The sequence below is a fragment of the Lactuca saligna genome, chromosome 9, assembly GCF_052625555.1.
Source record: "Lactuca saligna cultivar CGN05327 chromosome 9, ASM5262555v1, whole genome shotgun sequence".
Taxonomy (NCBI): Eukaryota; Viridiplantae; Streptophyta; class Magnoliopsida; order Asterales; family Asteraceae; genus Lactuca; species Lactuca saligna.
The window spans coordinates 14,952,674-15,024,762 of NC_136425.1; the positions used below are offsets into that span (position 1 = coordinate 14,952,674).

Here is a 72,089-nt window from a genome sequence, read left to right on the forward strand (position 1 = left end):
ATAGTATAGGCGTAACTCACTTACATCGGGTTTTTATTAAAAACCGGGCTTCGCTGTAGCAGCGTTTCCAAGCCGAAAACTTTTCTTCTCGGAGACGTCGAGCGTTCTGGGGCTTTCTTATCGTGCTAGGGAGGTTCCCTAGACTTGGGAGGGGTTTAGGGAGGTTAGAAAGAAGTTAGAGAGAGAAAGAAAGGTTTGAAGGTGTGAGGAAATTATGAAGAGTTCATCTCTTATTTATAGGAATTGTATAGTAAACTAGTTTCCAAGCTTCGTCCGTAACTTTTGCATACGAGCTCCGTTTTTGTCTGTCTTTTTACCGTTGAGTTCCTATTAATGAGATATTCAACTTTCATTTAGACCTCGTTGGATAATTCTCATTCTATCTCGGATTTACAAAACTGTATCGAGTTCCCCACGCTCGAAAAGTAGAGACTAAGCTTCGTCCATAACTTTCGCATACGAGCTTCGTTTTTGTCTGTATTTTTACCTTTGTGTTCCTATTAATGAGATCTTCAACTCTCATTTAGACCTCGTTGGCTAATTCTCATTCTATCTCGGATTTACAAAACTGTATCGAATTCGTCGCGCTCGAAAAGTAGAGACTAAGCTTCATCCATAACTTTCGCATACGAGCTCCGTTTTTGTCTGTCTTTTTATCGTTTAACTCCTATTAATGATATCTTCATTTATCGTTTAGATTATTTTGGCTAAAAATCGACCGATCTAAAATTCAGATTTCGGGTTGTGCACTGTTATGCTAAATCTTAGAAAAATCATAACTTCCTCATACGAAGTCAGATTTGGATGTTCTTTTTATGCACACTACCAGTTTAACATATACTACAACTTTCATTTAGATCGCTAAGGCTAAATCTCTCTTTATTGTAAATTCACTATTTACGCCTCCCGGTATCGTGTCGGTTCCGTCATGAAACTTCAATGGGTCATAACTTCTTCGTTATAACTCGGATTTCGACGTTCTTTATATGTACAGAAACCTTGTAACATATATTAAAACTTGATTGAGATTATTTATTCTTCATAATATTTTGTCGAAAATTCGTTTTCGACCCCTATTGCCTCTAAACTGACTAGTCCGGATCTACGGGCGTTACACAATTGTGCAAGATTTTCCGGATGTATTTCCAGAGGAGTTGCCTGGGGTGCCTCCCGAAAGGCAAGTGGAGTTCTGTATCGATTTATTGTATGGTGCGACTCCAATAGCCAAGGCATCCTATCATCTGGCTCTGCCTGAGATGCAGGAGTTGTCTACGTAGCTTCAGGAGCTGCTAGACCGGGGATTCATTCGTCCAAGTACTTCCCCGTGGAGAGCACTGATCCATTTCGTGAAAAATAAGGATGGGTCACACAAGATGTGTATTGATTATCAGGAGCTGAACAAGCTAACAGTGAAGAACCGTTATCCGCTTCCAAGGATTGATAATTTGTTCGATCAGCTTCAGGGTGCATCTTGGTTTTCCAAGATTGATCTTCAGTCAGGGTATCATCTGATGAGGATCAGGGATGAAGACATACCGAAGACAGCGTTCATAACTCGTTATGGTTATTACGAGTTTGTGGTGATGCCATTTGGGCTCACCAATGCTCCAACAACGTTCATGGATCTCATGAACCGGGTTTGTAGACCGATGTTGGATCGGTCTATGATTGTTTTTGTTGATGATATTTTGGTCTATTCTAAGACCAAGGAACAACAGGAGTAGCATTTGGGGGATGTGTTGGAGACCTTGGGGAGGGAGATGCTTTATGCTAATTTCTCCAAATGCGATTTTTGGTTGCGTGAGGTGCAGTTTATAGGGTACATCATCAACCAAAAGAGTATTTTGGTGGACCCAACCAAGATAGAGATGGTAATACGTTGGGAGGTTCCGAAGAATGCATCTGAGATCTAAAGTTTCTTGGGTTAGCCAGGTACTATCGGAGATTCATCCAGGATTTCTCCAAGATTGTCGTACCCTTGACCCGTTTGACCAAGAAGGGTGTGATTTTTTGGTGGGGTTCAGATCAGCAATCAGATTTCGAGACCTTGAGACAAAGATTATGAGAGGCCCCGATATTAGCACTACCCGAAGTATTGGATGATTTTGTAGTGTATTACGACACTTCTATTTCGAGATTAGGAGCAGTTCTGATGCAGATGGGGCATGTAATTGCTTATGCCTAGAGGCAGCTGAAGCCTCATGAGGCGAACTACCCCACTCATGATTTGGAATTATGGGTGGTGTTTTTTGCCCTCAAGATTTGGAGATATTATTTATATAGATTCCGATGCACCATTTCACTGATCACAAGAGTTCGAAGTATTTGACGGATCAATAGGATTTGAATATGCATAAGAGGAAGTGGTTGGATGTGGTGAAAGATTATGACTGTGAGATTCTGTACCACCCCGGGAAGGCCAATGTGGTGGCCGATGCCTTGAGTTGTAAGACGACAAGTGTACCGATTCAAGATGTCTACTTGAGGATGACAGTAATTTCACCTTTATTGGATATGATTAAGGAGGCACATGTGGAGGGTTTAAAAAAGGAGAACTGGAAAGTTGAGCGGATTCGGGAGCAAATTCCTCAGTTTGTTCGAGATAGTCGAGGGTTATTGATGCAGTGTGGTAGGGTTTGGGTTCCGGCATCCGGGAGTGTAAGGCAAAGGATACTAGAAAAGGCGCACAAATCCAAGTTTTCTATTTATTCGGGGCCACAAAGATGTACTGAGACCTGATATTGAGCTATTGGTGGCTCTGCATGAAGCGGGAGGTTGTGTGGTTTGTCGAGCGGTGTTTGACCTGCAGGAGGGTGCGGGGCGTGGAATCCATTTGGGTTATTGTGGATAGGTTGACCAAGAGTGTGCATTTTATTCTATTTCCGAGAGTATTTTTGCTGAGAAATTAGCAAATGTTTATATGCGGGAGGTGGTGGTCAGGAACGGGGTGCCAATATCGGTAATTTCAGACCGTGATGATCGTTTCACCTCCAAGTTTTGGAGGAAGTTCCATGATAAATTAGGTACTCAATTGCATTTCGGCACTGCTTACCACCCCCATACTGATGTCCAGAGTGATCAGACGATTCAGATGCTTGAGGATATGCTTCGGGCATATATATTAGACTTTGGAGGGAGTTTGGATACTTACCTTCCACTAGCAGAGTTTTCATACAACAATAGGTATCATGGTAGTATTGACCGACCCCCGTTTGAGATGTTGTATGGTCGAAGGTGTAGGACTCCAGTTTACTAGGTGAAGTTGGGCATCGAGTCTTGGGAAGCACTGAGGTGGTGCTCAAGACCACTGAGTTGATTCAACAGGTGCGTGATAAACTAAAGGTTGCGCAGAGCAGTTAGAAGAGCTATGCTGATAGGCGCCGATCGTATCTTGAGTTCCAAGAGGGTGACTTTGTGCTGCTAAAGGTGTCACCTTGGAAGGGTGTTATTCAATTTCGGAAGAGGGCCAAGCTGGGGCCCCGATACATTGGACAATTCAAGATTTCTGCTCGAGGTGGTAGGGTTGCTTATTTGTTAGATCTACCGGGTGAGCTCAGTCAGATCCATAACACCTTCCACGCGTCTCAGCTCCGAAAGTGTGTAACATATGAGGCCGTTGTTATTTTTCTGAATAATATTCAGGTGGATGGGAGCCTGAGTTATGTGGAGAAACCCATAGAAGTTTTGGATAGAAAAACTAAAGCTCTTCGGAATAAAGAAATGAAACTAGTAAAGGTGAAATGACAACACCAGAAGGGCTCCGAATGGACTTGGGAGCCAGAGGACGATATGAGAAAGCATTACCTAGATCTTTTTGAATCAGCAGACTTCGAGGAAGAAGTATAGTTCAAGTGGGGGAGATTTGTAACAGTCAAAATCCAGATATTTACTCTTCTTACCCATAGTATGATAATTTATGACAAATTGTTCCTCTCGTACGCTGGGCGTACTTGAGGAGTACGCTTAGCGTACTAAGGGATGAGTGATCGCGGCGGATGGCCATGTACGCTAGTGATGAACACTTTTTCCCAAATTCGGATCCCGTACTGGAACCGGTACCGAATTTAAAATAATGGGACGATAGTCGGTACTCCAAATACATGAAGTTCGGGATTCGGTACCACCGGTACCAGTACTAGTACCGAAAACCGGTACTATTCCCGATACCGGTACCGATGATGGTAATTCAGTTCGGTACTCGGGATTGACTTTCAATAAAATTCGGTTTTAGGGAATTCGTGAACGGTACAGGTCGGTACTGGTTTCGTCCCACGCTCATCCTTAATGTATGTTGGGCATACCAAGGGTATGCGGGGCGTACATGACTGTAGACCAAACCCTAGTTTTCAAGCTTGAGACATATTTAAACATCCGTAAGTCTTTTGGACCAAACCCTAATTAGCCTCCACAGCCTTATTTCGTCCCTTGACCTCATATTTCCTTGTGAGTGTGATTCTTGAGCTTATAAAGTGTGTTGGTGGCCATTTTAGAGAGCAATTAAGAAGGAGAAGGTGGTGAACAAGCTTTGTGTGTCATTGAGCTTTTAGATCCTATATCTAGTTCATCTTGAAGAACTTCTGGAGGTATAAAGTCATGACCTTGCCATCTCTTTTGATTGTTTGAGCCAGGGTTTTGTTATGGAGTCCCTTTTTGGCTTTTGGACCTTCTTTTATGTGTTGAGCAACTCCAGAGATTAGAATTGCTAGATCTAAGTTCCTTGAGCATGTTTGATGCATTAAGATGTCATCTTGAAGGTCGTTTTGATTCTATGCATACGTTAGAGGTCTTAATTAGAATAATGAAGTATGGTGGTCACTCATGGCATACAAGGACATAAAGTTGCCAACTTTATACCCTAGGACATCTTAATGGACTCAGATCTAAAGTTTGACGTTGAAATCCCAAGTATTAAGCAATTAAGGATTGTATGTTGCATGTCCTGTTTGTACGCCATGCGTAAATTTGTGTACGCAATTCGTTCTGCTTAAGGGGGTAGAACGTTGAGCGTATTGGAGTGGTACGCAGGGCCTATGCGCTCCAGTTGGGTTTGGGTTTTGTATGGGCTTGGAAGCTTTTGTGCCTTATTCAGTATTGGGCCTAGTCTCATTTAGATTTTTGGGTTGATTTTCTGTTTCGGGCCATAGTTGTTTTGGGTTGGGTCTTATTGGGCCATGTGGCCCATTAATGGTCTTTATCATGAACCTTAGGCCCATTAGCAAAGGTGAGACTTTTGGGTCAATGGAAGGACTTAGGCTTAAGTGTTTAGACTATTTACTTAGGTTGTGTATAATCCTAATTTAGGGTTAATTGTATCATTGTTTAGTATGTGGTTTCGGACTGGTAGTCGAGCAACTTTCGTGTTTAGCAGATTGAGATGAGTCTTCTCACTAGACTAATTGGTCGAAGGCACCAAATCCGGCCAATTAATTGATATGATATGATTAGTAATGGATTATTTAATTGCTTTCTATTTGATCCATATGTGGAACTATGTGAAGATCATGGGAGGAGCTCATGACGCGTGACAAGACCATGGGAGGAGCTCATGGCACAGGGATATAAGACCATGGGGGTAGTCCATGACATTCCAAATGAAGACCATGGAGGGAGTCTCTGGCAAACTTATTTGTATGTGTACATAACATTATGTAATTATATGATTCGTGTGTTTTGGGAAACTCCCTAAGCTTGTGCTTACAGTTTTATTGAATGTTTTAGGTACTTCTAGTGATAAGGGCAATGGCTCGGCTTGATGGCGCTGCGTACATTTTCCAGGGTTTTCACATTTAGTTTTCATACTCTAAACTTTAAGACAGTATGACTATGTAATGAGATTTTTGGAGACATTGTGGTTGATATTTATGAAATTAAAAGTTAAAATTTTCTGTAAAAATTTGGGCTGTTACACTTCTAATTGTAAGGCCTAGTATGTTCTTTGTTCATTAATATGTCATTTTTAGTTATTTTTCTCTTCCTTTTTGCCTCTATCTAGAGAACGCAGTAAGTTTTTCCACTTCTCTATTCCACACAGAAGCCGAATTTGATTACATATATGAAATATATATGCAAGAAATAACATTGTCAGCTATAAGTTTTAGGATTTGTTGTTCCATAATTGTAGTTTCGTTCTTTAGTGGATTATGGTGTTAACTTTTTTGTTGAAATTATATGATTTAAAAAATGTTTTTTTTTTTTTTGTGTTAATGGTGTATAATGCTTGTATCATTTTTAAGTTTGACTTATTTTGCACCATTTAGTCTTCGCCGTTTAGGTTCTTGTTGGATGCATTTGATATGAGTAACACTTGCCTTTCTATTGAAAACATAAGTTACTCAAACGACTTTTGTAAATTAAAATGATTATCAATCTATAATATGATTATCCCTTCTAACGGGATGGAAAGTTCACGGTTGGTTGCATGCTTGGCTTTTCAATTGTTTATTTTTAAGTTTGACTCATGCAAATTTGATTTCATGATTATGTTCTAAAACCAACTTGTTTTGTATAGCGGATATCGTATGTTTCTTCTGGTATATCAAACATATCACATAGATTCATATAGTGTTTTGGGAAATTTGTATGAACAGCAACGCGCTTTAATCCTACCGACATATGCTATGTGCTTTATAACAAGAATGTTTTATGATTTTACTTTTGGTTCTATTTTTATTTAAGAATTGACATGGAAATGTTGAGGAGTTTTTTTGTTGCAACTTTAATTAGCTATTGATACCTTAGCTAAATAGCGGTCTATAAAGTATGACTTTAAGTTTTTTATATTACATGGAATTATAGAATTATTCAATTTAATTTGCCAATGTGGAAGCATATATAAAGCATGGACGAAGGTAATTTTTTCCGTAATATTGTAATAAAGTTGTAAATGTTTTTATTTGATTAAATATTTATTTGAGATGGTTTTTTTTATTCTAATACTAGATCATTGGGTTGCTAATGAAATATGGGCATCCATGTTGAAACCTTGGTAGTATGTTTCTTCTATGATTTCCAAATCTAAAAAATAAATTCACCAATTTACCTGCTATCACCGTTGAAACTATTAATATGTTGGTTTTGGTCGTATAATATTCTTTTACTTTGTTATGTTTTAAAAGCATTTTTGATATTTATCTTATTCATATTTTGTGTTATTGTCTATAATGTTTTTTGGATTTTCAATTTTGTAGTGTAAAAATTACAACAGAAATTGTTAATAACACTTCATAAAAATCAAAACAGTTCCTTTTGTTTATGGAAATTTTAAGTTCAAATTAGTTCTTTGATCTTTGTTTTGAATTTAGATTTCAGATGTCAAGAGAGGAACAATCGAATAGAAATTATAGTGATTTCCTTCATGTTGTCTATTTGTCACCTTAGTAGTTGAACAATGTGTTTTAATCTGGCAAATTGATGTTTTTTTTTTTTTTTTTTTTTTTTTTCCATTCAACACCTATGTTGTATAGATAGATTTTAATCGGATTCCAGCCTCTTAATGCTTTTGAAATGGAAATTTCATTAGGGAAAATATGGTATTTTCCATTCAACCACTATAACTACATTGATATGTGTCTCACACTTAAATGCTATACAACCCGTTGTCCGCTTGATGCCACATGTCTTATTGAGGGATACAAATTTGTTGTCTTTGAAGCCTAGTTATAAATTTTTTTGTAAGACCTACAAGATAGTAACCCTATTTCTTATCAACCAATAAAAATTTACTGTATTTTTGTGCAGGGCCGGCCCAAGGGCAGGGCAAGCTGGGCCACTGCCCAGGGCATCATTACGAAGAGGGGCATAATGATATGTGTAGCTCTTATGGGCATATAACTTTCGACACAAATTTTGCTCCATATGCACGAGGCATCCGACACATAGAAGCATAGTAGTGGCAAAACGCAGCTTGACAATCACGCCCAAAAATCAGAAAACGAGGAGTCGATCGTGCGAAATAATCACGCCAAAAATTAGAAATCGATTTCCCCAAGTCTTGCAAACTAACGGTAAAAGAATACTACGTTTTTATTCTTTGGTTATAAATCAAATTCCTTAAATTCCATACTATCAAATCTGAAATTATAACCCGAAATCAGAAACATAAATCTTATTCTTTATGTTTTGATTCTTTTCTTTCAAGAATTCTGAATGCATAGTTGGTAGACTGTTAAGTGTAGTCGTGTGTGGCTGGTCTATGCCGGTTTATGGAATCTCAAATCTAGAAAGAGGAATCTTGGCAACTTTTCTAGTTTTATGATTTTGATTTTATATGTTGATCAAATGTTATGATTTTTTTTATTTTATTATTATAGCTTAAACTGGACGATTTTGCCCTTGATATGAGTTTGGTTGAGAACTTTATATAGAGCTACCGATGTGGAATGTACTTTTGATCCAAGTTGGACGATTTTCCCCTTGAAGATGGTATTTGCAATTTCAAGTGGATTTAGGTGTTGTTTGTAATCTTGCTGAACTCTTATGCTAGCAGGTGTTATCTCAACTCGATAAAGTTATTTTGCAAGGTTCTTAGCATTGTGTTCATCTATTTGTACAAGTCATTGCCGTTAAAAATGTTATTTTATAATGGTTCTTCAATGTTTTTCCACTTTGCTTGGTTTTTAGTTGGTTCTTTGTTAATAGGATTGGAATACTTTTAAAAGTACATTGTTATTGTTCGGTAATACATGAAAGTGCAATGATATGGCTGGATCAATCTCGAAAGTACATTGATGTGGCTAGCTTATTTTCAAAAGCTAATGTTGTTATATTCATTATTAATTTAATGGTTTTTGGTGATGTATCTTGTAGTAGTTATCACTTTATTTTTACCCATATTATTGTCCAGCCACAATTGGCTTTTTTGTATTTAATTTAGCTTTGTACTTTAAAAAATGTTCTCCTAAAAGCTGGTTTATTTTTATTATTTATTTTTTGATAATTATTTTTTTAAGAGAAATAGTTAGGGGTTGTTTGATATGCTGGTAGATTCTTATTGTGTAAAATGGCTTTGATATCTCTCAAATATGATATGGGGTTTATTTTTTTGCCCAAGTTGGTCTGTTTTTTTTATTGCTTCAATGAAAGTTTGAAGTTAAGTATGATTTGGATGTTTTTATAGCCTTTGTTTATGGTCTTAAAGTGTTGAAGTAGCTTCAAAATATCATATATGTCCTTTTTAAACATCAAAATATCATATATGTCCTTCTTAAACTTCAAAATATCATATTTGCCCAGTTTAATTTCTCAATATCATATTTATCCTTCATAAACCTTCAAAATATCATATTTGCCCAAATCATTTTTTATAATGTTTTTAATATTTTATAATCAATTTTATACCTTAGAATTATTATAATAATTAAGAAATTTAACAATATTATCCTTACGTCTATGATAATGGAATGTGAAACAGACAAAAAGATTCATCTTTAACCCTTTCTATGGAATGTATATTTTGATTGTTTAGTTTTTGTTGTTTTTGATTATTATCATTTTGTAGATAGAAGATATTTTAGATATTATCATTGATATTTTGATGTTTAAAAAGTACATATACGATATTTTGATATTTAAGAAGGGTATATATGATATTTTGATGTTTAAAAAGGACATATATGATATTTTGAAATTTTATGAAGGGTAAATATGATATTTAGAAATTATGTTGGGTAAATATGATATTTTCATCTCACCCGGAGCATAGAAAACCAATGGAGCGGCCCTGTTTTTGTGACATGTTATAGGTTTCCATAATGTAAATAGATTCTGAAAAGATGATCTTCAACATTGATTTTCTAAAATTGTTTGATGATGCTCCTGATATTTTACACAACTGTCTTGACATGCAAGATTCTAAAGTTATATGGAAATATTTCAAAATTAGGAGTGTGGGACAAGTATGTGATGAGACGACAATGATGTAATAAATTTAAGTAGGATGTTACAATATGTAAATTTGTGACAATACATTTCTATTTCTTGATTTAACAAAAAACATTTTGCTTTAATATACTAACCATTCAAATCTGTCGTAATGGCATGGATGACCTTTTATCTAGTTGTATATCATTTTATATCTTTTAAAAATTTACTAACCGTATTTGCTTATTTTTTTTACACAATAAAAGTTGACAGCTATCAACTGATTTTGCAAGATATATGCAGCTATACATACCGTGAGCGTATTTATTTTTTATTTATAAAATGATTACTAATTACTAATGGACAATGGTGATAGTGTTTGATAAAGTTATGGGTCACTTTGTTTAGAAGAGCCAAAGTGTCCTTTAGTTTTATATTAATTATTGAACACGGATGGACCAAAGAGGATTTATTCTTTGGGCCAAGGTAATCCTTGTGTCCCCCATATTCTTTAAACTTGTTTGCCCTACCAAAGTCCCTCAAAACACCTTAGAATCATATTTTAAAGAGTATATACCGAACATTTATAGCCAACATGCGTTATTAAAACTCTACATGGTTATTAATTGTAAAAAAACATGAAGTTGTACACTATGTTGCAAAGGAAATTAAAGAACTACTCTCGTTATCCTACAAAAAGATAATTAAAGGACTACTATCATAATCTTCTTTGGCTTGAAATCGTCGATTATTTCTTGCTTTCTGCATTCTTTTTATAACGAAGGATGTTCTATAAATATTATCACGCAAATGACTTGAAAGAGTACCTATAAAAAAATAAGTTTCGGGCAACCCACTGCAACTCCTCGTTTTTTCGATAAAGAGAAGGTTCGTCCTTTGGACGATATCTTAAGAAGTTGAAATACATCACATATCCTCCCATGACAAACTCCAGATTAAAACTCTTATAACATAAACAAAAAACTTTTATATGAAGAGACCAATTTCTTACCCGGTAGACCATTATATAGTTGATTAAGAAAGAAAACCAAATAACATTTTGTAATTTTGTAAAACAACTTCGTAACATTATGTTGTAAAAAGTATTTTTATAGAAAAAAATAAGTTTTATAAAACGTATAAAAATAACGTTAAAAGTTGAAAAAAATTGGACTAAGTTCAAAAAAATATATTAAAAGTTGGGAAACATTATAAATAAAAAAGAGTAGTTTGGGGTCCTTGAAAAAATAATTTTGTAAAAACAACAAATTGTAAAAAAAAGATATAAAAAAATACTTTATAGAAAATGCTAAATTTCTAAAATCATACAATAAAAAAGTTCCAAAATTTTGTAAAATGTATTCAGAGCAAATTACAGAAAATATAAAGTTGAGTCATTTATATATATATATATATATATATATATATATATATATATATATATATATATATATATATATATATATATATATATATATAATCATTCACGGCCACACATTTGTTGTGTTGCAAAACAAATAGGCGTACCAACGGAAATGAATAATGAATATATATTTATTTTCCAATCAAACATGTTTTTTTAAAATATGTTAATCATTATCTTAATATATAGAAAAACATATATATATTTTTTTATTTTAGAAAGTTATTTTTATCAAAAAATTATTTTAAATATATCAAAATTTATATTTTTTATTCTCTATAAATAGACATCTATATTGATATAGTTTTAAGATTAAATATTTTTTTAGAGTTTTAGCTATCGTTATTTATAAGTGAATAAAAATTGATCAGATTTTTATTACAGTACATTCGTTATTTATTTATGAATAAAACATATGGTTAACCGTTTTACAGTTTAAGTATCATTAATATATAAATATAATACGTAATAAAACTTTTTTTTTACCTAAAATATATAACTTTTTTACATCATCTTTCATCATACGTTATATTTATATATGAATAAAATGTGTATGAATGCTCTTCATATGTTATATTTCTATATAAATAAAAAATTTATTAGATTTTTGTTATAGTTTACTTGTTATTCGAATATGAATAAGTAATATGTTAATAAAAGACGACGTGTTTTATAATTTTGAATTACCTATTCATATATGAATAACAAATGAACCGTAACAAAATTATGATAAATGTGTTTTTCATACATGAATATAAATTGTAAGGAAGACTAATACACGTTTTATTCATATGTGATTATAACATGTGATGAAAGCTGGTGTAAACTGTAAAGATTTTATATATGTAATATTTATATATGAATGATATTTAAACTCTATAAAAATTAATCATATTTTTTATTCATAAGTGAATAACGAATGTACTGTAGTAAAATTCTGATGCATTTTTATTCACTTATGAATAAAAAGAGCTGAAACTATAAAAAAATAAAAAATTTATTTTATCTTAAAACTATATCAATATGGATGTCTATCTATAGAGAAATAAAAAGTTATAAATTTTCATGTATTTAAAATAATTTTTCGATAATAATAGCTCCTTAAATTTAAAAAAACAAAAAAAAAATGTTTTTGTATATATTAGCATACTTTAAGGAAACATGTTTTCTTGGAAAACACATGTGTATTTATTTCTCATTTCCGCCAGTATGTTAGAGACTTTTACGGCAAAAATAAATGAGTAAATGAAAATGTTTCATTCATTCTCAACCGTTTTTATTTTTCTCAATTGAACTTACCTATATATAGGGTTAGGTTCATGTGAGACGGTCTAACTTTGTGAGACCATGAGACACATTTTTTTATTTATTTTTTATTTTTTTATTTTTTTAGTTAACTCAAGTTCCGAAAATAATATTTAAAAAAAGAATTTTGGATTTTTCCATTTATTTTGCATTTTAAAATTATTTTTTTAGATATGTACAGTGTAATATTCTATTAGAATATTTCATGTATTTAAAAAAATGGGATTTATTTTTTATTCTTTTTAGTTATTTCAAGTTCCGAAAATAATATTTAAAAAAAAAGAATTTTTAGATTATTCCATTTATTTTGCATTTTAAAATTATTTTTTAGAATATGTCAGTGTAATATTCTATTAGAATATTTCACGTATTTAAAAAAAAAGGATTTTTTTAATTTTTTTTAGTTAATTCAAGTTCCGAAAATAATATCTAAAAAAAGAATTTTTGGATTTTTCTATTTATTTTGCATTTTAAAATTATTTTTAGATTTGGTCTCACGGTCTCACAAAATTAGAATGCTCTCAAATATATATATATATATATATATATATATATATATATATATATATATATATATCTATACTACTTTATAATAGAAATCCAACTATTTCCATAAATAGATTCAATATAATAATAATATTTTTTAAGACGTCCAAACCATTAAGCTGTTAGTACAAGTAATCATTAATAAAATAATATTAAATTTTAAGAGGTATAACCCTTATTACGCTATTTACAATGAGTTTATGCATAGAAAAATACCAAATCTTACGCGGTTAACATGAATTACGTACATATTGAATAGGCTTTGGCTTTCTTCTTCAAATTGAACTGGTCAAAGAAGAACCCGTCTTCCTCAGATTTTGCCAATTGAATCGGTCTATAGATAAACTTTATATATCATCTCTTATCTTAGTATCTATAGCCCTTCCTTGTAGAATAACCCTAGATGAGTCGCCATCTCTTCTCTCCTTGAACTCTCTCCCTCTCTATTAAATACTCTAAAATTCCTCCCATATTCGACGCAGTTACCCACCACACCTTGACCACTGAGACCATTACAGTCGCTGCTAAACACCTCTGCCTTTCTCTTCTCTTGCATATCTCCTTTAGAAACCCGAATATCGAACATCACAACACCATCAGTAAACTTTGTTGTCACATAACCTTCACTACCATCAAACAGGCCACCTTCATCATCATCGCACTTCATCTTACCACCGTTCACAACCCCCATCTCTCGACATCTAGCATATGCTACTGTTCTATTCTCTAATTATTTGATTTTGATCGATTGCACCGGTCAAGTCTAGAACGAATCTTTTTCTTCATATCATATTCTCTTTTTGTGGTCATAGGTCTCCAACCATCTCTCTCTCTCTCTCTCTCTCTCTCTATTGCAGAACCAGGAGGCAAACACTATTAATTTACAAACGTTCTCTAACAATACAGGTTTTTGTTAGCAATTTTAAAGTGTTCTTTTCAGTCATTTATCACATAATCGTCAATGTTTACTCTCAATTTCCGGTGTTTCCTCTCCATTTCAGGTTCTGATGTTTGTCTACATTTTGGGTAATCATTTGTATATTAAATATTCTTGTATAAGTGTATCTAGAGTAAAGCTTTCTTGTTTAAGTGGTACTAAGGGTATTTGTGTCCTTTTGACATTTCTCAACTATCTGTATCAATTCAGGTATATCTTCAACTATCTGTACTGATATGGACTCCAGTTAATGAAGGAAATATCTTATTACTCTATCATTTTACTGTAGTTGTTGAATCCTTATCCATTTAATTAATGTTTGTTTTCAAGAAAAATAACAATTTTTGTTATGAATTGGGTGAAAATCACAGAAATCGAACTGTTATCATGACCTCACCACCATCGTCTACCATCTTTGTCTTCTCCCCTATCTTTGTATTCACACTCTAATTAAACCCCAACGTTGAAGCCTTCACTAACCATCTCCATCTTCACCACTATCCAGGTAAATAGTTCTATCAAATTCTCTGTTCCATGTTTTTTTTTTAGTTTTACTTAATTGTCATATAATGATTTTACTCTGTGTTTCATGGATATATCGATTCTTACACTCACCTATGTTGTTTAAGATTATTTAGAGCTATTCATAAATGCCAGATTATTTGATGAGATCAGCACACACTATTTCCAACCAGTTTTAGGGTTAGTTGTTTATTTTATTCACAATTTATGAGCTTGTTTTACATTGTTTTTTGCAGGAGTATATTGTCTAACACCCAATGTGCAGAATATTGGTTCAAGTTAATTCAATATATTTCAAAACTTGACTATGATTATTGTGTTTAATTCATCTTGGTTTTGTTTTTGGATTGTAAGAATTTTATTATTATTTTAAGTTGTTTTAGTTTATCTGATTTATAGGTTTTGGATAATTTTTTCATTTGATGTCCACTCTCTCATTTTTTCGAAGCACGACCTGTTACTTCATCTCTTCAACAGTTCAACTGATTGTGATTCTCACGATTAAAAGAAAGAGTGATTTTATTCTAGAGAATTATCTCCCCTTACAAGCTCAAGTTAAGTTTTTTTTAACCCAAATTGCACATTTGGTATTATCAATATTCTTAATATTTGAATGCAATTGCAGATTAGCTAATACCGTACTTCCATTTTATCTTATTCTTTGCATTGAAAACAACTAAATACAAGGAATAGCATCGTACTTTCATTTATATGCGAAACTCTAAGCTTTCTTCCCCAATTCGCATTTATACATTAAAAACTTCGCATTTTCATTCAAATTCTTCGCATCTTGCATCCATCCGTCTTTGAGTGCATTCGCATTTCATCGCATTAACTGAGAAATTAATCAGTTGTCTCATATTCGCATTTCAGTTGTTTGAGAAACCCAGATACGAACCCAAATGCGAAACCCACTGATTTCAAATGCGAACCAACCAAAAATCATCAACCACGTACTTGTGTCACCAAATGCGAACTGAATATCACCATTAAATTCTCCTCGCATTTTATAGATGCGAACACAATCCAGATCTCCGACTCCAAGCTTGCGAAATCAAAATCAATTAACCTCAAACAAATCGTGAACTTCTTATGCGAACTGTTTTGACCCACAAAACCAAATGCGAACTCAATTGATGTCATATGCGAATTGATTTCATAGATGCGAACACAATTGATTTCATATGCGAATCCACATCCATCGATATGAAACCAATACCAGTTACAAGTAATTAGTAGCAACCATCGATCCTCTAATTTTCAATTACTCAGCCTTCGCTTTTCATACAACCCGTCGACCCTGAAAAATCGATAAACACCAAATGTCTCATTTTTAGATCGATTTTCTGATTAAATGTCATATTTGAAGAATGATCGATTTTCTGATTAAATGACCCCATTTTGCGAAGTTGGACCACTTATATTATTTCTTGAAAAGATTAGGTGCCAAATGCGAAACTCTAAGCTTTCTTCCCCAATTCGCATTTATACATTAAAAACTTCGCATTTTCATTCAAATTCTTCGCATCTTGCATCCATCCGTCTTTGAGTTCATTCGCATTTCATCGCATTAACTGAGAAATTAATCAGTTGTCTCATATTCGCATTTCAGTTGTTTGAGAAACCCAGATACGAACCCAAATGCGAAACCCACTAATTTCAAATGCGAACCAACCAAAAATCATCAACCACGTACTTGTGTCACCAAATGCGAACTGAATATCACCATTAAATTCTCCTCGCATTCTATAGATGCGAACACAATCCAGATCTCCGACTCCAAGCTTGCGAAATCAAAATCAATTAACCTCAAACAAATCGTGAACTTCTTATGCGAACTGTTTTGACCCACAAAACCAAATGCGAACTCAATTGATGTCATATGCGAACTGATTTCATAGATGCGAACACAATTGATTTCATATGCGAATCCACATCCATCGATATGAAACCAATACCAGTTACAAGCAATTAGTAGCAACCATCGATCCTCTAATGAGGAAACAGTTTCCTATTCGATTGTGCTTTGCAATGACAATCAATAAAGCTCAGGGACAAACAATTCCATATGTTGGTATCTATCTTCCAGAACCAGTATTCTCGCATGGACAACTTTATGTTGCATTGTCCAGAGGGGTTTCACATTGCAATACAAAAGTATTAGTAAACCCTAACGAAAATTCAAAAGGTGATGGGGTTTATACAACAAATGTGGTGTATAAAGAAGTATTGCACGATTAATATTTTGTGTCGTCTTGATTGGTTGCTTTTTATTGGTTATTTGATGCATGATGTAACAAATAACACCATAGTTTGATTATATTGTCTTCAACATGTACTTTTTTTTAACATAACAATTTTGTAATGGAAACATATCACCGAAAGAACTCACGTGCCCCGCCGCTTTGCGCGGGTAGACGGCTAGTATATATATATATATATATATATATATATATATATATATAAAGAGAAGTCCCTTATGAACATTTCTATATTCTGATTGGTGGGTTACTTTTCTTTTTTATATTGTTTAATCTGTTCTTGGTAACGTTTCTTTTACTGCTTTCGTTATTAGTATGTGTTCTCCACCACCACGATTATCCAATAGATTTACACCGCCATTTAGTCTCCTCCTAAAAGAACCTATCTCAATTTACGTCTCCTCTGATCTCTCACCGCCACCACTGCTTTATTCCATTTTGAGAACGACTCTCCCTTCTTCCGGTTCCGATTCCAATCATATACCGCCTTCTTTTTCTTCAGATATCTCCACCGCCTATCCACCGACGACTCAAATATTGACCCCCTAATTTAGCTACTTCCATTTTGGGGGTTATTTATGATTTCTTGCCGATTGTGAAGTCTCAACAATCCCTACCCGGACTCCATCGTTGTCTACTTCTTCCCATTGGAGGCCCGCTTTTCCTGTTTATGTGTGACATGCTTCTGTTCTACTTCTCATGTCCTCAGAGTCCCTCTTCAAATCAACGTACTTTATTACTTAGGTACTTCAAAAGGGAACGACCTAGGTTGGTTTTCCGCCCCATATCTAGGGTTAGTACCTCTAAAAAGTCGAATTTGGTTTTGATGTCAATTATTTCTTCAATTCTGGTATGCATCTTCACATCAGTTTTACCTATTGGTTCAGAATTACATCGTAAGGTCGTCTTGTTGTGAAGCATTACGCTTATGTGCTACAATGGATAAGGCCTATCAGCTGTATGCACTTTCTATTTTTGAACGGAGGTTGAGATAATAACCAAATTAAGTAACTAAAATAATTTTGCATCCCTCTCTAATTCATCTGCTCACTATCCCTACGTTTTTATATTAGGCATGTGTCTATTAATCCTTGAATTTTGTGTTGCTTTTATAACTCATTGCAACGGTACTACTTGCTATAGTTACTACAACATTCAAGTTTGTGTGTGTAAGTGTAGATTAGCATTACATAAATTTAATGAAACTCATAAAGCACACTAGGTCTGCGATACAATGACTGAAAAATAAAAGATTTTTTTTTGAAGTGGTCATTTGCTTATTTGGCTATGCCCTTAATAATCGACATATGTAAGGATAATGTTACATATTAACACATAAATATATACATATGAATCCTAAAATTTATTCCATAAGTAACAGGGAGGTGAACACAAAACTCCAGACTCAACACATGGGAAAAAAGTTAAATGTATAATGGTTTAAGACACTCATCTATTTTATTTAACAACATTTTGTATGCTTCATCTCTTGCAGAAAGACGAAAAGAGGTATGCAAAATTACCATAAAGGGCATGAAAAACTCTATTTTCTTTTTGTTTTTCAAAGAACTTACTATGGAAATTTCTTTACTTTGAAACAGTTCTTCAAGAACTTAGAGCAACAGTCAAATGCTAGAGAAGCAGAAAGAACTCAAAGTAATTCAAAATCAAAGGTACACTTTCAAATTATCATATAAAAAAATAATACTTTTGTCAATGAAAGTACGTTGCTATTTCTTTCACTTAACATATTGTATTAACTATGCATGTAACCATTTTTAGGAAGTAAAAGATGTTGAGATGAAAAAACTTAGACATAACCTAAGTTTCTAGAATTACAAATTAGAAATACAGTAACAAATTGTATCTCTTTGCTTCTATGTTCGTTGTTGTACTTTCGGTCTATTGGTTTTTCCTTTTCATTATGCGTAAACAAAAATAGGGTTATTGTGAGAAATAGTAATATACTTTTATGTTCTGCATGTTATAGCATCTTACTTAATTTTTTATTACATTATTGAACTAAGATTTTATTATTAAAAAATGGAATAGTAGTTGCTAGAAAATCCCATATCATAAAGGTTTAATTTTTAGAAATTTGAATAGTTGTAGATCATGTGATGTTAATTTATAATAATTATCTATTTTTTGATAGTTGTGGATGTACTTTCGAACGTGAAATATTAAATGTTTTTTTTTATTATTCTTTTAGCAAGTAAATATAACTTTTATTAAAAAAAGGTTGGTAATTTGGGGATTGTAACAATACAACCAATGCATATGTCTGATGTTGTGCTCGAAGGTTTTAAATTTTGTTGTTTTATAACTAGCTTGATTTCCAAATGGCTAATTTTTACTTGTAATTCTTTCTTGGTATAACTCGTTATTTTAATGAGATAATTCGCTCAACCTCTTATAAACAAAGTGTTTTTTTAAAGGTTATCTGAAAATGTTATTTGTTTTTTTTAAATGTTATTTGGTAATGTAACAAACAATATAATAAAATAAACAAGGTAGTGAGATACACGGTCGGATTTGAGGGGGTAAAGTGGGCAGTCGAACACGGCCCGTAAAAAATAAGGCTTGATATTTGGTCATATTGTCTATTTAATATTTATATAAATAATAAATCGTTCGAACGAAGACGTAAATTTCTTATGGTTCAAATGTTTAGCCCGTTTTTGTTTTCTTAAGTTAATAGAACCAACCCCTGTTCGAATCCCTTTCTTGATCAAGTGCGTGCTTTTTCAATTGGGTTAAACTTCCTTTGTGACTTTGTGTGCTTCTACAAAATTCTCGTGGCTTTTTTTTTTTTTTTTTTTTTTTTCTTTTTTTTTAATTATTTTTTTATTTTAAGATTGCAAGATTTTTATTGTAATATTTTATTAAATTATTGAGTAATGTTTTAAAAGATTAATTACTTTTGTTGAGTTTTAATACACTATGCATCCATTTGTTTCACTAATTTATGATGACTTCCAAAAAGATAATAATAGTGAGGGAATTTAGTTACCAATAGGAAATCGTTGAACGATTGAAAGAGAATAGTAGATTTTTGTCACATTTCACCAATAACTAAACTAACTTTTAAAATATTTATTTTATTAAAATGTTTATATTTTTAGTGAAATTGTAGTATAAAATATTAGGTCCGGAACAACTAGTCGATACTCATTAAAATACTATGATTTTGCTATATTTATTACTATAAAGTTTATGGATGTTTTAAAAAAATAAAAACAGTTTATGTAATTTAATTCGTTTCACGTTAAAACTTGAAGGTCTTTTTTTTCCAGCTCGTTCTGGGCATTTGAATTTTCAGGACCGACCATTGTGAAATATGTTTGGTTGAATGAAAAAATGAATTAGATCAATCAATAAAGACTTTTTTTTTGTATCAGTAAATATAAATTAAATATAATAAAATGATAAATAATGAAAAATATATTTTACAATATTAAACTTTAACTAAATAAATATTTATCATTAAATAAGCTTGTATAGACATATTTTATTTGAGTTAAAGTATATGTTTATATGTTTTACAAATAGTTAAAAACAAAAATTATATATTTATAAAAAAAAATCAGATACAATGACATCTTGAAATATAATTACAATAATTTTTTTAATATATAAAAATTTATTTAATTGGAGTTTTGAAATTTCTAAAAAAACGATATTATTAACTATTATATGTATAAAAGTAATTTATAATTACGAAACATATATCAATCCATTCGAATGAGCAACCGAAAAAAACATCCCTCCCACGCAGAATGAAAACCAGTCACAAGAAGGAATCACATTCCATAATGAATGCTTCATTCTATTTCTTATGAAAACTGAACATGAATTTTTTATTTATTACGTAGTAATGCTCCATTTCATTTTCTTTTCGATTTCTACGTATCAATCACTTCCTTAACCATTTTTTGTTTGCAAAGCTTTTAAGGGAGATAAATTTATACTTCATTTTCAACTTTTAGATTGAAATTTTAATAGGATTTAGTCATGAATATATATATATATATATATATATATATATATATATATATATATATATATATATATATATATATATATATATATATATATGAGAATGTAATGTTGAAATGTTTCAATATTGGAAATTCTATATATGGAAACATTGTAGCAAAAGATTGATCTAGTATCATATCTTTATGTAAGACATTATGAATCGTATCTCATATGCCTCGGGTATAGGATCGATTGCATATGCTATAATATTTGTATGTTCTGATTTTTCCAAATGCCTAGGGCATTAAGAGAGAAAAATGGATTAAAACTGGATATGATTAAAATTATTAAACAACTATCAAGGACAATTTAAAGTTTACCAAAGATTGGTTGCTTGTGAACAATTAGAAGTATAACAATGGATGGACCATATTGATATAGTTCTAATATAGATAAGATTCTATTTAGAATGTATAGTCATATGGGAATTATGGAAATGGTCTCATAATGGGAGTTGGATACTAAGAATCTATGTGTAAGCTAGAAACTTTCATGTAAGAAAGATGTTCAAAGAAATGTACTTTAAATGTGAGACTTCATTTCCATGGAATTGTTATGTAACAAATCTCCAGTGGAATGCTTTGTGTTATCATTGGAAAAATATTTGTGACTTTGGTGTCTTGACATTACAAAGGGATCATTGCATGTAAGTTTAGATCTAACAAGATTCTAGTAGTGGTGAGAATTTGACATTCTTACACTTAAAATAGGAATTAGGGAATTGTGAAAAAAACATAACGTGTTTAATTGATCTATTTCGCAAAGGAAGGACCAAAGATAAAAATAGTCTGCATGCTTGGAGCATGGGATGACTATTGTTTTAATTCATGTATCGAATTGATTGGTCGAAATAGTATGCAATGACTAAGGTCTAATTAATATGGTGATTAAATAATAAATGTTTTATTTATATTCAAAAGTTTTGAGACCATTTTGGATTAGATTATTCTTGTTTTTCACTTCGCATGTTTTACTTCCCAAATAATAAGATTATTCAAACATCCACAGTCGATCATACTTTGGAAGTAAGTAATGAGGTAAGACTATCGTGAATCCGACTGTAGAGTGTTTAAGAGCTTAGACATAACACAAGTTTGCTGCAGTGTTCATGAGTACTCCTGAAATAAGATTTGAGTATTGGATTAAACCCACCTTCATTTGAATCAATTCATGAATATTATCACGAGTGATTGTGAGACGGTAATATCTTATATTCTTGAAACGAAGACATATAATTGTTGTTTACAAGTGAGTTGCGCATTGATAATATGTAAACGCATTAGTAACTTGATGTTATAAAACATATTGTTGTGTGTGACTTGATGAGTAAATAGCACACACATATGAGTCAAAGTTTTTCCGTTTCTTTTACCCAAAGTGGGATAAAAACAATATCTGTGGGCCCCTTGATGACTTAGTGAAGGCACCCTAAGCGCTTGGCCAAAGCTGGACTAAGTTGATATGTTCAATTGTAGTCTATTGTCAGTTGTCATAAATCGGAAGTCGGGAAACAAAACTTGGACAGAGAGAATGATTATAATCCATGTCTCATGTCCATATGATATCTTGTAGAACGGAGGAATATTTGATCCCTTATCTAAAGGACGCGTTACTGATAAGATCAGAGTTTGACTGCGACTTTATTATAGATGGTCTCAAAAAATGCCCAAAACGATATATAAATTATCATAATTTTGTTTATTAATAATAAAAATATGAGGTTTTTAGGGGTTGCTTGTTTTTCACGAAAAACCACTTTTGACGACTTCTGTCTGTGCCGACCAATACTTGACATTTCATAGATATTTGTGTATTAGAAGACTTTTAACTTAAAAACTGTTGTGCGTGTACTGTGTGGCTGTAACAATTTGGTACACCTCTTATATTGTAGAGGGTTGCAAATATGGTTCGCAGACGTTAAGCGTTTTCGCTTCAGAAAAGCAAACACCTTAGTGAAAGGAATGTAAAGGGTATCTTTGTTTTATGCTTTTTAATGAATAAATATAAGAGGTTTTCAAATTAATTTAGTATTTAGAAAAAAAAAAGAAAATATCTAGAAAGTCTTTAAACTTTAACCATATTAATGAAAAAGCCATTAATGATTTTTTTTAACCCTTAAAACTGGCACTAACTGGGTACAAGGCTTGTTTAGCAAGTGTATTGGTTTCAATTGTTAAATTGAAAAAAAAAAATAGGTTTGACTTTTTTTTTTTTTTTTGTCAATAGAACCAAATTATAAGGATTTTTTGTGCAAATTTCCCTTTTTTTTCCTTAAAAGGCGATACAGTGTCGATGGCTTTTCACCGGAGGTAGCCCGCCGTGGACTACTTTACTACTAGTGAACACCACGCCCCACCCTATTTTTATCGGTGGTGGGTTTCCATCGATGGTAAAATTCGAAAAAAATGAACATTTGGAAGGGATTGACCGTTAGAAAACGACTTTGTAACCGTTTTCTTTCTTTCTTTATTTTATTATGTTGTTTACAAATTTACCACTGTATATATAAACATATTTACCATTCATTTGATAACACACTCAGAATTAAAATTTCTTCCAACCAAAATGCTTCAAACCAAATTGCAACCCGTTTGCACTTTTCGGTTATGATCCGGAGTCAACACCGCCTTACCGGACATAAATGGATCCATCAAAGTATGTCAAAACCAAGCATTTGTAGGTGGTGTATTATTCACAATTTGAAATCCCACAACAATTCCAATTCCAATCCCCACCTCCCCAAACAACATCCTAATTCCAAACGCAAACCCAATTCTAATTTCCATCCCAACCGTCTTTCACAAACGCAACCGAAAATCGTTTCGATGAGTACGAAGACAAACCTCAAAAAAAAAAAAAGTTCATCCGAGAAGATGGAGTAAAAAAGAAGAGACATAATTAGCAAATACATGTGTTAACATATCCGAAGATAGAAACACGGGAAATAACTAATCGCGTGATCAATTTTGGTTAGGTGTTACATAGCGGTTTTGTAAGGGTATGGGTCGAGATCCGTATTACCGGATGTTCGACCAATGTAACTCAAAATGGAATATTGATAACAAACTTGTGACACATTGGAACAAAATTTACAAAAGCTTTGGAAAACAAAAGGCTAGCGGAGAAAATGAAGCGAGTTTTTAATAAACCCATGTGGCATTCGAAGATGGCATGTTAAAGCCTTTTAAGTTCATTAATGTGTATCTCTTTAAAAAAAAGTTCATTAATGTGTAAGAATTAGTCAAAAGAAGAATTAGGTGGAAGGAGGTTGCAATACATGAAGACATTGCTAATCTGCCAAAAAAAGAAGCCGAACATCTTCATATTGGAGCTCACAACAAATGTCATAGGATGGTCACATTGACGTTAATCTTAATGATGATAATGACGATATCGATGAAATATGCCTACCTTCTCGTAAAGTAAAAGGAAAAGCAACATCGTCAAAATTTTAAGTCGGAACGGAGCAGTCAACTATACCGTAGAATGATGACACAAATGACACAATTAAATACAACTTTGGTGAAACATATGGCTGAAATCGTTCGACTCACAAAATATTTGTTGTTGATGCAAGATGTGAGGCGCCTCGACCCTGAAGACCAGGAAGCAGCTAAAGCAGTGAAGACGTCAATTAGTGAAAAATATAATCTAAAACGCAAATGAATTTTGGATGTTATGTTTTTTTTTCTAGGTTTTTTAAAATTTTTGACGTTATTTTTTTATTTTTATTTTTATTTTATTTATTTTTTTAGGTTTTTAATGTAATTTTTAATTTCATGTTATTGTTTTAGGATTTCTAAAATGTAATTTTAAATTTATGTTACTTTTTGTTTTAGTAAGATTTTTATTTAGAAGGTTCTTATTTTTTTTATTGAAATTAAAAAAACAACTTCATAACCATCACCATATTATATGTAGTTTATAGGTAAAAATTATAAAAAATACAAAAATTGATACGACTTCTATATGATACAATTTTACCATCTCTAAAAACAGCACCACATAATTTAGCTTAATCTAAACAAATGTATAGCCTAAATTTTAGTTTCTTCTATAGTTTAGATGTTTCCGATCATTAAAAAATTAAATATTAGGTGTTTTTTTATTTTTTGAAAATATGGTATATATATATATATATATATATATATATATATATATATATATATATATATATATATATATATATATATATGATTATGTTAATATATTCTAACTAATTATTGTATGGATGCAAGAATAATTATGGATCAATCATATTACTTATTTTAAGAAAATGATTAATACATATTATTAAATCAAATATAATTGATAATACAATCTAATTTAACTACAATGGTATTTTAGTCAATTAATATAGATCTAATAAAGGAAAATTACATATTTTAATGGATCATAGATTCTATTAAATTTAAATTCTGATTTTACTTTTTTTAATTCGGACATTCTGACAGAATATGTTCATGAGTATATTCAAAAATAAAAATATTCTTGAACCATGAAATAATAAAAATATTATTGAACCTATTTCTTGATCATGACTTAAAAAACTTCTAATAGAATAATAAAGTTTCGAACCATCAATTGAAGAATAAAAACAAAAATTACATTAAATTCTTATAGAATACGGATAATCATTACTAAGAATTACTCTTATTGTCATAGAATAAAACTAAAAAAACCTTTCAAATCGGGAAAAAAGCATCAAAATCTATCAAACACTAATACATTCTAAAAGAATAATGTTACTGAGAATCACTTTCAATTTTGTGGTCTGTTCTTCAATCATCAACTTCTTCAAGAATCAACTTCTGTGAAAACAAATCTAATTGTAGTTTAGAATCCAATAACACATTAGCAAATGAGAAAAAAAAAACTAAATTCCTTTGGAAAAATATGCAGACTTGTGAATTGCACCAAAACCAATAACCAAGAAATGTAGAACATGCATAAATCAATGAGAAAATATCCTTATTCCATTCCAACGTAATTGGAATACATGATTCCATTATGATAGAAGTAGAATTCATGATTCCATTCCGATAGAAAATATCGAGATTTAATTCCCATAGAATCGGAAATCGTGATTCCATTTCGACATAATTGAAATTCAAAGATTCAGTTCTGGCAAAAACATGCTTAGAACATGTAATTTTTCATGAATTTGACATCAAAAACTTCTAACAAAAGAAATGATGGCATTGTTAGTTACCAACATATACTGGAAGCATAGTATGCAATTGTTAGAAAAATTATTCTAGATTGTATGCCAAAAGTAGTCAATGTTATAATTCATATTTAAAACATCAATGTTCTAATAGAAATAAAATTATTTGAATTAATAAAATGTGTTGCTATGTTTCTTACTGAAGTCAATAGTAGGATCCATTTGTTAAATTTTTTCTATTTTCTTTGGTTACAAAAAACACCCTCTGTTGATATATTTTATGAAACCAAAATTGATTTAAAGTCTTTAGAACAAGTTTACTCATTGAACCTCTATGATCTATGATCAATTAAAAAAATATTATTTGTGCTATTATTTGACACATTAAATAAAAAATTTGACATGCTAAATTAATAAGATATTAATTCCATACTAATGTTAGAGAGGAAGCATCTATTCACACTTGAAGAACCTATAAACCTCGCATATATGCACATAAGGGTAATGAAATACAAAATTACTTTATCCTTGTGTCATCAATGTAGTATTGTAGGCATAATATCTTCTACAAGGAGAAACAAACTTGTAGGCAAGGACGTTTTTGTCAAGAACCATTTATAGAAGTTCATCAGTTTAGAAATAAAAATAAATTCGATTGTAGAAGTAGAAATTAACTGTACATTCAGAAATCAAGTTTATAAACATCGAAGGTGTAGAATTTGAAATTGATTAACATCTTATTTTAAAAAATCGATTGCAAAATTAGAATTTGAGTTTAATAACTTACCAGGGCTAGGGTTTGTCAAGAAAACTTCTTCTCGGGTTTAGTAAGGGAACTCTTTCTTTGTTTTCCAATAGTTGTAGTGTTGGTGTATGCCCAGGGTGACCCTGTAACGATGTAAATTTTCAATACAAAATTTTCATTTTTAATCATATAATATTCATAACACATTTCAGAAAACATCAGTTGTTTAGTTACATAACATAACTCCGAGCTTAATCAGTTAATAATTCAGGATCCTCGAAACATAATTATTTCTATGGTGTGTACAATCAAGCTGGTGCTATCTCGTGATCTGGAGAAAAACTGAAACACATAACACATAACACGGTAAGCACGATGCTTAGTGAGTTCCCCAAAATACCATGCACATATAATTAGCCACTCAGGCTATAGCTCCACTAGACCTTTCGGTCAATGCGTCTCAGTGGACCTTCCGGCTCCACAACTCTGGTAAACGTTCCGACCCTACCCTGATGACCTTCCGGTTCTGCTCTGTTGACCTTCCGGTCCTACTCTATTGACCTTCCGGTCCAACCCTGTCGACCTTCCAGCCTGACCAAGCAACTCATGACATAACACATACATATCTCATAGATAAGAACATATCTCACATAAAAAATGCATAATATTACATAGGCAAAATGCATAATATCACATAACTCGTGTAAACACATAACACCTTCCGGTCACACATAACTACCACTCTAGGTAAGGTATAGTGAGAAGACTCACCTGATGGCTAGTAGGTAACAGACAGTACTCAAAAACCCCGGACTAGCCTCCGCCTGCACATTAGACAGGCATCTCGATCATGATTCGCCTTATTACTCATTTACTCCTTAAGTCCTCTTTTCCCCTTTTTACCCTCGGGATGGGTAAAAGTCTATTTTACCCCTCCTAGGTCCCTCCTGCCCCTTATTGACTCACCCAAGAAGTCAACAGAAAGCCAGACCTAGTCAACAGCCAAGATTGACCTGACTCACCGAGTGCACACCTACGACTCGCCGAGTCCATTCGTATTCTTCCACGTTCTTCCTAGGGTTCATTCAACTCACTGAGTTGACTCCTAGCTCGATGAGTTAACACTAGGTCCAGGCTACTAGGTCATACCCGCTACGACTCGTCGAGCTATCCCATGGACTTGGCGAGTTGGCTCCATCGGATTTCTCATTCAGCCACCCGAGGTTAGATCTGTGACTCTAGCTTATAGATCCAACCTCCTAGCATCCAAAATTCACGTAAAGGTCTAGTCTTTATGCACATGCATCACATATTTAGCTCTTTTTGACAAAATGACCCTCTTAATGATGTTTTAGGCTCAATACTCTTATGTGACTGCATAAAGCTGGGATCATGGGACTCTCTGGACCTCTCAAGGTCCAGATCTGATGTATAAGCCTCAAAAGGACTTCACATACTTCATAACTCAACTTAAAAGAGGGTGAAGAAACCCTAAATTCATGAGATCTACTAACCACACGAAAATAGTTATAGATTTATACCTTAAACAATAACCTTGAATGGAATAGCAGTAGATCTAATACCCTCAAGTCGATCTTGCTTGAACAACCTCCTTCTTCCTTGCAAGAATGCACCAAGATGATGAAATTAGCCCCCTCTTTCTCTCTATGCTCTCTGGATCAAATAGGGTCTCTTAAGGGAAAGTGTGGCCACAAATGAAGGCCATAAGAGCCTTTAAATGGTCACAAACCCGGAAAATTAGGGTTTTCCTTAGCAGCGCTGACTCGACGAGTCAGATACTCGACTCGTCGAGTCCATCCATTTAACATGTTACCAACTCGCGACCTTACTCGACGAGTTGAGGCACCAACTCGTCGAGTCACCCAAGTAAACTCATACTTGCATATAGAAATGTTATACCTCGGAAATCAGGATGTTACAGACCCCAATTTGCCTTGTCTACAACATTAATTACCAGAGAAAGTGGGTATTGAGAGAGTGGCCAAGGAAGTCGATTATTGGGGGCAGTGGTGGCAATAAAATTGATCGAGCATAACTAGGGGATTCTGGCGGTGGCGACAATAAAATTGATCCCAAGACGTTGAATTCTGTCAAGGGATTCTGATGGTGGCGGCAATAAAATTGATCGAAGACACAAGGGGATACCGTACTTCCTTCATTCTCTCTGTATTTAGGTACTAGGACATCAGTGGTGAGTGAAGATTTTGGAGATGGAAGGACCGATTCATAGGGTTAATGAGATTTTATAGGAACTTCTGTTAAATGATTCTATATATAACAAATTTTATTTTTGGTTTAAAAAATTAATATATACAATATTACTATTATATCCTTATATATTTATTATGTATTTAATTATTTTTTTTAATTTTTGATTGGTCTACAATGATCGTTACATTCACAAAATACTTAGTTAGAATACCTGAATATATATATATATATATATATATATATATATATATATATATATATATATATATATATATATATATTTTAAAGTAAGCACATAATTTTAATTGAATCAAAGGCATTACATTTGTAGATTTTGAGTGCAGCACCCGCTTGAGTTAATCTATAGTATGTTTTCTTTATTATTATTATTATTATTATTTATAAAATTACCTTTTAATTATAACAATGAGAAAATATCTTAGTTATCACCGTAAAACAAATGAAAAGCCAAACGGGCCCTCGCCAGTGTATTCTGGGATTTAATAGGGGGGGGGGGGGGTCCTTAGTAGTACAACTGCGAAGGTGAATGTCCGGAAACTTCTTATGAAGAGAGGGTAAGGCACAAACATAATAAAAAATCCATGTCCTGAATGCTGCTATCCCGTAAGATGTGGTCTTGCAATACCTAAGATTGGGTCTTTAAAACAACAAAAACATATAAGATGATCTCTACTGCCGAGTATAAACCCAAACCAGCAAACCAAATGAGTAAGAAAACAAGTTGCCACTATAAGTATAATTGTTGATACATGTTATCCATTTTAGCAGTATAAAGTACCACCATGTGGTATATCAAATATATGTTGACATGAATTTTTTTAGGGTACTTTGTATTAGTTTTGGATCATTACAAATTGATATCATATGCGTGGTTTAAATTAACTAGATATGTAAGGTAACTTTCGAATTCCGATCTAGACTTAACTTTAGATTATTCAACTATAGACATGGTTGTGTAAGGATTATTCAACTTTAGATTATTCAACTTTAGGGTGGACGGAGCCACTGAATGGTGGTAACGGGCTTCTGCCGATACCTCCGGCTAACCATTCCAAGCATGTGTTGGTATAGCTAAATGTGTAGAATGGCGGGTTGGGTAAGCTTCCAACCTCTCTTTTGTTCTTCGTGCTTGTACTCTATGCATCAAACTTTGTACCAAAGTGTGTGGTTTGAGATAGATTTTTATGTGTTTTTACCTGTATTAATAATAATTACTTTAAATCGTGATCCTCATTGATTTCTTCAATACCTTCGTTTATTCTGGTAACCACTTTCCCTCCTATATTGCCTCGACATGTTCAGATTACCTAAAGATTAAAAACATTGGGGTCCCACTCAGTTTGAAAAATATGCAAAGCTCTGCGCTAACCGAAAGATTCATCCTGCAAAGCCTCTTTAGATCATGATCAGATCAGAGTGAGCCTTTTCTATATTCATTAATCAACCTCCCCACTCTTCCATATTCTCTTCCTTTCTATTCTCATTGCCACACATATGCTTCCTTATCCCCACTGCATTTCTTTCTCACATTTTTTAATTTACCCTACTTATTGTTAGCACTTTCTTTACATGATTTAGCATATCATTACTTCTTGTGGCTGGCCCATGTCTTTAATTTGCATATTGCCATCCACCACATTCACATAAACAAGTGCCTCCAGTATGTTAAAATAGTAAATGTTGCAATTATCACGAGACTAAGATATTCATCAGTCATTTGCCATTGAAAAAGCATCTACTGAGTACCTCATTAATCTAAAGAACAGAAAAAGGCTGAAAGTGTCTTTATGTGCTTTATCTTTGCTTGATTCCCACTACCTTCAGTGTACATATTAGGAAAATATTAGATTGCATCTTTGAACCTTAAATTCTATGTGCTATCGATTAGTGTCGTACAACTCATCAGAAGGTATTAATCATTCTATACAATAACTCGTATATGTACAACCTGGGAGTTCGTTTCTCTGCCTAATGCGCACACTATACACCCCAACAATCACACACAGAGACGTACATACACACGCCAGCATGTTTTGTGAAGCAAATTCCAGTAAAAAGGTTGATGGAAATGGAACAAAGGTTGCAGGGAGTTGCAGATTTCTACCCGAAAGATCAGAGTTATCACCCATAAAATGCATTAAACATCTGGCTGATAAGATGATAGCAGTTGTTCGTTTCATTGGTGCTAGAAAGAGAAGTTGCAGAAAGGTTACATCCTCTGGAACACCAAAACAACCCACGGTAGCTTCCATTGATTCTCAAAGAGCAGAAGCTATTGATGACTGCATCGAGTTCATCAACTCTAGTTCTTCCTTAACCAGGTCTAATTCCGTTTGTTCGTAGATTAATTATTAACCATATATGACATATGTGGGTTTGATCTTGTAAGTATAGGTGTCATTTCCCTAGTACTGATCAATCATCATATGGTTTGATTAGAAAGCCGGTCTGTCATAAGAATTATTATGAAATGCCGACAGGATCTTGTGGTATATTGTAAGGAACATTCCTTTTTGGGTTTTTACAATATGTTTGTTGAATTATGTCGTCTTCCGTACCAGGTATTTTGGGAAATGCTTGATTTGTTGTGAAGGTTTGTTAGTGGTTTACATATCACTGGACGTAAAACTTGTTTGTACCCTCTGCGTGCTTAGTTGTAATGCTGGATCTTTTCTTTTCACTAGTCAAATTCCCAAGTGAAGTGCAATTTTTATTGCATGAATAAAGACCTTATTTTGTTTCTATTTTTACAAATAAGAACACTTTTGAATCTTAAAATATTGTTTATGATAAATGGTTGATTAAAGAACAACGATGTATCATGTATCTAACCAATATTCTTATTTATAACATAGACACATAGTACTATTGTTTTTACAAGTAAGAGCAATCTACTTTCAATTTTTTTTTCCAAGATTATAGCACGATACTAAAACTCTACTGGTAGAGTAGTTAAGATATAATCAAGGTTCTAAAAAACTCACTATGGCTCCGCCATGGAGCGCCACGGCTCTAAGGCTTGCACTTGCCGCCAAGTTTTGCCAAAACGCCGCCTTAACTCATATATGTGTATAAAAATGAATAATAGTTGAAAATACATATAAAAATATTAATTATATAGAAAATTGTCACCTTAAGTTACGCTTTACAAACACCGTGACTCGCCAAAGCTCAGGAAAGCTTGAGGCTTGACATTGCCGCCAAGTCACGCCTTACGTAATTTAGAACCTTGGATATAATCGAGCTTTTGATCATGCGGCTATTTGGAAGGCTATAGCAAACTACTTTGAAATATATATGGGCAGATTCAATGATTCACTATATATAAACTAAACCAGTGATGCAGAAATTGATCTTGACGGCCGATTAATCGTTTGACAGTCTAGAATTAATTACGATTAGAATGTTTGGTGGAAATTAATCAAACTCGAGTTTGGCAGGAAATATTTAAAAAATTCAAAATTTTTAATTTTCAAACTATACATAAAAAGTTTTAATTTTCAAAATTTTAAGCTTTCAAATATTTGGATATTATACTAAAATTTTCAAATTTTAAAAAATTTAAAATTTTCAAATACTTATTTTTTCGGTGATATATTAATTTTTAAAATAAATTTATTAATAATTTAGGGTCCCCGATTAATCCTCACGGATCCGATTAATCGCTTAAGGTCAGTAGTTGACCACTGAGGTATTGCCGAACGATTTTCACAACTTTTTAATTTATATTTTATAAGAAAACAGAAAAAATAAAACCATATAGTCATCGTTTTTTTAACAGTTGAAAATTATATTCGAAAGCTAGCAAGCAACAAGAGAAAAACGATTACAAAAAAGTGTACAAAATAGGGTTCATCAATCACATAATCTAAACTACATTGCATTTCTTATTCCTATTCTTGAGCTAATCAAACGAATTAACAAAGTACAATTTTCCTAAAAGTAGTAATTTTAGGGAGTATGTTAATCGCAAAAACCACCATATTTCAATATGTCCATAACACCCACATAGTAGTCATGATGATCACCTCTAACATTTTACTCATTCTAGACTCCACAAAGACATTATCCACCCAATAGAACATATCATGAATCGTGTGAATTAAAGGGAATGGATGATTAATCCATTTAAAAACCTTAAGCCATAACCGATTAACAATCTCACATGTTATGTTAAGAATAAGTGGTTACCATCTTCAACTTCTTTATCACAAACAGGACAAAGGATAAAAGGAATGTCAATCCCTCAAATCTACAAGTTCACTCTAGTAGGAATCATGCGGAGCAACACCCTCCAAATAAGCACATTAACTTCCAATGAGTCTGATTCCCACTTTCACCCATAGACACCTCATCGATATAACATCTTCTAAAAGCAACTGTAAACAACTCATCAGGACTCGAATCCCACAACCATGTGTCTTGTGATGAGGACGAAGTAAAGGTTGCCAAACAATCCAATAAAGCCGTGAGTTGGGTATGCTTGACTCTACCCTTAACAAGTCTTCTCTAAGCTCACTCCCAAACACCATTAATCCATCAATATATGATCCGCCAATCTTTATGCATTTCTAAAGCTTAACCTTCATTAAATCTTGTTACAATCAATAATTTCTCATGAACAATAGTTATGTTTCATCCACAATATATGCAGGATATGTTTGTGGGCTAACATATACAAACATCGGGCTACCTAAGGTAAAAAGCTAACAAGCTAAATCTAATAAATAAATAAATATACATAATACTTGTATACGCTAACAGCCCCCCCGTGGGGAGATCTTGAGCGGACGTTCAGACTAGATCTGAAGTTAAGAAATAAGGAAGATAGTAGCCCTTTCGTGAAAATGTCGACATAAAGTTACATTTTCAGCCCCTCAAACTTATCATTTTCGCATTTTGAGGCTTATTCGGCCGAGAAGCCCATAAACCATTAGGCTAAAAATTTACATTTTTAGTCCCTTGAAATTCCTAATGTTCAGAAAAATATTTATAGAAACTGTTTTGACCCTTTTAACTTTCAAGAAACCGTGACTTGTTGATTTGTACCCCAAGTTTGTATTTTTGACAATTTAAGCCCAAAAATGGGTTTTATGTTAGAATTTGTACATAATGACCTTATAAGCTATTATTCTTGACTTGTTTAGTGTAAGATAGCTTAAGTTATGCTTGTTTCCTTTCTCATGTCTTAGATCTCGAGTTTACACCCTTTTTGGTAACATATTCATCACAATACACATGAAACCACACACATACATGCATCAAATCACACATAGCATACATATACACATAGATTTACACATTTTTCTTGTATTCTCCCCCATAAAACTCATAAAAACCGAAAAGAAAGGGGTATGAAACTCACCTTGAGTTGTAGTTTCGGTTTTGAAGAAGACTAGAAGAAGTTTGAAGCTAATTTTCAATCCTAGCAAGTCTTCTTGGTAGATCTTGAGTTTAGTGGCTTAGATGATGTAAGATCACAAGTTTGAAAAGATTTAGAAGATATTTTTGATGAAATGAAGTGGCTAGATTATGGATCTAAGCAATATCTTACCTTAGATGATGAGTTTTGTGGAAAATTACCTTCAAAACCTTCTAGATCTCGAAAGTATGGAGAGGAATGGAGAGAGTTTTCTTGAGAGGATTTTTGAGTGAAGTGTGGGTGTGTGTGTTTGGATTCGGCCGAGAGCAAGAAAGAGAAGAGAGAAGAGAGAATGAGTGATTGGATGGTGCATGGAAGTATGAGTCATTTTGCATGGTCCTTTAAACAATTGTGAGGTGGCATCCAAGAGTCAACTCCTCTTCTTGGGTTGGGCTTGGGCCGAGAATTAGAGGAAAGAGAAGAGAGTTTTGGGCCTTTTGCTTAAATCCATATTGTTGGCCCAATTTGATGATTTTTTGGCCCATTTGGCTCCCATGATGGTTTACGGCCCAATTTGTCAAAAATAATTTGCTTCATAGTCCATTAAAGTTAATTAGATTAATTATGGCCCATTAAGGTCCATTAGGGTATTTTATTTCATTATAGGTCCAATATATCCCAAAATGTTAAAATAAATGGAAGTGGGTCCAATTAGAGCCCATTTAAGAGTTCTAAGCCCAAAATAGTCAAATTGGAAGCTTATTGGCCCATTAGGCCCAATAAGGAAATCCTAGTCCATAATGGACTTAAACCTTGATTTCTAGGGTTTCCAATTCTTTGTTGACTATTTGAAGTGCTTGCATAGAGCGTTTTATGGACAATTTGTTGTTATTGAATAAGCATCATATGTGCTTTCACATTTTTGGTTCACAATTGTTATCATTGTTGTTGTTACATGGTATAGAATTCCTAGTTGTGACAATTGGGATAGTAGAAGCATCTGCCAAGGAGTGATTGTCGGTAGATGAGTCAACGCTAGCAGTGCGATCACCTTTGGTGGGTGTGACAGTACCGAAAGGGTGAGGAGGGTTGGTTGGGTCGTTGAAAACATTACGAGACCCCTTATAATCCAAGAATGTGTGATCGAGGGTTTGGTTTGGTGTCATAGAGCCAAAATGAAAAATAGATTTGTCAAATGTTACGTGACGAGATATAATAATTTGTTTGGTGTGAAGGTTGAGACACCGGAAACCTTTGTGATGTGATGGTAGCCAAGAAAAATACAAGGTACAGATCGAGGTTGAAGTTTGTGAGTTTTGTTTGTTTGAGGATAAGAAAGGCACCCGAATACACGAAGATTATTATACGAGGGTTGTTTATGGAATAGTTTGTGATAGGGAGTATCATTTTCTAAGTTGAAGAAGGGAGAATATTGAGTAGATGAGTTGCATATGAAGGGCTTCTACCCAATATGTGGGTGGAAGATGAGCTTGAAAAAGAAGAGTGTGAATGATGTTGTTTATGGAGCGAAGCATCCTTTTAAATTTACCGTTTTGAGGAGAGGCATACGGACATGAAAGGCGCATGTGTATGCCATGAGTGTCACATAATTGGTGAAATTGGAAATTATCAAATTCTTTTCCATTATCACACTGAAACATTTGAATATCAGTATGGAATTGGTTTTTAATATAAGCACAAAAATGAAGGAATTTGGAAAACATTTTTAGATTTCATATGTAAAGGATACACCCATAGGAAATGAGAGAATTGATCAAGAAAAATGACATCATATTTAATTCCACTATGACTTATCATTGGAGATGTCCAAACATCAGAATGTATAATTTGAAAAGGAAACATGGCATCGGTTTTAGATAAAGGAAATGCTAAACGAGTATGCTTCCCAAGTTGACAAGCAGGACATAAAAACTTAGAATCCCTCTTAGTGCATGAAATGAAATTATTTGAAAGTAAATGTTGAAACACATGTTGGCTGGGACGACCAAGTCTTTGATGCCACGTGGAAGAGCTGACAATAAGAAGAGCTTGAGGAGTTGAAGGAGTAACCGGATAGAGCTCACTCGTGCTATCACACCAAAGGAGAGTTTGTTTGGTCAGGAAGTCCTTCACAAGAAAAACCAAAAAATCAAACTCGATAGAAGATTTATTATAACGAGTAAATTGACGAACGAAAACAAGGTTTTTAATAATTTGAGGGGTAATAAGGACATTGTGTAAATGAAGAGTACGAAATGGGTAAAGACCGAGAGTAGATTGACCAACATGAGTGATCGGAATTCGAGATCCATTACCGACTAAAACAGAAAAATTATTATTTCACTTATTACTAAAGGAGTTAAGTATACCTGAATTATTGTGAAGGTGTGCAGTTGCCCCGGTGTCCATATACCATTAAGAGTTTCCCGGATCTTGAAGATTCATAGTGCTAAAAGCTTGAGTGAGCGAGGTTGCTTGATCCGTAGTGGGCGGGTACTGAAAAAATTGCGGTGTATGAGGCTGCATAATGGGTTGAACGGCAGAATACAATTCAATACATGGCCTAAGGAGTTGAAGTTGCATTGCTGTTGGACCAGCTGGAGTTGCTGGGTGCTGAATTGGGCCAATAAATATGTGGGCTGCAATTAAATGAAGTATTTGACCATTGGGCCATAGCTGGAGGTAGAGGTAGTAACCCACAATATAAATGCCAAGAAGACGCTCCTCCCCAGCCGCCAGCGAAGGGATAAGAACTTCCACTGCTTGATCTGCCACGACCGCCGCCCCGGCCAGATCGACCCCCTCTGCCACCACGGTGGTTCCGACCACCACCCTTTCTGCCATTTGAAGAGACACCACGATTTGCAGTTGGATTACGTGTTTGATGTTCGACATTCATCATTGTAGGGGAAGATGAATGGTCGTGATGTGATGCCTGTATGTTACGATTGTGTTCCTTATTGATTGACCGTTCTTTAAGCATGAGCATCGACCGTATTCCGAGAAAAGTTGGGAACGGTTTTAGATGACGGATGGTAGTAATGATGTGAGTATATTTGTGAGACAATCCATTGAGGATATATATGAATAAGTTTCTTTCAGGGACAGGGAAACCAATATTTGCAAGAAGATCAGATATGGACTAAATTCAGGTAAAATAATCCACGATGGAGGAGTCTCCAATGGTGATGTTACGAAGTCATCATCAAGCTCCATACCCTTTGATTCTTTGTTCTCATGAAAAAGGTCTTCGATAGCTTACCATACTTGTGCAACAGTGGCATGAGATGTGATGATAGACTGGAGTACCGATTGTGTGAGAGTACCATACAACCATTGCTTAACAATGTTGTCAACTTCAATCCAGATAGTGTCATTAGATTTTGGAGAAGACCCGTTAAGATGATCGTATACTGAGTAACCAATACAGTGGGTTTTAAAGAATTCTTTCCAAGAATCATAGTTTAGTCGATCAAGATCTAGGAGGAGGGGAACATAAAATTTTATGTTTGTAACGGCGTAGATATTATCTGTGGGAGAGCGTTTGGGATCGGAAGAATCTGAACCAGGCATTGCTGGTAAAGACGAGAAGGACTTAACAAGCCAAACAAGAAAGATAAAGATTAGTAGAAGAGAAGAGGATTAGAGGAATGACAGAGACGATGGAAAAATACGCTGTTTAAGGATCGGCTAGGGTTGATACCATGTTACAATCAATAATTACCCATGAACAATAATTATGTTTCATCCAAAATATATACAGGATATGTTTGTGGGCTAACATATACAAACATTGGGCCACGTAGGGTAAAAATCTAGTAGAAGACATGTCTCTAACCTTTCTCCTCAAAGTATTAACTAAAAAAATATTATTTGAAATTATGACGTTGCATGGCAGACACTAGAGCATTCCACACCCCTCCCCCCTTCGGTTTTTTCTCCTCACTACCGACACACCACAAGGACCGTGAATATCCATAAAATTTTCTTGTATGCAACATGAAACCTCCACCTCCATTTTCGCAAAAGAACATACTTAAAAGCCGAAATACTCCTACTCCCTAATCCACCTTTCTGTTTAGAACATAAATCTTTGTTCCACTAGATCCACACACATTTTCTTTCATGATCATCCACTCCCTGAAAAAACATGACCTGATTGATTCAAGTTGTCTACAAACCGCTTCCAAAGCTTTAAAAAAAGGAAAAAAATAAATGGATATACAAGCTGCCTAGCACGGATTTGATTAAAGTGAGCCGACCACCAATTGATAACATCTTTAATTTCCATCTCGTCAACCTTCTTTTGCAACGGTCTATCACAACTTGTCAACTATCCACTATAGACATCAAAAGAATCGATGAAACTCCATGGTATGGTATTTAAACGGTAGATAAGTTGCACTACACCCCGTTAAGGATGATGACAAAAATCCTCATACCTCATGGAGAACCTGAAACCCGTACCCTTTTGATTGGGGAATTCCAAAGTTGACCGGTGATGAGGAATCCTCGAATAAAAAGTGGGGATGGTATACCCCTAATACCAACCCTGGACCCGACGCCATTATATATTAAATATATAAAAATAATACAAAACATATATATTTATAGTACAATTTAAAATATATAAAATTTGATCCAAATAACTTAACTCATTAGTAATTACTTAGTTGAAATTATACTTTTTCTTTTTCTTTTATGTATTTAACCTCATGTATCATCTTTTTCGCTTTGGTTTATCTATTATACCTCCAATATGACTCTGTTAATTTTTTTTTCTATTTAATTAATATTCCCCTATAGAGATAGGGATTGGGATCCCCTATATTCCCTACCCCAATTGCCATCTCTACACCCATAAGAACTGTAGTATCATCCACCACTAAAATATGGACACCAATCTCGAACAAGTTGGACATTTGTAGATTCATTTTAAGACCTAAGACACAATAAAAACAATTCAACACAGTTACAAGGTTCGACACATTTTCTTCGTTCCATTCTCCCATGAAAAGATCATCGTCAACATAAAATAAATGAGAAATCCGTAGATCATCACTTTCGATACAACTCCATGAAACAACCCATGAATCATTGCATCTTCCATGGTGACATGTAAATCTTCCATCACGATCATGAAGAAAGAGCAGAGATAATGATCACCTTGTCTAAGGTCTCGATGCAAATGGAAATCCTTCAAAAGACTACCATTGACGAGAATTGACGATCGAGACAAGAATAAAAAAGCCTTGATCCAATCAATCCATGTACATCCACACCCCATGAACTCCATAATAGTGAAAAGGTGATCCTAACTGATTGAATCACAAGCCTTCTTAAAATCCACTTTAAACACCATCAATTTCCTCTGCTTGTACAGCAGATCTATGATTTTTTACCATAAGAGGGCCATCTAAAATGACTCTCATTAGACGATTAGCAAGAAGTTTAGCAACAACTTTGTATTGCACTCCTATCAAACTAATCGGTCTATAATGCTTCACAAAAATAGGATTTTCTTTTTTCGAAATCAACGTAATAAAGAAAGTGTTTCAACCAACCGGAATATTTTTGTTATCAAAGAACTGATTGACAAAAGCACAAAGATCATCTTTCCAGAAGCTCCTCATATTTTTTTTTTATGAATAGGAACGAAGCATTCGGCCCCGATGCCCCGTCACTAACACACAGTCACACAACTTCCCCCACTTCAGCCTAAAAAAAACTCACCATTTGAACTTGCAGCAGTTGTAGCGACTTCAAAAAAGGGCTCGATTTATCATCTTAATAGTTGAAAAATGCTTGAATTTATTTTTGTAATACTCAAAAAATGCGGTTTTAACCTCCATAGCATTCGCGATCCAGTCTCCATCTACCATGGTATTTTTGTAATACTCAAAAAATTGCACTTTTTACAGCTATTTAACTTTTTTCTAGCGAACTATTAAAAAAACTAGTATTCTCCTCTCCTTCCACCATCAAATTAATCTTAGATTTTTGGGCTAATTCCAAGGCTAAAATATTATCAAAATTGGCAACTTTTTTCTTTTTTTTTTCTTTTTTTTTTTTTTAAATATGGAAAGCCTGTCAATATGAACATTGGCCTCTCCAACTCCATTGTCTAATCCCATATCAATATCTTCCAATTTGCACAGCAAGTCCTTTATTTCTTTCTTTCTTTGCTCTTTGTTTGACTTATTCCAACTTCTAAGCTTATTCTTCAAATGCTTAAGTTTATTTTTAAAAACCACAAATTTGTTTTCCTCACCATCAAATTCACGGTGTGACCCAGCCTCCCTCACAATTTGTTCGGACCCATCTTGCAACATCCAAAAATTAACCATTTTAAAAGGTCATGGACCATAATTAATCATTTCCTCTATTCCTCCTTCAACTTGATAGGACAATGATCCGGTCATAATATCATAAGCACCATCGCATTAAGATTAGGAAATTTGTCTCACTACAAATAAAATAATATATAATAGTACACATTTTTCATGATATATCTTTTTTTATACCACTATAATATGTTTTTAGTGGCCTATTTTATATATCACTATAAAATTAATAGATTTAATGGCACTTAACAATTTATGTCACTAATATTAAAGTTTATTAATGCATAAAAAATTGAAATACCACTAAATTTTTTATATTTTGTGTCATTTTATATGCCACTAAAGTTTTACCGAATAATTTGAATGATTTGTTTTTGTTCCATTAAAAAATTAAATTTATATTTCTTATTCCCCTCTCCTTAATGAATTAGTGTTTATTGTTAAAAAGTATATATGAAATTTGTTAAAAGTATGTGTTGGTTCAAACTTGACATGGCTAAATCTTGCAGGGGTTAAATATAAAGTAGTTAAAGATTGTTTTTGATATTTATTTTTGTGGTATGGGTTGTTTGTGACATTATTCCAAAGCAATGGGTTGTAGTGCATAATTGTGATACTGATCCAGGTTAAGATGTAGGTTGAAGAGTTTGTTTACCCAAAGTATATATTATGTTGTGCAACTTGATTAGGATTAGGGTTTGTATACTCTCTTCTGAGTTCTTTAGTTTTTCTTAATGTTCATAGTAGATTAGGTTTGAGTGGTTGTAATGAGCGTAGATTAGGTTTATGTAGTGAGGATCTCTTTTGTAAGTAAGTGAAAACCATATGTTTATTTGTCCTAAATTGATATAATAGATGATGACGTTGGGAATATCTGTTTCTATGTTTTTTCACATGGTATCAGAGATTTAGGGCTCTAATTTTGTGTGATCTTGCAGGTTTGTCATCCACAATAGTTAAGAAAAACGTATAGCCTTCTCTAGTAGACACTTTATAGGGACCCTATACATCTAGATGAATTAATTCTCCACGTTTGGAAGAACTATGAACACTAATAGGAAATGACTCACTTGTTTGCTTAGCCTTATGACAGACATCACAAGGAAGAAAGAGAAGTATTATCAAAACTAAGCTTATATTTTAAAGAATTTAAAGCTCGTTCAGCAGGATGATCTAACCTACTATGACATGTAAGTTTAGAAACACAACATTTAGCAAAATTAACAGAATTAATACCCAAGGGAAAAGCATCAAGATAATAAAATCTCCCAGACTCTCTACCATTCTCCACCACCTTCTTTGACTGTAAAGCCTGAATTTTACAATTATGCTCATTAAAAACAACTTCAAAATTTGTTTCTTTGCACAACTTATGTACAGAAAGAAAGTTTACATTAAAATCAAGAACAACAAAGACATCCAAGAGTGTTAATTTTTTTAGAAAATTGTAAGTTTCCAATTTTGTCAATTTTAGCAAACGAACCATTTGGATGATTTACAAGAAAATGTCATGTAGAAGTGACTCAAATGAAGTCATATGTTGATTAGCACCTGATTCAACAATCCACTTTTGATGGTTAACAAGATTATGACCCGCGTTAAACGCGGGGAACATAAATTAAATACATATTATATTAATAGGTGGAAGAAGAAGAAGGAGAACAGAAATAAGAACAAAGTAAATACAACAAATTGTAGAAAAAGAAAGAGAAAAAATTAAAGAAAGAACCTAAAAAAAATTATAGAATAAGATCGTTGAAGAACACTGTAAATCATACGATTCAATCCAAAATCGTAAGAACAACAACTTCAATGTAATTGTATATATATATATATATATATATATATGTTGTTTTTCAATAAGGAAATCATTATCTTCCAAAAAAATAAGATCCTAAAATATTAACTCGGAGATTTTCGGTTATTCATCTGGAAAAAAAATGATATCATTTATATTGAATCAAAATTTCAAATTAATTGTCTTGCTTAATTAATGAATTTTAAATTCAAAACGATTATCTCAAATTGATTTATTTTATGTGTGATATATCGGGAGATAAATTATAAATAATATTGACTTTATTTTCGACTCTTAAATATTTTGCTAATTTAATAGGATTAGATTAGATTTCATAGGTTAATGACCAAATTATTGATATGCTTATTTAATGAGTTTTTTTTAAACAATAAAATAAATCCTAAATGAGTTTGAATTTTGAAGTCGGAAGCTATAAATGAGGGAGTTAAATTAGGCATAATATTAATTAGTGAAACTAATATCTTGTATATAAATAAAATGATATGTTGTAAAGCTTGTAATTGATAATGTAATTATTGAATTTAAAGATTCTATAATTATTAAAGATTTTATAATTAAATGTAATGTGTTTGAATTTTATTTGAAAAGGATGATATTAGCAATTTAATCTAATGGTGGAAAACATAAGATTGAAATGCAATCAAGGCTCTTGATTGCTTCATTGGTGAATTAATGGTTCTCTTTTAATAATATTTAAAGATGGTAGAGTTATAAAATCTAAAGAGAGGAATATCTATCATATTGGCACTGATAGAAGTATCTTTAGAAATAGAAGATTTTTCATTGATAATACTCAAGAGCTTGTTATACTATTCACTTGTAAGACATTGAGTTCCACTACTTCCAGAGACATTAGAAGTAATATAGAAGAGGAAGAACTACTAGAAGGAATTGATGAATAATTCACAGAAAGGATTTATTTTGTTTTCTTTGATTATCAGTATTAAATTCATTCCTAGGTTTAAAGTGTTTTGGATAACCAATCAACTTATAATACCTTTAAATTAGATGTCCCTTAAGACCACAGTTCTTACATTGTAAGTTTTGATTTTTTTTCCCCAGTAGAATTAGAATTTTAATTTCTTTTATCATTAAAGCTACTATTAAAGGCAGAGGATTTAGACACACTAGAGATAGATGACAAAGCCCCATTCTTCTGATGAGACGCCTCTCTAGAAACAATTGAGAAAGCAGTTTTAATATTTGCAAGAGGATCCATTAGAAGAATATGACTCTTTACTTAATTAAAAGAGTCATCAAGACCAGTTAAGAACTGTATTAACTTCATAAGTTTTGAATGATCATTATATATGGCAGTAGCTTCACAAGTACATTCAGCAAGATTAATTAGACCATTAAATTCTTTCCAAAGAGTATCTAGTTTATTAAAATACTCAGACAAAGAAGACCCATCTTGATTAAGTGAGTTAACACGTTAATATACATTAAAAATAACAAACCCATCTGCCTTGTTATAAGTTTCAGAAAGTTCATTCCAGTTATCTATAACAAACTCAGAGTATGCGACTGAATTTATAATTGTTTTACTTCTTTTTTTAACATTTTGTTGAATCAGATTAATTCTAAAATTAAAACAGTTCGTTCTGATAATGGAATTGAATTTTTAAATCTTAGAATGAAATCTTTTTTAAAACTTAATGGTATTTTTTATCAAAAATCTTGTGTTTATACACTACAACAAAATGGGGTGATAGAAAGGAAGTACAAACATAGTCTTAATGTTGCTAGATCCTTACTTTTTCAGTCTGTCTCCCTATAAAGTATTGGGGAGAGGTTATTCTAACTTCAGGTTTTTTTGATAAATAGAATGTCAACTTTTATTAAAAAAAGGTTTATCTCCATATGAACTTGTTTTTAAGAAAGTACCTATTTTTGAACACTTAAGAGTATTTGGTAGCTTGTGTTTTGCTACAAAACTTAATAATTATGATAAATTTTCTGAACGGGCTGAAAAGTGTGTTTCCTTAGGTTATTCATTTGAAAAAGGGTTATAAATGGTTAAGTCTTGATACTAATTCAATTTTTGTTTCCAGGGATTTGAAGTTCTATGAGTAAGTTTTTCCTTTTAAATTTGTAACGACCGTAGATCCGGGCTAGTCAATTTAGAGATAATAGGGGTCGAAAATGAATTTTTCACAAAAGATTATTTAGAACAAATAATCTTAACCAAGTTGTAGAATACGTCTCAAGGGTTTCGTACATGTAAAGAACGTTGAAATCCGAGTTATAACGAAGAAGTTATGGTCCGTCGAAGTTTTACGGCAAAACCGACACGACACTAAGAGACGTAAATAGTGAATTTATGATAGATGACTTTTTAGCCTTATTAATCTAAACAAAAGTTGTAGAATATGTTAAACTGATAGCGTCCATACAAAGAACGCCCAAATTTGACTTCGTATGAGAAAGTTATGGATTTTCTAACATTTGGCATAACAGTGCATGCCCCGAAACTCGAATTTTAGTTCGAGCGGTTTTTGGCCTACGCGACATAAATGAAATTTGAAGATCTCATTAATAGGAACCCATCAGTAAAAAGACAGATGAAAACGGAGTCCGTATGTAGAAGTTATGAATTTTACGCGAATATTTAACAGTATAATCTCCTCATACTATTAAATTTAAGATCGGTCGAGCATTAGCCGACGAGTCAAAGTTAAAGTTGTAGATATTATTTTTACCTACGCAAGGATATAAAGAACGTCAAAAACGAAGGTCGTATGTGAAAGTTACGGATTTTAGAAGTCGGAAGTGTGCTGTGCGAAAATGGGTGATGTGGTACAATTTTGGCCATTGCTTTCTCCCCAAGTCTTGCCACTAGATGGTGACATGTGGTACCAAGTTCAGCCATTTTCACCCTATAAATAGAACCTCTCAGACCTTCATTTTATTCTCACATTTCTCATTCTTTCTTATCTTTACTCTTTCTCTCTCTCTCTCTCTCTAGAACCTCTCTCTAGCCCTGAAACCCCCCGAAAAGTCTAGGGAACCTCTCTAGCACGAGGCGGAAGCCCCGAAGTGCTCGACGGCTCCGAGAAGAAGAGCTTTTCGGATCGAAAACGCTACTCCAAGCAAATCCCGGTTTTCTATAAAACCCGTTGTACGTGAGCTACGCCTACGCTATTTTTAATATAGCTTTTATTTAATTATAGTAACGTTATTAGGAACTTATAATAAGTACTTGGGCTATTATTATGGGTTATATAAGTATTTCTTAACGCTTATATAATAGTAATAATAGCTAGACTATTAATTAGTCTCGGCGAATAATATACTAAACTCTAGTGGTAATAATAGTAGGTTTCGTCGAAGGAAATTATTTTAAAGTAACCGAAGCGCTGTCCGAGTACCGAGTCACCACCTTATCAAGTGAGTGCATAGTTACTTTCATCTTACACATAGATATGAAATATTTTATATAAATTACGTGTTGTGTGTGCATATTATCTGTGTACTTGCTATCTATGTTGGATGAACGATTTTATACATGTTTTAAATGATTTAAACTGTATATGTATTTTATATCTACAAAATGTGATGGGTAAAACATGGGTAGATGTAATAGTTGTTGTGTGACCAAATAAAATAATGAAAGGCCTCGTTATAGATGTTATCGATGATCCAGTCATCTAACGGAGTATAGATGACGACCACAGACTATTCTAGATGGTCTAGTAGAATGTTAGCAGGCTCGCAACCTGTAAGTGTTTATTTGAACAGTGTGTTTATTTGAATTCTATGCTCACTAGCAGTCCTCCATCCCCCATATGGTTGCCTTATTTGACATGAATTGCTGAGGAACCCCCGAAGCATGTGTTGTTACACCGATGAAAGTCCCTTAGACTAGGTCCCTTGTGTTAGATGTTTTAGGGATGTAAAGTGAGGATAACGGGCACGAGTAATTGGGTTTGTTTGGTTTGATAAAGTTAATAAACTTATTTATTGTGGGTTGAAAACCCTATGTACTCACCAGGTTTCCCAACCTGACCCACTCAGTTTATTTATATCACATGTGTTGATATGAAGTCACATTACACTGAGAGATTAAGGAGATATAAATCACTAGTGATATTGAATGTAAGTTCTGTTTATGCTTATGTTTGTATATTGATGATGACATCCCAAATGTTTTAAAATGAATAAAAATACTTTTCTTCAGAAATGATTTGATAACATATTTATCATGTTTCACTGGGAACAAATTCCTTAAAATTTTTATTAAAAGAGGTACTCTGATTTTTATAAAGCATAAACAAAATCGATCTTTTCTGTTCGTGAAAACGGGGATGTCACAAAATTGAAGTCAACAATTATTTACAACCAACTTGATTTTACTAATTCAGTAGACCCTTTTTCCTGTGATGATCAAAATGGTTTTGAATATGTGAATGATTTAATTGATCGGGATGAGTTGAGTGTTAACCATCAGATGGATGGTTCTAGTGCAGCTCAAAATTTGAATGAGAATGCTTTTGATACTACATTAGTTGATAATCAAAATAGCAAGGCATTTGATCCTTCATCTGATAGGACTATGCCACGTCCTTAAAATCTAACCGAGGAAAGTATTCATTTAGATTCATTTCCTACTCTAGGACAATCAGTAGGGGTGTCTAAATCTAGAAGAGAGCCTCGCATGCCTGTAAAATTCAATGATTATATTGTTGAAGGGAGGCATACACATGGTATTCAATGTACCCTTAATTACTCTATTCTTCGTATTGAAAATAAATGCTTTTGTTTTAATCTTAATAAAACTATTGAACCAAAGAATTTTGAAGAAGCATCTATAGATCCAAATTTGATTGAGGCAACGAATATTAAATAAAAGCCTTATACCATAATCATACATGGGATAATGTAAATCTTCCTAAAAAAGAAAACCAATAGGTTGTAAAAGGGAATATAGAATTAAATACAAACCTAATGGAGAAGTAGAAAGATATAGGGTTCTTCTTGTATCTAAATGCTAAAATCAGAGAGAATGGTTTCATTATCAAGAAACCTTTTCTCCTGTAGCAAAAATTGTTACAATTCGTGTTATTATTGCTTTGTCTGTTAACAAGTCATGTCCTTTATATCAACTTGATATTAATAATGCTTTCCTTTATGGAGATTTAACTGATGGTGTATATATGAGCCTTCCTCAAGGGTATCACACTACTGGGGCCCCTATCCTAACCTCACGACCGTCAGTGAACCTCAAAATAACTGGATCAGGTGCACTCATTGCTCCACCCCTCAACATCGAACGATCGGCCTTCTAGTGGCCTACCTGGTTGTAGTAAAACACACTGGATCCAACCTACTGGGGCAATCCCAAATAAAGTGACCCATCTGTCCAAGACTAAAACATCCACGACCTGTATCCCGACATCCTCCCACATTTGGAACAACGGCACCAGCCTTGATGGCCTCCCACATGCGAATCCTGAGTCTTGGGCCTCTTCACCTGGTCCACTGAAATCTAAGTCTGTTATGGTTTCCTCTTCCCAAGGTGCTCTAAATCAATATTACACTCTCGGACGCTAGCAATCATATCATTTAGCGTCTTGCACCTATAACGACCCAGATTTTAAAAAGAAAATTTTCATTTTAACTAATCAAACACATTTGCATAAATCACGAAATCCCAACACAGTTGTTTTCAATTCCACATACATAAAATCTTATTTTTAAAACATCAGTGTGTTCCCAGACTGTAATAGTGAGAGATAGAGTGCATGTTGCGCCATCACACCTTGCCTTTTCCCTTGGGCTCAAATGTACCTGAACACAAATCAACAACCTGTAATCGAATGCTTAATGAGTCCCCCAAAGCATATCCCACATACAAACCACATACACATATCAAATTAGCCATAAGCTACATATATCACATAATCCATTCATACATAAAAACCCATAAGAATGTCATTGGCTACCCTACTTGGTATTACATCCAATGCCATAGGCTACCCCACATGGTCTTTACCTAGGTCTGCCATGGGCTACCCCACATGGTCTTACATGCAATGTCATGTGCTACCCTACATGGTCTTTACCTAGGACTGCCATGGGTTACCCTACATGGTCTTACATCCAATGCCACGGGCTCCCCCCCAGGGTCTTTTATGCAAAACACACAATCACATATCACATCAAATCACAGAATGACTAATTCATAAATCATAATTACATCATGGGCTGCTGTTGGTGCCTTAGACCCATGGATATGGTGAGAAGACTCACCTTTGGAATGTTGGACTGGTACACTAAATTCAAATATTATCCCACGTTGCCTCTTCTCAACTACCTATAACCAGCAAGTGATTCATTTATCACTATCCCATAAATTCCCTCAGATTGAACCCTGGACAAAGTCAAACTCACGGTCAACAGTCAATCTTGACCTCAACTCGTCGAGTGGAACTTGCCACTCGTTGAGTTCCTTGCATCACTCACCGATCCACCACTCACCGATCCACCAAGTCATCCGACAGACTCGTCGAGTTCCTTGATGTTCATGGCCGTAAACTTCCAACCAAACACCCTTGACCATGAACCCTTGGCCATGAACCTTCGACCGTAAACCCTTGGTCGTGAATGAGAAAACCTTCTCGACTCGCAGAGTCACTATAGCGACTCCACGAGTTCTCTTGTATTCGGTCCTTTCAAGAGAGATTTAAGGCCTCAAACTTCAGATCCATAATCTCCTAGTGAAGATGTCAGGTAAAGTTACAAACTTTACGTGCATGCAAGGCCTCATATGGCCAAAACACCAAAAATAACCTTTAAACAAGGTTCTCATGCATGGAGAGGGGATAAGCTAAATAAAAGGTGCAAATTTATGATATTTGGGACTTAAGGAGGTCCAAATCTGGAAACATATCCTTGTGATAGGTCCAGATCTAAGTTTTCTTCCATCTCCTCAAGGTTGACCATAACTTCCAAAAAGAAATCAAGGCTTAAGGTAGTAGATTAATACCTCAGACAGGTGCCCAACACGAAATAGATGCTTGAATTAACAATTCTCCCTTGATACTTCCTCTTCAATCTTGGAATCCTCCCTAAAATCTCAAAGATAAGCTCCCAATTGTTCTTACTTCACACACTAGTAGGTTTGTGGCTGCGAACATCCTTCTATGGTGTTAAGGAAGGCTACTAAGGCAAACTGTGACGTTTATATAGGGGGTAAACATCGAGACTAAGGAGTTTTTCTAAACAGCTCTGACTCACCGAGTCGGTCCTTCCGACTCGCCGAGTCGGTTCTGACTTGCGTCCAAGATGACACGACCCTACTCGACGAGTTAATCTCCCAACTCGTCGAGTCCATGCATAAAACCTTCCCAATTTGGCAACTTTCCAACCAATACCCAAACCAGTTGTTACAAGTCTCCCCCACTTGAACTAGACTTCGTCCTCGAAATCTGTTGACCCAAACAAATCGGGGTAATACTCATGCATCTCCTCTTCCAATTCTCAAGTCCATTCAGAACCCTTCTGATGTTGTCATTGCACTTTCACAAGTCTTACTTCCTTATTTCAAAGAACCTTCGTATTCCTATCCAAAATGGAAACGGGCTTCTCAATGTAGTTCAAGATCTCATCCATATCACCCAACGAGACAACCACAGCCTCGTCTGTGACACACTTCTGAAGCTGCGACATATGGAATGTGTTCTAAATCTGGCTATGCTCTTCTCGCAGATCCAAGCGATATGCCACCTTGTCCACCCGTGTCGTGATCTTGAACGAGCCTATATACTGAGGCCCCAGTTTGCCCCTCTTCCAAAACCTGGTGATCCCTTTCCAGGGCGACACCTTCAGCAACACAAAATCCTCCACCTGAAACTCAAGATCTGATCGCCATTGGTCAACATAGCTTTTCTGACAGTTCTATGTGACCTACAACCGGTCGCGCACCTGCTGAATCAGCCTAGTAGTCTTGAGCACTACTTCATTGCTTCCCATGACCCGGTCTCCAACCTCATCCCAACAAACCGGTACCCGGTCTCGAATGGAGCTCGGTCGATACTAGCATGGTAACTATTATTGTATGAAAACTCTGCCAGTGGGAGGTACGTGTCCCAACTTCCTCCAAAATATAACATGCATGCTCAAATCATTTCCTCCAGAGTCTGGATTGTCCTCTCACTCTGGCCATCTCTATGGGGGTGGTACATCGTGCTAAAATATAATTGGGTGCCCAGTTCCTCGTGGAACTTCTTCTAGAACCTAGATGTGCATCGAACATCCCTATCCGAGATTACCGACACTGCACCCCGTGCCTAGCCACCACATCCCGTACATAAATATCTGTCAACTTCTCCACGGATATACTTTCAGAAATCAAAATAAAATGAGCACTCTTCTTCAGTCTATCCACAATCATCCATATGACATCCACACGCCTCGCCGTCCTTGGCAACTGCATTATGAAGTCCATCGTGATCTCCTCCCACTTCAACATGGGAATGGTTAGCGGCTAGACCTTACCATGAGGTCGTTGATGCTCGACCTTGACCTTCTTGCAGGTCAAGCACTGCTCCACAAACCAAGCGATTTCCTGCTTCATGTAGGGCCAACAATAACTCAGCCTCAAGTCCCAATACATTTTTGTAGCTCCCGGCTGTATAGAGAACCTGGACTTATGCGCTTCCTCCAATATATTCTGTCTCACTCCCCCGGTCGGTGCTACCCACACCCGACCACACTGCATCAAGAAACCTCCAATTCTATTCTTCACATTTTTGACTTGGGCCTCCTTGATCATCTCCTACAATGGATAGATCACCGCCATCCTCAAACACATGCTCTCAATCGGGGATTCTACCGTCTTACGACTCAAAGCATCGGCCGCTACGTTGGCCTTCCCTAGATGATATAGAATCTTGCAGTCATAATCCTTTAGCATGTCCAACCACCTCCTCTGTCGCATGTAGAGGTTCTGTTGATCCATCATATACTTCAGACTCTTATGGTCAGTGTAAATGGTACACCGCACTCCATACCAGTAATGCCTCCAAATCTTGAGTGAAAACACCACTGCCCCCAGTTCTAAACCGTGAGTGGGGTAATTCACCTTATGCGGCTTCAACTGTTGTGAGGTGTACGCTATCATGTGCCCTCTCTGCATTAGTACCGTACCCAACCCTAAAATCATAGTGTCACAATATACTAACAAATCATCTAACCCCTTGGGTAGTACAAGGATTGGGGTCTCGCACAGCCTCTACCTCAAGGTCTCGAAGGCCAACTGTTGATCCAAGCCCCACCGAAATGCCACATTCTTCTTGGTTAACCGGGTCAATAGCACAGTAATCTTGGAAAAGTCTTGAATAAATATCCAGTAGTATCCCACTAAGCCCAAGAAGCTAAGAATCTATGATGCATTCTTCGGTACTTCCCATCGCATCACAACCTCAACCTTGGCTGGAACAACCGAAATGTCCTCCTGATTGATGATATGCCCCAAAAATTGTACCTCTCACAGCCAAAAATCACACTTTGAGAACTTGGCATACAACTTTTTTGCCTTTACAGTCTCCAGCACCTCCTTCAAATGCTGCTCATGTTGCTCCCTGGTCTTAGAATAGACAAAAATGTCATCAATAAAAACGATCACCGATAGATCCATCATCGATCTGCATACCCTGAGTCAGGGAGAAAATTACCCGTTTGATTGAATACGCTACTAAAGAATTTCATGAGATCCATGAATGCTGTTGGGGCATTGGTGAGCCCAAACAACATCACCACATACTCATAGTTCCCATACCGAGTCTTGAAAGCCGTCTTCGGTATGTCCTCGTCTCTAATCCTCATCTGATGATACCTGGCCGAAGATCAATCTTGGAAAACCAGGACACACCTTGCAGCTGATCGAAAAAATCATCAATCATTGGCAACGGATAACGGTTCTTCACCGTTAACTTGTTTAGTTCCCTATAATCGATTCACATCCTGTGGGATCCACCCTTCTTTTTCACGAAAAGGATCGGTGCTCCCCATGGGGAATTGCTCGGACGAATGAACCCTCGGTCTAACAGCTCCCGAAGCTGTGTAGATAACTCCTACATCTTGGGTGGTGCCAACCGATATGGTGCCTTTTCTATCGGAGCGGCACCCGACACCAAATCGATGCGAAACTCCACCCGCCTCTCCGGAGGCACTCCTGGTAACTTTTCGGGGAAAACATCCCAAAATTCCTGAAGAACCGGCACACTACCTACATCCTCCGTGGTCTCAACCATTATATCTGAGATATAAATCAGAAATCCTAAATAACCCTACTATAGGAACCTCCTAGCCCTCACAGCCGAACAGAGGGTTGGCCCCTACGATGCCCTATCACCATGTATCATCAATTCTCCCCCACTTGGGGTTCGAACCCTCACCAACTGATGCTCACAGTCAATCATGGCCCTGTTGGCCCCCAACCAATCCATTCCAATAGTCACTTTCATCCCTCTCAACGGTATCAAGACTAGGTCGACACGAAATCTCTGTCCAAGAACATTCAAGATACAGTCCTGATACACCCTCGCAGCACTAACAGTGCGGTCATCTGCACTCTCTACCTTGAGCGGGGAATTCAAAGTTCCCGGCGCGTCCCAGAACTTCTTGCTAAGCGCAAGAGATACGAATGATCGAGTAGCAGCCAAATCAAACTAGACATGAGCAGACATACCGTTGACAAAAAAGGTCCCTATATAGGCATTTAGTACACATAAGTGAAACAGATAAATAGAGCAGAGAAGAATAAATATGTACCAGCTACGACATCTGGTGCTGCCCGAGCCTCCTCGGTGGTCAACTGAAATGCACGTCTCTTCACTACCAGGGCATCCGCCTTAACAGGGCGGCCATCGATTATCCTTAGTGTGGCCGGTGCGAGCACCGCCACTAATCCTCCTCCTCCTTGCAACATCGTACAGTCGGCCTTTTTATGGCCAGTCTGGTTGTAGTGGAAACATATTAGGCCCGTCTTAGGGCAATCCATGCTTGCATGGCCCTGCTGACCACAAGAGTAACATCCTGACATCCCATTTGTCCGCCACGCCCCACTATGAAGCCTCCCACACTTGGCACACCGGCCCCGAACCTGTTGGCCCCTCCTCGAAGAATCAGAGGTCTTAGGCTTCTTAACCTGACCCCCTTCTATTGGCGCCTGCTCAGTTTTCTGCTTCGTGCGGGTATCCAACTCCATCTCCCTCTCACGGGCCTTCTGCACCATTTCATTCAGGGTATTGCACCCTGTAAAGCTCACAAATTCCCGAGTATCATCCCTCGACATGGAAGGGTATCGGGTCCACCTCAACTCCTTATCGGTAGCATATTATGAGATCAACAAAGCTCATTCCCCAAACTTGGCGGTGATCTCTGCCACAGTCTCGATGGTCTACTGCAAGTCATGAAACTCCTACACTAGCCGTTGCGCCTCAATAGGTGGTCCAAACTCTGAATAAGATCACCGAACAAACTCGATCCATGTCATCTCAGCCATCCTGGCTAGCCCCACCTAGCTAGTAACCTCGCCCCACCAATCCTGGGCCTTGTCCCTCAGCATACAAGAGGCAAACCCAAACTTTGCCGCATCCGAGCAAGAACTCGTGCGCCGGGCGTTTTTAATATCTGTCACCCAGTATCGGCTGACAATAGGGTCCTTAACCCTAAAGAACTATAGCACCCTACACGCCTTGAACTCCCGGAACGAGGGAGTTCGGGCCCCCGATTAGCCCACAATAATCTCAGCCCCGAATGATCTGAGTCTCTCCTCCATGATCTCCATTATACCCTCCTTGACCGTCCCAAAAATGACTGGGGTAGCGTCAAGGATGCCCCTGGTAACCTCGGTTGCAATAAGATTGCGTAGCCTCTCATCAATGACCTCAGTAGTGTCTCATGATCCCGCCCCGGATCCAGATCCCGATCCTGACCCTCCCGCTACAAATTGTATCATCACCATGCTAAACTGAAATATCACAAATCGTGTCATCCCGATCCGAGAGACTCGTCGAGTTCGTTGATGTTCACAACCGTAAACTTCCAACTGAACACCCTTGACCGTGAACCCTAGGTTGTGAACCTTCAAGTTACTATAGCGACTCGACGAGTTCTCACGTATTCTGTCCTTTCCAGAGGGATTTACGGCCTCAAACTTCAGATCCATAATCTCCTAGTGAAGATGTCACGTAAAGTTGCAAAATTTACGTGCATGCAAAGCCTCATATGGCCAAAACACCAAAACTAACCTTCAAACAAGGTTTTCATGCATGGAGAGGGGATAGGCTGAATAAAAGGTGCAACTTTATGATATTTGAAATTTCAGTCCGTAATCCGAAATGTTGGTTTGGAATTTGGAATGTTGTTATGGAATACAAACCAAAATGAACTTTTTATCAACGAAAATGTTTTTTCTTGGTACGAAATACTCATTTTAAACCAACTTGTTATTTTTGCAAAAAATAGGTTTTTTTATGATTTTTATTAAATATTGTTAAAATGTTATTAAATTACTTAATTTGCCAAAAACATTGAAAATGTGATTTTCTTTTTCCGATTAATTTAAGATTATATTAAAACACTACTTTTTCTTTTTATTCCATCTATCTTCTCATTTTGACAAACAAAAAAGTAACTCTCTATCTCTAAGGAAATATGGAGAAGTCGGTGTAAAAATTAAGATGCGACTCTTTGTCTCTTAAAAATGTCTCGAAGGGAATATGGAGAAGTCGGTGTAAAAAGTAAGATGCGACTCTTATATATATATATATATATATATATATATATATATATATATATATATATATATATATATATATATATATATATATATATATATATAAACACACATAAACACTAGATTACAACCCGCGTTAAACGCGGGAAACACATAAAAAATATATAATTGTCTACGTATATTGCATATATATATATATATATATATATATATATATGTGTGTGTGTGTGTGTGTGTCTATATATATATATATATATATATATATATATATATATATATATATATATATATATATATATAATTGTCTACGTATATTGCATAATGATTATAAAAAAATATATGGTTATTGGTATTATTGAAATGTGTAAACAATACATTGAAAACGATAAATATCTATAATCATTAAAAGACCTCTTTATAGACAACATTCTTTGTTTTATTAGTTGAATGACCTTCCTCATCTCATATAGTTATGATATTGTTATATAATTATAAACATTTTAATTAGATGTTCGTTCCATAATAAAGTTACTTAATTTAAACATATATTGATAACTAATATACCGTTTTTTCCACTGCATTAAATATTGACAACTATTTCACTTATTTAAATAAAATCATATAATATAATTTATAAAATGTTAAATGTTATATGGATTTAATTTTAGTATATCATCAATGAAGATTCTTTTCTAAATCATGATTGGTTTATTTTAAATTGATTATGAATATAAGTATCAGCTTTTATGTATGTTCTTATTTCTTTGGTGTTCGCAAGAACTTTGCATTAATTTTGGCATAACTTTATAATATTTATGACATCTATTGTGTAGACATAAGAAGAGTTCTAAATCAACTGATGATAGTAATGAAAATTTACAATCTTAAAGTCCACCTTATTAAAATAAAATAACATGTACCATATAATAACACAAATATCATTGTAAGAGTATTTTACTCAGTTATATTAAATTTTAAAAAAGAAAATTTCAAATTTTAGGGATAATTAATTCTCTAAATTTAAAATAAAAATGATTTTGTTAAATCAATTAAATTTCAATATTAATTTTTTTTATCATAATCGACTTTATTATGTCATAATGACATTATGTTTCTATGAGAATTTCAAACATAAACTAATGAAGTCTCTTTAATCTTGAAATCTCGAGGTATTTTCTAGTAAGATGAATATGTAGTGCACTCAAACTGTTTCATAAGCCAGTTTATTATGTCATAATGACATTCTGTTTCTTTGAGAATGTCAGACATAAACTAATAAAGACTTTTTAATCTTGAAATCACGATTTTATAAACTAACTTATATATACTCCAAATGTTTGATGAAATGCATAAACTAAATTTACACATAATAGTCATATATGAACATGTGAATCAATATTTAATTATTAAAAACAAAAAAAATAGGTAATGTTGTATGTAATTCACATGTAAATAACATATAAAGTTATATCAATATGTAAATATACCTAGTAATGCTCACATTTAGATATATTATATAATATTTACAAATGAATATACCATGTAATTTTCAAATGTGATTATATTGTGTTATATTCACAAATACATGTACCACATAATATTCACATGTGAATATAAAATATAATATTTACATATGAATATCGTGTAATATCCACATATTAATATACTCTATCACTAAAGTGTTTTCATGTGTGAAGATAATGTTCAAAATTAATTAATTTTTCTAAGTAAAACTCAAAACTATTAATTAATAGTTTATAACTTATTAATTAAGATATATTTTTTAGTTATATATAAAATTTTAATCGTTGATTCAAATAAATACATAAAATTATATCGTCTTATAATTTGTATAAATTTTATTTTAGTTTTTATTCTAATATTATTAATTTAATATAATTAAAATGAGAAATTTAAATTTTGAATTTAAATTTAATTACAATGTCTAAAATTGTGACACTTGGCAAAAGAACTACTCTTTTATTAGTATAGTGAGATGAGATGAGATGAGATGATATATATATATATATATATATATATATATATATATATATATATATATATATATATATATATATATATATATATTACAAAATTTAAACCATGAAATAGTTAAGATAATATTTTAAATTTATCTGAACTCTTTATCTATTATTTAATTACGTAAAATAATGTGTTTTGTAGCCCATAGAGGTTTTGTAGCACATTTAAATGGGGTTTATTTAATATCAACATTAAATTATTAATTTTAGTGACCAGCTAGTGAAATCATTTGATCCGTTTAACACATGGTGGGGATGAAATACCTTAAGCTTATCGCCCTTCGTATAAATAGCCTAACTCTCCTTCATGCTAATATATAGAAAATGAAATAGCATACATTGACGGAAACTATCAATGAACATGTCTCTTACACAAGAGGATGTTATCCGGCCCCTTGTCAACTTTCCTCCAAGCGTTTGGGGAGATCAATTTCTCATCTACGATGAGGTATGCAAATTACTATATATTAAAAGAAATAGTTATTACTTTTATGTGTATCGATGTACACATGTAAAACAGCCTTTTTGATGATTAATAAATGGATGTAGCACGTGGAGCATGCTAGGATGGAACAAATAGTCAAAGATTTGATACAAGAAGTGAAGAAAGACATAATGGCAACTTTGGATGTTCCGAAGCAGCACACAAATTTGTTAAGAATGGTTGATGCAATCCAACGCGTAGGCATAGCCTATTATTTTGAAGAAGAGATTGAGAAAGCTTTAGAGCATATTCATGATGCATATGGTGATGACTGGAATGGGGGTAGTCCTTCTCTTTGGTTTCGACTTATGCGGCAACATGGCTTCTATGTTTCATCCCGTGAGTGTGCATAAATAAAATATTTATTAATCGTGTAAAAGAAGCTATCTAATAGTGTTTTACATGTATCGAAACAGAAATTTTCAATAGGTACAAAGATAAAAATGGAGTTTTTAAAGAATCTTTAATCACTGATGTCCAAGGTATGCTTGAGTTGTATGAGGCAACTTATGTGAGGGTACATGGCGAAGTTGTACTAGATGATGCTCTTGTTTTTACAAAAATTCACCTTGATGAAATAGCCAAGGATTTAGTTCAAAGCAACTCTACTTTGTCTATCCATATACAAGAAGCACTAAAGCAACCTATACAAAAAAGGTTGCCAAGACTAGAGGTTTTGCGCTACATTCCTTTCTATGAACAACAAGCTTTTCATAACGAGTCTTTACTTAAACTTGGGAAGTTAGGGTTCAACTTGCTTCAGTCACTGCATAAGGAGGAGCTTAGCCAAGTTTCCAAGTATGCATATATACTCCGTCAATCTAACACGCTCCTGTTTCATTCTTCATATCTTTTTATTTTCTTCTTATCTAAAAAATATAACCTGAATATTAGTTTGTTTCTTAGTTTGAATTTATTATCGAAAATTTGATAGTTTTTAATAGATTTCTACTTGCTGATTAATGTAATGTAGGTGGTGGAAAGGTCTTGATGTCCCAAACAATCTACCTTATGCAAGAGACAGAATGGTTGAATGTTATTTTTGGGCACTTGGTGTGTACTTTGAGCCACAATATTCTAGAGCTAGAATTTTCTTAGCCAAAGTGATTTCAATGGCAACAATTCTTGATGACACTTATGATGCTTATGGTACTTATGAAGAACTTAAGATGTTTACCGAAGCAATTCAAAGGTATCTTCTATTCACACCATCTACATGTACTCGAACACAGATAAACTTGTTCTAATTATTTTAATCAAACTAATGTGTGTGTATGTGTGTGTGTGTGTGTATATATATGTATATATATATATATATATATATATATATATATATATATATAGGTGGTCGATTACATGCTTGGATGGGCTTCCAGAATACATGAAACTGATATATGAAGGACTATTAAATATTTACAAAGAAATGGAAGAAATCATGGAATGTGAGGGAAAATCATATCATCTCAGTTACGCCAAAGAGTCTGTAAGTTTTTACACCTTTAATTAATTTTCAATATAATAATGTTTTACAATCAAAAAAATTCTTACAATGGATGTGACTGTAGATCATGTTTTCATTTATAGATGAAAGAGTTTATTAGAAGCTACATGATGGAAGCGAAATGGGCAAATGAGGGATACATACCGACAGTAGAGGAGCACATGTCAGTTGCATTTATCAGTAGTGGGTATAGCATGCTTGCAACAACATGTTTTGTTGGTATGGGTGATATAGTCACAGATGATTCGTTCAAATGGGCTCTTACCAAACCACTTCTTGTTAAATCATCATGTCAAATCGCTAGACTCATGGATGATATTTTCTCCCAGAAGGTATATATCGAAATTTGATATTCACTACAAAGAAATCATTGGTTATTGCTAACAAGATTATTTTTACTCGCTTTGCTAGTTTCGAAGCATTAACATACTTTTCTTACTTAAAATGCAGGAGGAGAAAGAAAGGACGCATGTTGCATCGAGTGTCGAAAGTTACATGAAGCAATATGATGTTCCAGAAAAGTATGTCCATGACTTATTCAACAAGAAAATTGAAGATGCTTGGAAAGATATAACCCATGAGTCGCTCATGTGTAAAGATATTCCAATGACTCTAATAATACGTGTGATCAACTTGGCACGAGTGATGGATGTTCTATATAAACGCAAAGATAGTTTCACACATGTTGGAGAAGAATTAATATATCATATCAAATCTCTGCTTGTTCGTGCTATAAGTATATGAGTTTCAAGTCCTCGTGTTGTGCAGTGTTTGATACGGTGGTTTGATGTCTGACCACCCATTTTCTTGAAAATGGTTTAATTTGGCAATCTTGATACTTAGTAAGGTCGCAAGTTATTTAATGTTTGATAGCTCGATCTGAATGTAATTTATTATTGCTTTTTTGTTAATCAAGTAGAGGTGTCAACTATATATACATATGTGAATGACTTTAGCTTGTTATTTATATTCCTGTCTCGCTAATAAAAATATTTAATGCTTTAAATTTTTCGTTTTCTGTTGTTCCGAATCCCAACTTTTAGAGGAACAAGCTAACCACAAACAAAAATAAAGGGTGGTTCTAATATAAGTCATAGTAAGTGTAATCTCTATTTTTCCTGCTATGGCGTAAATTTTTTTGAATTTATTGTTCTATTAATTTGTAATCCTTAACTTTTCCGTGCAACCCTTACCTTGAAATCTTGCGTCCGACCGTCCACTTAGAGTATACGGTGTGGGTCACAACGAGAAACGAATTGGCTGAGTTGGCACACAAAAAAACAACGTCACAACGCGGGGAACACCCCCCCCCCCCCCCCCAAAACTCATTGAAGCTCGTTATGTTGGATCTTGTGGTAACGAGGACAAGATAAAATAAGAAAGATGATTGGCTATCTCCTTCATCAACCAATCAAATAATTTTCTCTTTTTTTTTTTCTCTCTGTACCTCTTAACATGATATAACATGTAGAACACTACTTCCCCCTTGGTGTTATGGTGATGTTATAGATGAAATGACACCAATTTGGTGTTACATCTAGTTGCCCACACTTAATACTTTTAGAAAATAAATACCCTTTACGGGCTACACTTTTAGAGGAACACCAACAATAATATACAACAACGGTAACAATGTGTTTCACCGGTGAAGATGCCTTTTGCAACGGAGATTCACCGACATAACTTTTAGCCGGACACTAAAATGTTAAGTTTTTTTTTTTCTTTTTTCTTTGGTACTTGGACAATTTATAACAAGCAACCCACAACAGTCAATCGAATCTCGTGACTACATTCCCAAGGCAAGTTCGTTCATTTTCTCCCTCTTTTATTTTATATGCTTTAGTTTTTATTATATACAATGAGGACATTTTATAATTTAAGTGTGGGGTATGGAATTGAAAAAAGGAAAATAGCATGCTAGATTGAAATAAAAAAATAAAAATGCTAGATTATAAAGACTTGAAAAATGGTCTAAATTAGAAAAATCTAGAAATTTTTTTAAAAATAATTGTTGTGTTAGAGCTAATTTGCTAGTATTATTTGGGATAATTTAATGCGAATTTAAAGGTTTTGTTTAGCTAATTTGTTATAATATATTTGTGGCTTCCCAGTTCAAGTGAAATGATGAGACAAAAATGCAAACCTATGTGGTTTGAGGGATATAATTTGTTTTGCATCGTGTACTGAAATATATATATGTAGTTATTGAACTTTAAACTAATACATTTAACCAATAAAGGGTATGGTTAAATTCTCTTGCTTAAGCATATGCTTTTTCTTATAGGTTTTTAGTTTGAGAGAAAAAAATGAGTTATGAAAAAAAAAAAAGTGAAAATAAAAAAAATGGAAAAAATATTGAAAAAGAAAAAAAATATCCAAATTTTGTGAGTGAATAGAAGTCTAAGAAAGTAAAAAGATCTTGAAGAAGTGAAGAAATAATGAAAACTACCAAAAGCCAAGGACATAATAGTGAAATTGTAATTTTTTTCTAGGTTATTTTATCATATATATATATATATATATATATATATATATATATATATATATGTGTGTGTGTGTATGTATGTATATATATGTATGTATGTATGCTTGGGAACTTAACAAAAATACCTTGAGGTTAAGAAAATTTTATGAGAATGTATTTGGAAGATGCATAAATGAATGTTGTAAAAAAAATAAGTGGGAAACTTATGAGGAATGTGAGTATTTAGAACTTGAGAAGTATTTAGGAATTAGACACAAATATATGCATTGAGACGAGACATGATTTGCAAAGTCAAATTGGGTTATTCTACGTGATGTTTGTGAGCAAAGTTTTGATATGACATAATAACAATCTAGTTTGCTTTAGGATAAGAAAAATATAAGTGTGGGGTATTTTGATATGACCTTATTTAACTATATATTTTAAGCCATTATCTTAATATATTTGAGTAAAAATATTATATTTTAAGATATATGATACTTAATATGTTTTGAAATGTTCAATTATAGTTAAAATGGGAGCTAAGATGCAAAATAAAAGAATGGAGTTGAAAAAGACGAAAAAGATGTTGGTGGACAGATTGACCTATCTGTAGTATTTTTTACCATATCTAATGACATGTAACTTTGATTGATGAGACTCAAGATGTTCCAGAAACTAGACAAAATTTCATACAACCATAAACCCTCTAAGGTTCGATTTTGAAGCTAGAGTTTCGATTTAAGCAATGATTTGAAGATTCAAGTGCTATTTCATCGATAATATTTCAATTCAAATTTGCTTGAAGATCGTGTCTCCCAATATTTTGGTGATTTTTTATGTTTTAGTTTACTGATTATGGTGTAAAAACCTTGACTTTGACTAGATGTATATGAACCCTCGTTGATACGATGATATTTCGTTAGTTTAATTATTTGAGTTTGATTTATACTTATGTTCGATTGATTATTCATCTTTCATGTTATAGTTATCATTTTCATTTCTTATTGTCGAGTTATGTGTAGTTAAGAAGACCAAACTAATTGCATTAACTTAAATTTTAATTAGTATATGATCATTAAACTTTTAGGACTGGTGATTAATCAAATCCTAGGGTTAGGTGATATTAATTGGTGACTTGACTGTGGGTAGAGAGTGATAAATATCCATGCCAGGTGTAAATTTATTATCATGATAATTGTAACATCCATAAAATTTTAAGTTAATTTAAAACATTTTAATCCATTAAAAAACCATTAAGTTAATACAACTTGTTTTCAAAACAGTTTTAAACATCAGAGTATCCCTAGAACCAAACCATAAAATCATGAAATATGAGGAGCGGTACGATCACGCTTTAGCCTTGCCACGATCACCTGAGGTGCCTGAAACAATAAACTGAAACCGTAAGCTCGAAAGCTTAGTGAGTTCCCCCAAATTACCCATACACACATAACCATACACATACAACAATAAACAACATACAATGGGTTCGCTCAACCATCAGTTTGGAATACCCTTGGCCCGCAACCGTCGGGTTGGAATACCAACATACCACGAGTCCAACCATCCTACCAGGATGGCATACTCTCGGCCCACAACCATCAGGTTGGAATGCCCATACTCCTACACATACAACAACCACTACTATGGGTCCAGTCATCGCTCAGGATGGAATACCGTAGGCCCTCAACCATCGGGTTGGAATTCTAACCTACTACGAGTCCAGTCATCCTACATGGATGGAATACTCCTGACCCACAACCATCGGGTTGGAATGCCAACATACTATAAGTCAAATCGTCCTACTTGGATGTAATACTCCTACCCCACAAACATCGGGTCGTAATGCCCACATACTAACAAACAGGTGCACTCACCAGATAATCACATAATAGTCCACATAAACTACGTACTAGGGCCCTATCATCCTACTAGGATGGGATACCCTCTACAACTGCTCAAACATGCGCACATATCACATGTAATCTCCTACCAGCATACAGACATTCCGACCAACTACAAGTCACTAAGCATAGCCACATCTAGTCTACCAGGATGCCGATCTAATAAGCCATTCTAGCATATAATCATCCATTCTAGCATAATACCAAACTAACATATCACAATAGCAATTACTCAAATAACAATACAAAGGGCCGGCCATGGTGCCTTAGACCCTTGGTATAGTGAGGATAACTCACATCGCGAGTAGTGCCAAAATCCTGCAAATCTCAGACCGCTAACTCCCCTGAAATCCCAATTATCACATGATAATCACCAAGTTAGAATCCAACATGACTTTCTAGGCCAAGTGCCCACACCACTCACTAAATCCATTTCCTTTTATTAGGCCAAGTCCCAAAACCAAGTCCTTATGCAAAGCCCAATATTGGCCCAATTTACTAAATTGGGCCCACCTTCTAATCGAGCCAAGATCCAAGGTCCATAATAATTATTGGGCCCAAATTACTCCATCTATACAGTTCAGTCACGGCCCAAAACCAGCTACCCTATAAACAACTCAATACTTCAAGGCCCAAATTCGAAAACCCAACAGAGGGCGTACGTTGGGTGTACTCCTTTGGTACGCGGGGTGTGCGTTGCTCGTTGGCTGGAAAGTGGGTCGCTGACCCACTACGTTGGGTGTTCTATAAGTTATGTTGGGCGTATGCACGTTTGTACCAAAATCCTTCCATGTGCTTAATGTCTTAAGCGCTTAAGCCCATATGCCAGATCTAGTGACAAAAAGGGCCTAGGACTCATAAAGTCTCAAACTTTATCCTGTTTGACATCCATAAAGCTCTTAACTCAAGGTCTTAACCCATTAATACCTTCCTACTTCATACATGGGACAACCAAGTCCATTGGGACCTTATTTTTCTCACTCAAGACCTCTCATATGGTCTGAAAGGACAACTTATCTTAACCAAAACACATCATGCATCATAATGGGAGTTTTTGGGACAAGAATGGTGTCAAAACTTCACAACACTTAGATTTACACAAAATAGATTTCAAGCAAGAAGCTTTATACCGTTAGGAGCTCTTGAACCACTAGAAAACTTCAAATCTACACGTTGGCCTTCTTCCTCCACTCACTAGATGCAACACATTCTTCTCAAAACACTCCAAATTCAATTCAATAGCTCACACACTCAAGAAGTTGGCTAGGGTTTGGGTAAAACGACTCTAAACAGTGGAGGCTAAGGTAAGGGAGGGTTATGAGCTCTTAAAGTTGTTTAAATAGTCTTCACACTCAAAGAATTAGGGTATCTTGATGTTAGGCGTACGTTGGGCGTACGCTATGAGGCTTCGCGTTCACTTTCCATCGTACACTGGCGTAACCCAACTTACGCTGGGCGTACCCAGCCAAACACGTGCATGCATACTTAGCATGCATGGGACCTCTTTGCCAACTTTTTCCCCTAGGGACCATTGATGCCAATAACTTCAAATTACAATATCTCCTTTATCCTAAGTCCGTTCCTGATGAACTCTATATCCACGAAAAGGTGGCGAGAAGCCCTACAATTCTAGCAACACACCCGGTCCGAAACCTTCTCGAATGAAACCCATTGCCAATAAAAGACTGAAACGCCCTTACTCTTGATCTCGGGAATCCATAAATAAATACTTTTAGAACGGGGCGTTACAATAATTGATTAGAATCGCTAGATCATATCATTTATAGTTCGAATATATTTAATTAATTATATGTTCACTAATTGCATGATCCTTGTGTTAGTTGTTCTTTAATTATTAGTACTAGGAAATCCGACTAAGATAACTAGTCATACTACAATTCGGTAATCATCTCATTATTCGATAGCACTTCTAAAAAACTTAGCATAGAAACTTTGGGGATTCGTATTCTATTGGAAGTACTTCTTATCTACTATTTTAATTTGGTCCTTTACTGTTAGGACATGATTTGTGGTTTATAATTTACTTTACATAGCTTTTAGAGTTCTCGGTCTAGGACCGAAAACACCATGAATTCGGTGGTTTTTGGACCGAAATCACCATGTGATTTCGGTGGGCTTAGTGATGCTTTCGGTTGGGTTTTTGGGTTGGGCTAGCTTTTGTAATTAGGTCTAGGTATATATATATATATATATATATATATATATATATATATATATATATATATATATACTGTTATTTCTGCTGTGTTTAAGGTTGGTCATTCCATTAGCTGATTTTGAGTTTAGAGAAACAGTGAGAACCGAAAAACCTAAAGATCTTATGTACTAGACTATTCATCAATATAGTGTGCGTTGAAGATTCGCTACTATGTTCTTAATTCGTTACAACTATTTTGTTTTATCATTAGATTGGGATTCCACACCAATTCTAGTGATTTCGATTGATACATTAGATCGGGTTTCACAATTGGTATCAGAGCAAGGATTGGTATCAATCGAATTGGCAAGATATTAACACCACTAGAAAAATAGCCTTTTACGACACGCAATGCATGTCGTAAAACGCTCAGACGACGCGCAAATGTGTGTCAATGAAGCACCTGTCATAATGAGAGACGGCATGCTTTTGCACGCCGTCTATTTACTACGTGCATTTATGACGTGCATTTACGACGCACAGTTATGACATTTAATGCGTATTAAGGAAGGCCCTGTCATAAAAGAAGACGACACGCATTTGCATGTCGTAACCCTACGACATGCGTGTTTATGACACGCAGTGCGTATCAAGGAAGCCCCTGTCAAGAAAGGCCATGTCATAATGAAGATGACACACATTTTTGCGTATCCTAATTTTAAATGTTTAAAAAAATGTCATTTATAGATTTACTAATATTCAAATTAAATTTAGAATTAATGTATCATAATAGAAAATAAAACATCATATACAAAAAATACAATCCATTGCATAAAATTTAATGTCATACAAATAATCGTCTCATGGAAAGATAAAACAAATCAATAGAAGTTGTAACATAAATTTTCAAACTAATTAGATACATGAATTATGAAAGACTTGAAATCCCTAAGATTAATAGTTCTAATAGAAGCTTCACGTGAGATACATACAGTTGGACCAGTAAGTTCTTGAATCCACAATTGCAGCACAAGAACATGTACATGATATCTTCTGCTAGAAGGTGTCGATACAAAACTACTGTTGAAGGTTGTCATGATAACTGTTAAGATTTAGGCATATATAACAAGAAACCAATCAGTGACTATAAGAAGTTAGATAGAGACAAATCCAATTTAAACAGACGAATGAGAAACAATGGACTTTAAAAACGTACATGAACAGTATGACCAAAGGCTTCACGGTATGAAAAGGATACATATACACACATGTTGGTACCAGCTTATGGTGCTCTAATTCCTTAATAGATATGACCATGCTTGTATCCGTGTGAACCGTTGAATCATCTGCATATATGCCTATCCGCCTTCTCCTTCTCCTTGCATCCTTTCCCTATCCATGGAATTAATGCTACCTTGTAATTCGTACCCATCTGTGTAAAACAATACATTTGAAACAACCGAAAAATCCATCCAATTTAAATTTTTCAAAAACAACCCGATTACATTAAATCGTTTACAAAAAGGTTTTCATTACAAATCATTTAGAGTATTCCCAGAATCACATTGCTACAAAATCATGAGGAGCGGTACGATCACGCATTCGCCTTGCCACAGTCTCCTGAAGAACCTGAAAAACATTAAACCACAACTGTAAGCCCAAAAGCTTAGTGAGATACCCCCAAAATATCAACCACGAATACCATACACATATCACTCTATCTCATAACGAATCACATATCAGCCATGCATATCGGGTCTACGGTGGGACTGGTCCGCCTTGCAGGGCCTTCAGTCCACCTGGTCCAACCTCCGAGTCCAATCATGTCCCTTGAGTCTGCAGTGTGGTTGGTCCGTCCGCCAGTCAGCCATACGGCGGTGAATCCGTTCCCGGGCCTTGTACACACCGCCCGTCACACTATGGGAGCTGGCCATGCCCGAAGTCGTTACCTTAACCGCAAGGAGGGGGATGCCGAAGGCAGGGCTAGTGACTGGAGTGAAGTCGTAACAAGGTAGCCGTACTGGAAGGTGCGGCTGGATCACCTCCTTTTCAGGGAGAGCTAATGCTTGTTGGGTATTTTGGTTTGACACTGCTTCACACCCAAAAAGAAGGGAGCTACGTCTGAGTTAAACTTGGAGATGGAAGTCACTGGGCCTTCAACTCACCTGGTCCACTCTCTGAGTCTACAGTTTGACTGGTCCGCCCGCATCGGGCCTTCAGTCGGCATGGTCCACTCTCCGAGCCTCGGCACGTCTGGTCCGCCCTCGTGGGGCCTACAGCATATCCGGACCGCTCGCTGGGCCTTCGGAACAACCGGTCCACCCTGAGTTTCTTGGCCTAAAACACAAAGCAGGACCGCCTCAACCCATATCCAGTCCAAACAACCATGTACACATAAACATACATTCATATAACAGTTCACATTCAAACAAGCCGATCTAGCAGATCACATAGCATAACATACTCTAAGCAGGATACCGACCTAACAGGTCATTAGCATAGCATTTCCCTATCTCTCAGGATACCGATCTCAATCAGGTCTCTAACATATACCGTCCTAACTCTCAAGATGCAAGCATATCACAACAACAAAATAACAACGACTACCCGGATCTCAATCCAATAAGGGCCGGCCTTGGTGCCTTAGACCTTGTTGATATAGTGAGGATAACTCACCTCGAAACTTCCGGCTGAAAGGATAAAATCCCGCTGCTCCAACTCTGACATGAACTCCTCCACTGAACACCAAAACATTCAATTCAATAAATACCCTTAATTACCAAAATACCCCTGGAAGACAACTGGTCAACCTTGGACAAAGTCAAAGTCAACCCCCGACTGACCCTACTCGCCGAGTCAACCCGATGACTCGCCAAGTCCCTATGCTCAGAACTTCCCTCAATCAGCGACCCAACTCGCCGAGTCACCCCAAGACTCGTCGAGTCCAACAACTCTGAGTCCACTCGCACCCAACTCACTAAGTCATCCCTTGACTCACCGATTCTCGACTCAACCAGAAAATATTGGGACTCTTCGACAAGACTCGCCGAGTCCAAGAACAAACTCGCCGAGTCTAAGGCTATCTTCAACCTACTCGCCGAGTTGTTCTTCCAACTTGCCGAGTTCCAGGCCATCTTCAAGCAACTCGTCGAGTCCACCCATGTGACTCGCCGAGTATCACCGGTCTGAATCAATTCAGAAGCACTCCAGGCCATGCAATTGATCCAAAACATAGATCTAACCTCCTACAATCCATCCATCACGTAAAGTGGCAAACTTTATGTGAATCCAAAGAGATCTAGGCCTTATTCACCTTAGAACTAAGGTTTGGGATATGATAGCTCCATTAACAACACAAGGATAGGGGCTTTAATGCTCTTAAGATCTTCTCCACTCCAGATCTGAGGTAGCAACCTCAGATTTATCCTTCAAACTCAAGATGTCACACAACTAAGCTTCCCACACAACCCCAAAATGAGAATCTAAGAGAACACAGCCCAAGAACGAAATATTACCTCTAAAGAATGCCCCAACAGCAATGAAACTTGAATCCAAGCAAAGCCCTTTAATCCAAGCCTCTTCTCCTTCAAGATTTCTTCAACAAACACCTCTCCAAGCTCCAATTTTCTCAACAATGGGGTTCCTCCATGAAATTAGGGTTTCTGGGACTCAAGGGGGATCAAGGAGGCTGTGGAGGAAACATAATGATCTTTATATAGGGCTCATTCCCCGGATTTAGGGTTTTCGTCACCTAGCACCTACTCGCCGAGTCTATCTTTGGACTCGCCGAGTAGGTCGCTTGACACACGACCAAAGTCGCGACTCTACTCGCCGAGTCCATCCATGGACTCGCCGAGTCGCCCTTCAAGATTTACACTTTTAGCCCTTCAACTCTACTCTTGCTATTCCGGTATGTTACAACATTGTTCATGTTATTGTATCCCACATCAATGTGACACTGTCATGTAAGTGTCTATATATGTTGGAATATTGGATTCTCCCACATCTTTTTGGATATTTTTATTAAAAAATCATACATGGGTAACTAAGGGATAGAATGGTTGGATGCTATAGCTGCATAAGAATTGGCCCACAAACCTAGATAATGGAAAAAAGAGATAAGAATATTGAGAGATTTAATTTTGTGTGAATTATGTGTCAAAATTGAAAGGAACTTCATTCAAACCCTAAAAACAGGGCGTATGTACACCAGCATGTGGTTCTTGATGAAACAAGAATTATAACTGAATTGCCACTGGAACAAAAAAAGTGCATAGTTGATGTATAAATATATAATGCCAACTTTTGAGATGAAAATATGTTAGGGGATTAAGTAGAAGAAATCACTCATAACCAAAAGAAAGAAGCTAGCTCAAACGTGTTCTACATACGAATTGATCATGAGTTATGAAGTTGTGTTATTAGCCCTAAAAACAAACACTTGATGGAAATGAAGAATCAAATGGAAGGAAACTACACAAACCTGGAAAAGAATAAAATGGATTAAGTTGAGCAAAAGTCCTGGCTTTTTAAACCAAAAGAGTTAATCTTGAGGCTTTAACCTTCTTTCAGCAAAGAAGCCTCACGTATTTGCAGCACTTTCAAGTGCCAAAGTAGCAATAACATGTTGCAATTTTGTCCCCACAAGCAAAACAAGCTGAGCATAAACACACACACACACAGTCAGAATATGAAAAAAGCCAATAGCTAACAATGATAAAAGTGACTTCTTACAGTAATAGGAATGATAGCAATCCAAAAATAAATATTTGATCCTGCAAGCAAGGTACATAATTATTTATTCAAAATCAGGATATCTTTTAGTATCTTTTAAAGGATAAGATTATCTATTAACACTTATCTATAGGGTTTTGATATGTCTTTTTGGTTATGATGGAATAAGAATTAAAGGGTTTTCACTCTATTTTGGAGAATCGTTATATCTCGAATAATAGGTTTTATCAACCCCCCTTAGAAAAACTCAATAGATGATGGCCTGTAAAGGATTATTACAAAATACCAAACCATACTTGGAAGTGACATGCATAAGAAACTCAAAAATAAAAGATACATCCATTCCTTTTTCTTTATTGTATACTATTGTTAATAAAATTATTACTAAATATCGTATGCTTGTTATCCCAAAACATAAATCACATCAAGTTGATTCCCCAATTTTGCACACCATTTCTTAAAATTCTAAAGCAAATATCATGTTAGACATTACCATTCACACCAAAGTGTAATAACTTTGTGGACACCTAGTTGATGAATACCATAGATTGATTAATATGTCGGATTCGTTTGATCTCTAATATATTTTTTAATATTAAAGTTAGCATCAAATATGTTGCTGTTGACTACAACATATTCATTTATCCGAAACTTTAATACATCCCCTAACTCAATTGTCCTTAATCAGAATCATTAATAAAACAGAAAAATGATTAAAACGGAGTTATGAAAACAAATAAGTAGTTCCAATAGCATAAAAGAACATAACTGGATAACCAAAGTACCAATCTAATACTTTCTAGTTAATAAGTGAAAATGAAGCAACTAAAGTCAGGTGGTGCAAAAAAAATCCAAAAGGCATCCACATGAGATAATGCAATCTACTTACCCCATAACATGAATAGGTAAGTTAGGTAAGTACTACTTACGGTTTACCAGAAAGCTGATAATAACCGGTCTCATTAAGAGAAGTCAGTTTGACAGTTGAAGAAGCTTTGTGAAACTTTGAGACTTGATTCATAGTCTCCATTGGCCTCTCATGGAACTCATCTTCTTCACAATCCTCTCTAAAAATCATTTCACCCAATGCATCTCCATGCTCTAGTAAACAATGTGCTAAATCAAGTATTAGCTTTTCCTTATAGAAATTAAGAAACTTGACTCTTTTCAGATGACGTGTCAAGATTCCTCTTCTTTCATCTTCATTCAACTTCCAGTCTTCCTAGAAAAAACTGTCCTAGATCATCAAAGAAACGATTAATTTTTCATGTTGATGTGTAAAGATCCAAACCAAAGTTTTGAATTCTTAAAAAAATTATTTAGCAGGCTTTATTGCTCTTTCATATAATAGGATATCATAAATGTCCCAAGTTAGAATCCTTTTCAGTCCATTTGAGACGTCATTTTAGTAGATTATTTTATTTTACCGATTTGATATATATGAGAATACCTCTTCAATGATCAAACCGAG

The 72,089-nt window shown here is 34.7% G+C and overlaps 1 protein-coding gene, 3 long non-coding RNA genes and 1 pseudogene across 4 annotated transcripts; 4 read left to right on the top strand and 1 right to left on the bottom strand.

The window, feature by feature from the left end:
• Positions 1–13,397: 13,397 nt before the first annotated feature.
• On the top strand, positions 13,398–14,347 carry LOC145018026 (uncharacterized). The gene is made up of 2 exons (XR_013666791.1): positions 13,398–14,038; positions 14,134–14,347. It is a non-coding gene; the product is annotated as an uncharacterized LOC145018026 (long non-coding RNA).
• Positions 14,348–17,196: 2,849 nt separating this feature from the next.
• On the top strand, positions 17,197–19,669 carry LOC145014140 (uncharacterized). The gene is made up of 3 exons (XR_013665415.1): positions 17,197–18,361; positions 18,454–18,525; positions 18,635–19,669. It is a non-coding gene; the product is annotated as an uncharacterized LOC145014140 (long non-coding RNA).
• A 5,904-nt stretch (positions 19,670–25,573) lies between these two features.
• On the bottom strand, positions 25,574–38,755 carry LOC145015138 (uncharacterized). The gene is made up of 4 exons (XR_013665761.1): positions 36,790–38,755; positions 34,424–36,547; positions 26,848–26,948; positions 25,574–25,704 (listed from the first exon to the last, which is right to left on the bottom strand). It is a non-coding gene; the product is annotated as an uncharacterized LOC145015138 (long non-coding RNA).
• An 18,922-nt stretch (positions 38,756–57,677) lies between these two features.
• LOC145014565 (beta-caryophyllene synthase-like) lies at positions 57,678–60,294 on the top strand. The gene is made up of 7 exons (XM_078972958.1): positions 57,678–57,818; positions 57,920–58,193; positions 58,271–58,652; positions 58,828–59,046; positions 59,199–59,337; positions 59,439–59,687; positions 59,806–60,294. The coding sequence occupies exons 1-7, from the start codon at positions 57,726–57,728 to the stop codon at positions 60,097–60,099; spliced, it is 1,650 nt and encodes a 549-aa protein (XP_078829084.1). The 5' UTR covers positions 57,678–57,725; the 3' UTR covers positions 60,100–60,294.
• Positions 60,295–67,787: 7,493 nt separating this feature from the next.
• Positions 67,788–67,920, top strand: LOC145018919 (18S ribosomal RNA; annotated as a pseudogene).
• Positions 67,921–72,089: the final 4,169 nt, after the last annotated feature.

Excerpts from the sequence above, each read along its gene's own strand:
- LOC145014565 (XM_078972958.1), top strand. The coding sequence starts at position 57,726 with ATGAACATGTCTCTTACACAAGAGGATGTTATCCGGCCCCTTGTCAAC. Across the intron at positions 58,194-58,270 it reads TGGCTTCTATGTTTCATCCC|AAATTTTCAATAGGTACAAA; the intron begins GTGAGTGTGCAT and ends GTATCGAAACAG. Across the intron at positions 58,653-58,827 it reads GAGCTTAGCCAAGTTTCCAA|GTGGTGGAAAGGTCTTGATG; the intron begins GTATGCATATAT and ends AATGTAATGTAG.